At 39.6% G+C, this 63,887-nt stretch overlaps 2 protein-coding genes across 3 annotated transcripts; both read left to right on the forward strand.

Annotated features, from left to right (window-relative positions):
• The first annotated feature begins 7,374 nt into the window (after positions 1-7,374).
• On the forward strand, positions 7,375-21,128 carry Serpinb2 (serpin family B member 2). Of its 2 annotated transcripts, XM_046428209.2 has the most exons (9): positions 7,430-7,467; positions 8,839-8,915; positions 11,427-11,603; positions 14,671-14,790; positions 16,342-16,470; positions 16,977-17,094; positions 18,534-18,676; positions 19,537-19,701; positions 20,013-21,128. In XM_046428209.2, exons 3-9 carry the CDS (start codon positions 11,436-11,438, stop codon positions 20,421-20,423), a joined length of 1,254 nt encoding a protein of 417 aa, XP_046284165.1. In that variant the 5' UTR covers positions 7,430-7,467; positions 8,839-8,915; positions 11,427-11,435; the 3' UTR covers positions 20,424-21,128. The 2 variants fall into 2 exon arrangements, with proteins under 2 accessions (XP_046284164.1, XP_046284165.1); XM_046428208.1 differs by lacking the exon at positions 8,839-8,915 and having other exon boundaries at positions 7,375-7,467.
• A 5,121-nt stretch (positions 21,129-26,249) lies between these two features.
• Serpinb10 (serpin family B member 10) lies at positions 26,250-45,212 on the forward strand. The gene is made up of 8 exons (XM_046428202.2): positions 26,250-26,543; positions 28,857-29,033; positions 32,701-32,766; positions 33,211-33,348; positions 34,982-35,099; positions 38,699-38,841; positions 42,458-42,613; positions 44,155-45,212. The coding sequence occupies exons 2-8, from the start codon at positions 28,866-28,868 to the stop codon at positions 44,557-44,559; spliced, it is 1,194 nt and encodes a 397-aa protein (XP_046284158.1). The 5' UTR covers positions 26,250-26,543; positions 28,857-28,865; the 3' UTR covers positions 44,560-45,212.
• Positions 45,213-63,887: the final 18,675 nt, after the last annotated feature.

Here is a 63,887-nt window from a genome sequence, read left to right on the forward strand (position 1 = left end):
TTACAAATCCTATGTAATCCTATTACCTGGAACCTGATGTTTAGCAGCATTTTAAACTTTCTTTTCCCATAAAATATTTATTTACTTTTGTCTGTAGCCACATGTTCAATATAGAACTTAGAAAATTAAGGCACATGGAAGAGCCTTCCTCCCTGTGACAGCTCCTCAGGAGCCTTTGACTCTTGCCATCAACATCTCTGCCTCCTTCCTCAGGACTTGCTCTCTGCTTAGACTGCTTGGAGTCCCCGGCTGCCGCCTGAGGCCCTCATGCCCATTGCAGCAAGCCACAGTTAAGACTTTTGTTCCTTTGAGGAGGAAGTCCTACCCCAGAATCTGCCCCTGATGCTCCCCGAGCCTTCCGGACTCAAGATCTCAACATTCCTTTCACAGCTAGTTTATGGGACCCATCCTTAATTGTTTCATGTCCTAAGAAGAGATTCCTCTATCCTCATAGCAAAGGGGATGAGCAGGAAGGCCATGCTGTGAGACTCTCTCAGTAGTGTGAGGGAGCATCAAAACTGGGATACAAAAATTTGTTTTCAGTTTAGTTCAAAATAAATTAAGCAGGTGTGCCCAGTGAGCATGTGGTGTGTTTAAGTCTTTGGGCATAAAACATGAAATTTGGAGACTGGGATTGTAGCTCAGTGGCAGAGTGCTTGCCTCACATGTATGAGACACTGGGTTCCATCCTCAGCACCACATAAAAATAAATAAAATAAAGATTAAAAAATATGAAATATACAGCTCCTTACAGAGGAACAAAGAAATAAACAGGTAAAAGTAAAACTTGAGGGCTGGGGCTGTAGCTCAATGGCAGAGCACTTACCTAGTATGTGTGAGTTACTGGTTTGATCCTCAGCACCACATAAAAAAAATTAATAAATAAATATATTTTAAAAAACTTGCATACATTTTTCTAAATATATTAATATAGGTAAAAGTAATAGTGATCATTAAGGCTAACAATTTTTGAGTGTCTCCTATGTTCCAGATATTATGATATAAACTTTAGATTATCTGGAATATTTAATGAAATTGGAGAAAGGCCAGCTCACAGATTGCCTTGGACTCAAATGAACCCAATTTAGCCTTCGTCTTGTATTTAATGATGACATATTAAAGGATATTAATAAGTCAGAGCTGTGTTAGATTTGCACTGTGAATAAATCAAATTTATGCACTAAGGGCCAACACTCTAGAGATCTGTAGACTATGCCAAAGATGATGAAGACTAGGGCCAGGGAAATAATGTTAGGCACAAAATAGGAGTACACTGACTCAAAACATATTTGAAATAAAAAGCAGTGGGACTTGATAAATAAAGAGTAGATATAAAAATGGATTAAAAATTGTGAAGATTGTTGCTTCAATTTTAGTACATCATTTCATTTCATTTTTCAGTACTGGGGATTGAACCCAGGAGTGCTTTACACTGAACTATAGCCTCAGCCCCCACCTTTTTTATTTTGATCTTGAGTCCCAGGCTGTCTTTGAACTTGTGTTCCTCCTGTCTCCACCTATCAAGTAAGTCACTTTGATTTTAGCCCAGGTGACTCATTGATAGTTGGGAAGCACATAAGGAGAAATAGGCCTGGGAAAAGGCTGGGGACATAATGTATCCAGCTTGGGACAGTGGGAACTGGAGTAGCCTGGGACAGTAAGTGGAGACTCCTCGGAGGAGTTTCAAGATGGCGGGCGAGGTCAAGACTGGGGATAGAGCAGCAGAGTATTTGCAGAGCCTTTCCTTTCTTCCTCCATCGCATTCATCTTCCTGCCTGTGTACTTAGTGCACGGTGACTAATCAATAGGGGAAGAGCTGAGTAATCATTTATTCTCCCTCCTCATTTTTACTCAAGACTAAATAAGGCTGTAGTGAATGCAAGGAGATGCAAATTCTCTGGTCCAACCCTAAAATAAAATGCATGACTGCCTCACAATTCATTAAAATTTCTCTTTGACATTTCCTTCCTAGAAATCGAGGGATTCCCCCAGTGAGTCCATAGAGGACCAAATCCAAAATCTGTGTGTGTGTCATGTTTGTATTTCAGAAGCAAATATTGAATAGTCAGGTCTTTTATCTACCCTTAATAAAAAGAGAGGCAGAAAGCCACAAAGAGTCAAACAAAAATAATTGACATCTGTATTTGGACTGTATCCTGGCCTTATTTGATTATGTATTTATCTTCTGAGTATGTTTTATGAAAGTTAACATCAAAAGTGCTGCTTTTAATATGAAATGTGCTACTTTTTCTAAGCATGATGGGAGGAACTAGAAACATGCTAGATGGAACAGAGATTAAATTAGGATTTGTTAATTAACTGATATAAATAATTCATTTATCCATAAACAATCCACAAAGACAATGGAGTGAGGCATGCCGTTAGGACTATCTGAGTCTCACACCATATTGTCAGACCCTTAAGGAAACATGTGGCGGTAAGCACCCAGTTCCACGTGGTGTAGTGAATAAGTGATCCACACGGTGTGCTAAGGCTGCTCTGGAAATGGCAATCTCTCTTGGCATGTTTTGGGTCTGACAAGTCAGGAACTTTATTGGCTTTCTTCAAATAGCTGAGTCATATGAATACTGGGTCTTTGTTTCCACAGCTTACCACAGCTTCTGTGTTGGAGTTATCACTTGGTAACAGGATAAATAACTCAGTCAGAGGTGTTACACTCCCTAATGAAGCTTGTTTGTCACACATACTTTCTCACACTCATGGGTGACCTAGGGCTATGTCTATCTTAAAACCGATGAGACGTGCTTTCTGATTTGGGGATGTTCCCTCTCTGTGGCCTGGGCTCACCTGCATTCAAAGCCTTCTCATTCTTTTTCTTATTCTCTTCACACGCCCCGGAAACTCCTTGCCTGACCATTTCTCCCCCACCCAAGCCCTCACTGTAGGAATTTAGATTCATGAAACACTTCTCCCAGAGCCATGAACATGCTGAGTTTCACTGGTAATGTAAAAGTAGATGTTTCTGCTCTGATCAAGATATTTTAAGTAGAGGATGTTTTAGCCAAGACACCCCCAAATTCACAGCATAGATGCAACTGCTTAGCCTATTCCAGCTTCCAGCAAGAGCTTCTTAAATTTCCAGAACAAACCATGCCAAATAAATACTAAAGCTAATTAGTATTGATGATCTTTGTTCTAAATTAACAGCATTTAAATATATTTAACTGAAAGTCATTAATAAAATAAGGTTATTGTATGGAATTTATATACTTCTTTTTTTGTGGTACTGGGGATTGAACCCAGCGGTGCTTTACCACTGAGATACACCCCCAACCTTTTTTATTTTTTATTTTGAGAAAGGGTTTTGCTAAATTGCCCAGGCTGGCCTTGAACTTGGGATCCTCCTACTTCAAGTGTCCTGAGTCACTGGGATCACAGGCATGTGCTACCACACCTGGTTTATGCACTTCCTTTTTGACTGATAAATGTATCCTATTTGGATTTCAAAACATGACACTTTGATAATATATTATCAAAATATACTTTTATGATGCATTTCTGATTTTAAAAGTAATGCATATCCATTAGGGAATGTGTGGGGACACTTCCCCCCCTTAGTACTGGGGATTGAATCAAGGGGCACTCTACCTCTGAGCTATGTCCCCAGTTCTTTTTATTTATTTTTTAAATTTTAACACAAGGTCTCAGTAATTTGTCCAGTCTGCCCTCAAACTTGCATCCTCCTGCCTCAGCTTCCCAAGCTGTGAGATTCAGGTGTACGCCTCTGTGGCCAGCGCAATGTATATAAAATCACCACCCAGAGATAAACACTGCTTCCATTTTGATGTATTTCTCTCACGTCATATTTACGCTTCTGTTTTATTTACATAGCTGAGGTCATACTGCAAATATAATTTTATACCCTTTCTCCTCTTAACATTATCTCATTCACTTTTTCCTAGGAAACGGGAAATATAGACAAGGGACTGTGTCGCTGAGGTCATGCTGCAAAAGTAATTTTATACCCTTTCTTCTCTTATCATTATCTCAGCAGTTTTTTTTCCTAGGAAATTAATTGGAAAGTAAAGAGGAGAGACTTCCCGTGTCACTCGTCTCAGTTTCCCTAAAAGTGATCTGACCTTCAATGTGGCAGGTAGTCCACATTACTTGGGGAAACTTAATCTTATTTATTTATAACGGTACATAAAATTTCATGCAACAGCCCTTTTGGCTGACTCTGCTCCTTCTCCTAGTGACCTACTAGCTAGCTGGGTCGCTCCTCTGATCTCCTAGTAAGTCTCCCACCCTTGGAATTTTCCCTCTTCCAGATAGTTTTGAAAATGCCACTTTGTACAAGGCACTTCCCTTCTCCATCACGTCCAGTGGTCTGTCTTTAGATTAGATCTCAACACAGCTGGAATCAGAGGCTCCTCTGTAAGATCTGACTCTTTTTCTCTCTTTCCCTCCCCTAAATCACACTTAGCTCCAGATAGACCTCAAAAAGGTATTCAATCATTTATGCTTCCCATTTGAGTCATTTCCGTGCCTTTTCCTTCCTTTTTTCTTCATATATCTCCATGCTTTCCTGAAGTCCCTAAAAACATTTTTAATCCTTCCCTCCCTCTCTCCTAAGGTAACAGTCAATTTGGCTGTTAATTCTATATTGTCTTTTACAACTTCCTCTAGTTGTTTAATGTATGAAATTCTTGCCTTCTTATTCTAAGCTTGTGAAACCGCTCTAATTTAGGCAGGAAGACAACTCTCAAACATGATCACAAAGAGCCACTCGGTTATCTGGCTAACAAATGGTGCACTTACCATAGAAAGGACAGTACACTGAGTGCTGAAGGACACCTTACGGGTTCCTTAAAAAACCCTGTGTCATTGAGGAATGACCTGGCTGCAAATGACAGAGGACCCAGAGTGCCTGACAATGCTTAACCAATAGAGACGTATTATTTATTATCTCACATAACAGGAAGAACAGAAACTGGTGGGTAATTTCCTGCATTGGCTTAGGAGCTCTCTGATGGCAGGGCTCTGGTTGCACGTCTCTGAAAATTTCTTGGCCTTCCTCCATAATTGTAACATGGCTGTAGTATCTTCTGGGGTCACATTTTCACGCAACCATGCTCGAAATCACGTAGGAGGGGATGGTGTAGGATGTGGAAGTTCTTGCATGCTCCTTTCTTATCAGGAGGAAAAACTTCCACTGATTTCCCCAGCAAAAGTCTCCCATAACTCATTGCCCAGAACTGGGTTTATCAGTCTGTCCTGTAGGATCAAGTCTTCTCTGAATAATACCAGAACAGAACCAGATAGATGGATTGAGAATGAGACTGCTTTTGTGTAGACCATCAACAGTACCTTCTCTATAGAAGGGATCAGGAAATTAAAGTTTAGAGAGGCTGATAAATACGTGCAAGATGATCTGACTAGTAAGTGGCAAAACAGGATTTAAACCAGACATTTCAGAATCCCAGTCCTTACTCACCACATGGAACAGCCTCTCCAGAGGGTCTTAGCATCTTACTCAATTCACTAAAACACATTTAGCAAGAACCCAGTGGATGCTTACTTCACATTGTTCTTGCTACTGAAGGGGAGCCAAGTGTATTACCTAGTTAGGGATAGAAGCCTAAAGCAGTGAAGCAGCTGGGGTACATCGGATTATTACATTGAAACGCAATGACTGGCGCCGCACCTCCACGTGGAACGAGCTCACTGAGGCTGTGAGAGTCAGCGGAGACTTCCCGGGAGCCCTGGGGTACAGAGAACCGCACAGATTTAGATGAGTGGGGAGAAGGATGGCACTTCCTTTGAGAATAGCTTGAGGGAGAGGAATAAGTGGGGAAGCGGCACCACTGAAGAGTGACTGGAGCAAAGGGTTGCTAAGTTCTGCCAAGTCTGAGTAAACCGCGCAGCTCCCAGCACCTGGTTAAACACCTTGTCACACAGACATGAGGACAGGTTGAAAAGGGAAGCAGGCCACCAAGCAGTCGCATCTGCCCAGCTCTCGCAAGAGAGAACTGAGTACGGAGGGATGATAAATCTTGCAAAAGGGTCAGTAGCTTCCTAAAAGTTTCCTTTGGCCTAACGGAGCAATGTAAGAACTGGAATGGTCTTCCAGAAATTACAAAAACAAATGAGATACATGGGCTGTCACACACCTGGATCCTGGCTACTCCGGCACTGGGGTGAGAGGATTGTGAGTTCAAGGCCATCCCTGAATACCTAGGGGTCTCAAAATAAAAACAAATAGCTGGGAATACAGTTCAGTGGTAGAGTACTCCTGGGTTTCATCCCTAGTACTGAAAGTAAAAAACAAAACACCCACAGATAATTTGGTTCTTGGCTGCCAGGGAGATTCTGAAGAACATGCCTATCCTATCCTGCTGTTCTTCCAATAATAGAAAGGGTTTGAATTAAGTCATCCCACTCCTGTGTGATCAGAGACTTACTTAAGTGTAATAACTGGTGCTGTGGACCAAAGCCAAGCTGAGATGCTCACGCAGGTCTCAAACCCAGTTTTGGCCTCAGGGACACCCCAGTGTCATACGGCTCTCCAGCACAGGCAGGAGCTTGCCATGCCAGCTGAGGAGCTCAGTGATAATACTGCCCTTCTACCCTGTCCACCAAAGCAAAGCCCAGGGAAGAGAGGCTTTCTTACAAGGTGTTGCTGACTCTAGCAAGATGAACATTTTCAGATTCACAATTATATTTATTTATATGTAGTTTTCTAAATCTATTTTTATTCCAAAATTCCTTTTGTTGGATCTAAATATCTGGCGGTTTTCTTAATCAAGTTTTTAAGATCATAATTTCCAACCAGCATGTCTGATCTATCCAGAATTATAAATCAACATGAACGGTGAATTGTCTCTGTTCGCAACAGGATAAGATCTATGATTTAATTAAGGGAAAGTTCTTTGGGTGTGGCTTGTGACAGGAGATTAGGATAAACCCCAGAAATATTTAGAATATTATAGCTTGAGAAATGTAAGAGTAACATTTCTAAGAAGAAAAAATTGTGGCTTTCTCTTCCTTTTCTTATCCAAATTGTCATTTGGTTCTGCCTAGACTCAAAAAAGAAAAAATTGTGTTGTGTCTATTTCAAAGAGCTCACGATCACGGTTTTCCAAAGGTGGAAGGAGAGCTGTGGGATTTGATACTCAAGGAAAAAGTAGAGAACAGAAAGACTTGAAGCTGCAGGTTGGGGGTTTAAGCCAATTTTGACAGGTTTCTGTAGATATTGCTAAATTCTGACATTTCTGAATGATGTCATACCCCCAGATAGTTTCTTCAACTATCTTTTATAAAAAGCATATCTATTATAATAAGGTCTGAGTAAAATGTTGAATCACACAAAGGATACAAATTAAAGAGAGAGAGAAAAAAAAAGTTGTGTGGGAGGGGCAGAGCCTTATAAAACCAGTCATTACCATGTCTAAACTGTGACAACTCTCCAAGGAGCATTTCCAGTCAGACAGCAGCTTCGAGAACAAGGTATTTCAGCTCTTTCCATGACCATCTCTATGGGATACATGATTTAATTTTTTCTCTTCTTATAACAGGCATTATTTATGTATTGAGAATTCAGGTGTAGGATGTTTCTACAGGGTTAGTTAAAAAATGTAGTGCTATTTTATTGATTAGTTGTTTGTTTAACTAAAAATATGTTAGTTTAAGATTTGAATTAAATTATAATAGCACTTGATTTTGAATCTCAGAAGCCAGCAAATGCCTTTGTAGCATTAACCAAACCAAAATGAGCCTTTATTCAAGTTTGATGTCATGTTATTGCACAGGTTAGAATATGTATATTCTGCACTGGCTATTATGTTGTTGCTGAATATGATGGACATAGCTCCATATATTAAAATATTTTCTCTTAAGCAATGAAAATATTTTTAAATAAATAAAAGGAAAAGAGAGTTCTGTTTTCTTCTAAAATTAACTGTCAGAAGCCACAGAAATAAGGCAGGGATTTGAGCTGGTTCCATCCAACATCAGGGTATGTTTACTGAATTTAGTTCAATAATGGACCAATTTTGTGAAAGAAGAAATCAGCTGAGCGTGTTGATGGGCTGACTAACTAGGTAATTTTATACCCACAGATAGTTATTCATCATGAAAATTATCAACCTACAGAAACTGCTTTTAGTTTGTGGGCAGAATAAGTGGTAATTTTTGATGGGCTGTTTCCTCCTATTATTTTTTCTTAGTTTTCTTTTTTGGGTGGTCAATGTCAAAATATTCGCATTAGAAAGTCACACAAAAAATTGTTTAAAGTGCTGCAGCAAATTGCAGTCTGACATCCAGGGTCCGTGAGCAGAGGGACTGTGGCAGTGTGCCTGTGGCACCTCCCAGATTCTTTATCATCTCAGCCGAGTTTCAGTGGCACAGTTGACAACCTGCATTTCAGGAACCAACACAAACATCAGGAAGTCCAGCCCTGCATATGAATTCCATTCACTTGTCTCAGTGGTAATATTAAATAAACATTGATGGGAGCATGTATTTGGAGGTTAATGTGGTGAGACTTATTACACTGTCAAGCAATTCACGAGAGGCTACCTGTTCTGGGAAGCTCTGGAACTGACACCACTCCTTGATTTCCATTTTGCATTAATTGTCTTGGTAATTCCCATCATATTAAGCATAAGGTGTGGGCTTGTCTGAGAGTCAGAAACCGATATGCAAACACCATCCTAGATTTCTAAATTGTGAGCCTCTCAAATCTTATTTAAGAAATTTGTAAAGAAATCACTAGATTTGTAATCAGAAAGCTGGGCCAGCATTGCGCCGGATCAGCCTTGCTTCGGACCAAATAACCAATGTGCAATCTTCATTGTTATGTTTTCATTAATTTAACAGGAATTCCTAAGCTTTATTGGGGAAGTAATTGTGTAAATTAAACAACAACAACATCAACAAGTTGCTGAAGAAATTAGGTAACTACAACATAGACATAAAATATTATTATTTATTTTTATTTTATTTAATTTTGCAGTCCTGGGGTTTGAACAGAGGTGCTTTGCCACTGAGTTACATCCCTAACCTTTTTATTTATTTATTTTTTATTTTGAGACAGGGTCTCATTAAATTTTTCAGTCTGGGTTTCAACTTGTAATCCTCTTCTCTTAGCCTCCCAAATAGCTGGAATTGTAGGTATATGCCATTGCACCTGGCATCAAATATTATTTCTTTGTTAAATATGATAAATTGAACCTAGTTTAGAAATAGAATTCAGAAGAATTTTTAGAGAAGAAAATGAATCTGGGACAATTTGATTCTATTCTTGTTAACATTTTGATATTTATCAATTTATCTTAAATCCTAACTTAGAATTAACAGCCCTTCTTGATAGTTTGTCTCAACACTTAAATTTTACTAATGTCAAAATGACTAAGCACATTATTACAAAGAACTACTATTCTGGTTCTAATCTCTTATTTGAATTTTCACAGGGAAACAGAGAAATACTTTATTATGTTTTTAAGACCCAGCTTGTTTCCAAAATACGTTGGGGATAATATATTTAGAAAAATCTCTACATGACTCTAGTTATAAAATGTTTTAATCAGTAGAAGGAAGAATAAGCAATCTACTGAGCCATTCAAGTCAAACGAGGTGATGAAGCAAGAGAAAAGAATTAGTGGTTTTTTTTAAACGTGATAAACTTTCTAGGAGCTTTCTAGATTTTCTACTTTCCTCTTTTTATTTCCTCTTTCCAGCATTTCTCAAGCTATAACTTGCCCAACTCTGACGCATTATAGTGGAGCTACACATCAGCAAGTGAGGGTCACCAGGAAGGGTGGCCTTCTGAGCGCAACCTGGACTTGGAGCCTGCTCCGCTACAGACTAACTGTGTGACCTTACCTGAGTTATTTAACCTCTATGAGCATCAGCATGCAATCCAGGCACTAGGGGTGTGATTACCTCATACGGATACTATAAAGGTTGAATGAGGAGACGAAAGGAGAGGACAAGTTTTTATTTAATTTACTATTTTGTCTTGACAAACTAGAACTGAATCATATTTCAAATGAGAAACTTTGATGCAAATTTCAATCACTTTTTTAAAAAAGAGGGACTTATCCATCAAAGTTTCACACAAGACACACATGGATTAGAGAGACAAGGGATGACTGACTGGTCCTGGTGGGAGCCCTGGCAGGTAGGGGGACAGCTGCAGGAATGGCTCATCCCAGGGGGCTGCCCAGCCCCTCTCAGTTCTGGGAAGTCATTGTCACAAGAAAGTTTCCCCAGAGAGGATGAATGTCAGAGTCTTTGATGTGTTTATGGATTTTGGTAATTATAGGGTGTGGTATAAACTATGATGAAAGAAAGACAACTAGAAAGATGATTGTCCCTTTGAACACACACACACACACACACACACACACACACACCTTGGGAGTTTCCAAGCATTCACTTGCACACAGAACCTTAGGTCATGGAGGTGTGTCTGTGATTTATTTTCAGGTGGCAATAAATGGAGTGTATGTGTGTGTTTCGTGCACCTGGGATTATCCCTGCATTCCTGCCCAGGTGGCTTTCCTGGCAGTGGGGGACCAACAAAAGGGAGCCCTTATTGTATTTCCAATTATGAATTTCCCAGCACAGAAAGTGCTTTTAAGGCAAAGCTGTGGTTATGTGCAGTGTCGCACGCATGTGCGGGGAGTGGGGGAGGCATTTGTAGGACCTGGGTGACAGTACTGACTCTCAAACATAAGCCATTTCTAGGAATGGAAACTTGAAAGAGCATTGTACATCTCAATAGGAGCCAACAGGAATATGTGTGCACGTGACATATCTTTGAATATGTATGACTTTTCCCGCATGTGTGTGCCACGTGGTTATGCATACGGTGCACGTGAGTGAAGTGTATCATGACCCTGGAGGCCACCTATCTGGCTGCAATTCCTACTCCTGCCCTTTATAGTTGAATGGCAAAGGTCACTTAATCTCCGTATTTCCTTTGTTAAAAGAAATAGCCTGCCTTATTGCCTTCCTTATAGGATCCCAGTGAGGATGATAAGATTAGTGCAGGTAAAGTGTTCAGAACACACCTGTTAGACAATAAGAACTAAATGAATGCTTTTGTTACTGCAGTTATTATCAATATTCTTATATAGTAACATAAAGCATCACTGCTCATCATAAAATTGTTCATTGTATCTCAGAATTGCAACATAATTCACAGGATCTGGTGAAAAGTGAGACTGCAGGCCAGGTTAAAGCATTTCCAAGATGGACACAGGACAGCTTTGCACCATCATGGGCCCTTTGTGGCAGCACAGATCACATGACCTTGAAGTTTTCCCTGTCCTCCCTCATGTTAGTCCATGGAGGAAGAACAGACTGGGAAACCCTACCCTATGCAGGGAACATCTGCCGACCTCACCCAAAATGCCACACCATCTTTTGGATTGTTTTTCCCATCTTTATTTTCCTTCTAGATTGAAGCAATGGAAGACCTTTATGTGGCAAACACCATCTTTGCCCTCAATTTCTTCAAGCATCTGGCAAAAGTGAGTCCCACCCAGAATGTCTTCTTCTCTCCATGGAGCATCTCCTCCACCATGGCCATGGTCTACCTGGGTTCCAGGGGCAACACTGAAGACCAGATAGCCAAGGTAAGTTGGCACTGAAGCTTCACATTAGGCCTGAGTGATTCCTGAACTGAATTGTAGAGTTCTTCTTGTTTTAAGCTCAGGTCATCAACCCTAGAAGACAGAGATCGTGCGTGCTAACAAATAACCAGCTTTTACAACACAGATTCCTTAGACTTAAATGTACAAAGCAACCAGGAAACCCCTCAAGTGTAGATAGCAGAAGGCATATCAGAGTTTATTAGCTTTCAAGGCTGAAAATGTTAAGTGACATCTTTCATTTTAATTTCCACATTCATACTATTCAAAGTGAGTGTTTTGCACACATTCTCTCACTTGGTTTTAAGATAAATATCACCTTATAGATGACAACATTGGCAGTGTGAATGAAGAACCTCTCCCAAGGTCGCCCACAGTATTCTAACCCCCAGTTCGGGCTCCTTTCCGTTGCTCTCCCACTGTGGAGCAGCTGTTCCCCTTTCCTATGAAGAATTCCTAATGGCTTTAGGAGAATCACAGAGAGAAAAGAAATGCACCAGGAGAGTGGTCACCAAACTCACAGAGACACATAGGTAGACGTGGCTTCAGAGGACCTCATCATATCATCCAGCCTGGGAGCTCATGTCCACACCATGGGGCTTGGCATCATGAATGGCCAGTCTTCAAATTCAAGGTGGACAAGTGTGCAACAGCATTACTAGAGACTCTCTGTCAAGGCCTCTGCTTTCCTTCCCTGGTGAAAGGACACAGATCCAGGCAGGGGACCCTTTCTGCGGTGGCTGAGGTCTTAATTTGCTGAACTGCTTCAAATGCACATGATCATAGACTTAAGGGTTTCATTCAGCACTTTAAAATTCTCATGATCCTGTTTTTCCTAGACCAGTGAGCGATCTGGACGTGGTCATCATGTAATTAAAATTCCTTTCTGTTCGCATCCATGCTGACATTAAAATCAAATTGCTTTAAGTACACGCAGGCATTGTGCTTTCAGTCACACCAAAATGCCATCGGCTGGTTTCTGCATTCCCATGAGAAATGTACCTGAGAATTAATACATCCCTTTCAGGAACACGGTGACCCATTTAGGGTAGAGCACATTGGCCAATCCCACTGCAGGAGGAGAGGAAAGGACTTATCACTGTGCTTGTGGCAGTTTAAACATCAAGACTATGACAAAACCCTTGCTCAACTTGATACCAGCAGGATTTGGCAACATACCTTCCCCTTTATCTTCTTTCTCCTGGAAAAATAAAGAGAGTAAACTGCATTGAAAACCTTTAAAGACATCAGGGGTTTACGTTTTTGAATGTAAAGGAATCAGAAGCAACACATTTGAGGGCAAATGCTAAGTAGATGTTCCAGGTTGTTAAAGTAAAAAACTTGGTTTTGATACTAAAGGAAAAATGAATGCATTGGTCACTCTGGCCTCAAGACACCTTTTCTGTATATCAAGGTGCTTTCAGAACTTGGGACTGTGCAGATTTTATATAATCTTTTTATAAGTTGGTTGCATGTGCAGATTTTCAAATTCTAATGCTTATTTACTTTCTAAATTATAAAAAAAATAAAACATGCAGTTCCTTGCTTGGATGAGGAAGCCATGGACTTCAGGGACAGGCCCATAAGTGTTTGAGTCCTGGCTTTGTCACTTACTGCATATGTGCAGGCATGGAAACCCTTGGAGCTGCAGTTTTTTTCTTATATAAAATGGGAATGAAAATGTGTAACTTGTAAGACTGCTGAAAAGATTAGAGAGAACATGTGGACACCTAGCAGCAGTAGTTGTAACAATAGTTCCCACTGGTTACTGCCATAGCCCGAGAGCTCTCTACGAACGTCTTCAAAATTCTATGAGGTAGTTGCTGTGATTATCACACTCATTTTGCAGATGAGGAAATTAGGGTAAGGAGAAACCTTCCAGTTGGGGACAGTAGCAGCTGGAAGAGGTGGCAGAGCTGTAATGAAGGAAACTCCTAGAGAGCAGAGGTCCATGTGAAATCAGGGTGCCCGTGAGGAATGTCTTTGCAGCTCTTAGGGTGAGGCCATGGACCAAGGATCTGTGCAGGCCAAGCTGCATCGGTGGGTCTCAGGGTGGCCCAGGGTCACCCCACATCCCCACTTCTGCAGGGACATTGTATGAGTGACTTTGCAGTGAATAAGGGTCAATTGTCCCGGAAGGGAGGGAACCAGAGAAGCCATTGTAGGAAACATCCTTCTCTTGTGTAGGGACAGAGTGGGACCTCTTCTTTTCAGAGAGTGTGGCAGGACCTATGAAATATGCTGGGGGGCGCATTTTTAAGGTCCCTCAAGTGTTAACTTTGCCCTCCAGTCCAGGAATTCACCAGTTGGCCAGGCATGGCTGCCCTTCCTTATCAGCCAAGCCCCAGTCATGAGTCCATTTACAGGATCAGCTTCTTACCATGGGTCCCACAAGGAATTGCAGCAGGTCTTGAGGTGGGGACCCTACAGGTGCTGAGACTGACAGGCTGGACAAGTGTCAGTGCTGTGGGGAGGGGAGGTTGCTTCTTAGAGGCTGGTCTTTACCTGCCAGCTTCACTGTGTGATCTCAACTGCCCACTTGCACTATAGATCCATCTTGTGGTCAGATCCTTGTAATCTGTCCCCCTGCCTGGACTATAATTTCTCTGTGTACATATGATTTATGTTAATATTTTGGATGATCCCTGTTTACTACCGAGGATCTGCTTTTATGCTTAAGCTTCTTTTGACTCTTAGTTTTTTAAAGATAAGAGAGAGAATGATATGAGAAAGATAAAAAGTTCTGAGTTAGTTGTATTATTTTCTTTAAAATACTGGCACTTTTTCAAGACAATTTATGGGCTGGGTGATAATTTATGTAAGTTAGGGAATGGGTTATAAATTGTCTCATAATAACAAACATCTTCTAAAATGACCAGTGTGTGAATTAATACAACCGCCTCATGTGGTTTCCTGTAAGGGAAATTAAATTGCGGACCCTTCCGTGTCACATAGAAGGGGTATCTGGTGGCTCCCCCGACACAAGGCAGGGATCCAGAGATACTTGAGTCCAGCAGGAGACCGTCACCATTCTCCCTGTTTCTGATTGCAGGTGCTTCAGTTTGACAAAGTTGGAAACTACAGTATCGCGTCAGGGGCCCTGCAGAATCCCACTGGTTGTGACTTCATGCAGCAGATACAGAAGGGAAATTATCCTGATGCCATTTTGCAGGTAACTGACTCATTTCTTCATATTTCTTTTGAATTCTATTTCTAGGAACTTTTTTTTCAAAATCACAGTGTTAGGCTGGGAAGGAACCTAGGACAGTTTCCTCCAGCCACAGAGAGAAAAGGAAGACTCAGAGTCATGAAGTAAATTTCCCAAGATCAACTAATAACCAAGGGCAGAGCCAGGGCAGAATCTACACTCACGACTTTAGACCAAGGCAGTTTCTCAATTCTATCATAACCCTCTACCATTAGATATTTATTTTTAAACTATTCTTTACTATAGACACCTACAATACATATGCGTGGGTGGAAATTTCCAGAGGAGAGAGGGTGTGGGGGTGTGACAAATAATTGAGCAATGGTGAAGGCCATTCCCAGTTAGTGTGTGAGAGGCTACTGACTCTCAGAGATCTGTATGTCTGTCTGTCTGTCTATCTGTCTGTCATCTGTTCTCAATACTCCATTTCCTTAAAGGTCATCAGCTGTCAGGCTACACTCTAGGAACTGGGTAGCGATGTGCTCCTCTTGGTAACCAGCTTCCATGCTTATGCTCATGAGACAGATTACGGGGAGGTGTCTCATAGCTTTCTTCCTGTACATGGTGATGCTCCACCCATCCATCCATCACACAGGACATGGTGGGCTAGAGGAGGTGGAGAAGGTGCCTATAACCTGGAGCTTACACTGAGTGTCCTGTAATACCTGGAAGTCCATCTGGAGGGCTCCTTCTCTGCTCCATCTCGGCTGCTGCTGTGACTGAGCCCCGTGTCTGTCACAGTGCTTACAAGCTTTCTGATTGTAGGTGCTTACAAGTTTTGGGTTGTGCACTGGAATTCCCGTTCACTTTTGTGGTCTTCTAAAACCCAGATTTTCCACTGTGTAGGTCACCCTGTAAAATGGGTACCTATAGAAGCCAAGTGAACCGTGTTAGATCATTTCTAAGGTAACATGTCCCCCCTAGCTTTATCAACAGCTTCACAATTAACAAACGTGACAAATAAAAATTGTAGACATTCTAGTTATGCTATGGTGTGATTTGATCTCCCTGTACATTGTGAGATGATTATCACAGTCAAATTTACACACCACCACAACTAGTTACCGTGTGTGTATGGGGGGAGTGAGAACATTTAAAATATACTCTCTTCACAAACTGCAAGGAAGCAATATGGTATTTTTAACTATAATCAGCATGCCATACTTTAAATCCTCAGAACTTATTCATCTTTTAAATATAATGAAAATTTCTTACAGAACCTGAAGTTTAGAAACTCAAAAGAAATCTACTTTTCTTGGAGGTTATTGGTGACTCTTGGTTGAATCCAATCTATAAAAAGGGTAAACGTGAAACAAATTAAGTTTTATCTCATTGGCTTTAATGAACCACATCTTATCAAAACCACTTCCTCAGAGATTCCTCTAAAGGACCAAAAAGATATATGCATGATTACAGTGTTTTATTACTATGTTGAGAAAAGCTACCATTGCTTAAGAAATATCTTGCTTGCCAGTCCTCTTTTATAAAAATGAAAATCCCACTCTTCTGTTTAAGGCGCAAGTGAGGGACAAAGTCCACTCATCCTTCCACTCCATCAGCTCAGACATCAACGCAACCACAGGGGATTACTTATTGGAAAGTGTCAGTAAGCTGTTTGGCGAGAAGTCTGCAAGATTCAAGGAAGTAAGTGAAGCCTTTGACTGAGATGACTGGGGTCCTGAACCAGCAGCAGGGCCTCTGTCCAGGGGCCTGTCTACAGTTCATGAAGAGTCAGGATTCCATGCAGCCTCCTTGAGGCTGGCCTAATATCTCCCAGTCCCTCCTGTTTCCTCTGTCAGAGTTTTCCCCTTCCTATCACAAATGTCCCTGTTGCAGAGTACTAATCAGGAGGATGAAGCCAACTTTTTCCAGAGTCACTGTTCCCCACATGAAACCTCTCTGCTTTTGTTTATTGTCTATTATGTGAATAATGCAAGAGAGTAGACAGAGTTTGTGCTGGAACGTGAGGAGGGGGTTACGGAGAACTTGTAATCTGTTCTATGTCCTCCTTCAGCACCACTCCTGTGAAGTTCCATCCCAACTCCTCCCCCAGGCCTCCCAGGCTTGACAGGAAACCCATAATTTAAAATCACACCCTGGCTTGTTCATGATATATTCCATGTAATCTTTGGCATTTTCTTGCATTAAAGGAATACATGCAACTCTGTAAGAAATATTACTCAACAGAACCCCAGGCAGTAGACTTCCTGGAATGTGCAGAAGAAGCCAGAAAAAAGATTAATTCCTGGGTCAAGACTCAGACGAAAGGTAACACACCGAAATATTTTCTTTTTTCCAGGTTGGTCTTTTAAAATCATCCTTGAACTTATGCTTCACTCCCTTAAAAATTGTCCAACTTAAATGATTTTTGTTAAATAAGTTTATTCATGTTTAGCTCAATGATGTTTTAAGAGGAAAAGATGAGACTCAATAATAGAAGACATGTCCGGTACTTAAATGTTCTGCTTTTAGATATTATCAGAGTATAATATCTAAAAATTTCAAACAGGAAATATTAGAATTGAAATAATTGTGGTCTGTGCTCTCTGTGCACATAAACAAAGATAAAAAAGACTTGCCCCTAAGCTTAGTATGAGCCTATGAAGAACACTGACCACAGAGCAGGGAAGAGTCATGAAATTCTTTTCACTCTTTCTTCTTTCACTATGCAAAGCCAGTACATTGTCAAGTTCATTGGTTTTCTAAGTCACCTGTAGCATTTTAACTCCAGTCCATGATTCTTCTCATAGGCATCCCCTTTCCTTTGCATTTTTTACAAGGACTCAAACTTGATTAAATCATTCATTCTTTATTATTGAATGAATTTGTTAAGTCAATAAATATTTATGTATCACATATTATATGCCAGGCAGACAGTGTACAGAGATGAGGATAAAAATGGTCAACCTAGCCATCATCGACCTATAGTCTAACACAGCAGTCGTGAGGTTAAATGGCACAATGCCTTTGAGTGGTGGGGAGACTTCAGAACAGGTGCTTGCTACAGAGACTGCTCCTCACACTGTGTTTTTAAAGATCAAGCCAGAGGCCATCGTTTCTAAGAACCCTCTCTGGCTCACTCCTTTGCAGCCTTCTCAACATTATCAGAAGACTTTTCATTTTTAGCCCAATTAGAGCATGTGGTACAGACTGTTTCACAACGGATTTTGAATGCTTCTTCCAGCCTTCGAGCCTCTTCGAGATGCTTCTTTCTTCTCATCCCTTACATCAGTACTCCTCCTACTTTATGTCCACCACAACTTAAAAACATGTTTTGGAAAACCCGTTCAACTTTCAGATCCAAAGACTGTCTTGAGCAGGTCTAAAGGGACTCAATGGCAAGCTGTAGGTGACCACTGTTACATTCACTGAGCCCCTTTCACTTCCTTCTGGGTTCAATAACTGTCAGAAAACCATGAAACATTGAGCAAACAGTATAAAGAGAAGTGAAAATCTCCTTTCCAAATTTGACAGTAATTTTGTACTTGAAATGCATTATTCTTTCATTCTCTTGGATTTCACAAATATTCTGAGCTTCAAGTAAATTTAGAGGAAAAAAAATTGAGCATGAAGATCAACATCTCCGCAGAATTTGACAAATGGGGACACTCAGTGTGACAGATACTTACTTGAAAGTTCCAAGAAATCCTCTTCTATGTTGAAGGCTCTCGATTACAAACCCTAACCCCATGTTATGTTTCCTGTAGGCAGAATCCCAAACCTGTTACCTGAAGGCTCTGTAGATGCGGAGACCAGGATGGTCCTGGTGAATGCAGTCTACTTCAAAGGAAAGTGGAAAATTCCATTTGAGAAGAAACTCAACGGGCTTTATCCTTTCCGCGTGAACATGGTATGAGACAACAGGATGCACTTTTCTAATCACAAACTTTAGGGCTTTAGATAAGATAAAGATGGAAAAATCAGAGACAACTCATTGATTCTCCTCCATGACAAGTTGGTTACAACTCATGTGTGTCAGACACTGACTTTTCCAAGTTACTGAGCTTCATTCAGTAATTTCTTAGGAGGCAATATCCGTAGTGGTGAGGACCAGGGATTTTCCAGTCACACATGCTGGAAAGAGTCAAATGCTGGCTCTCCCACTTACCAGCTATGACCTCACTGATCTTTTATGTACCTAGTTTTAACCTATAAAACTAGGATAACATAATATCAATTTTAAAGATTGTTGTAAGTATTTAATGAGACTTTACAGAGTGGTAGGTACTGAACAAACAGTAATTCTTTTTTCTTTTTCTTTTGGTACAGGATTGAACCACCAGGGACTTTAATACCGAGCTATATCTCCAGCCCTTTTTATTTTATTTTGATTATTTTGAGACAGGGTCTCACTAAATTGCTTAGTGCTTCATTAAGTTGCTGAGGCTGGCCTAAAACTTGCAATCCTCTTGCCTCAGCCTCCTGAGTTGCTGGGATTACAGATGTGCACTACCATGCCCAGCAAACAGTACTTTATTAGTATTATTAGGTATTATTGTTATGATCGTTATTGTTGCTTACCTTACTGAATAAAAACTTATCTTGAAAAAGCTAATCAGAATACCCACTCTAAGTGTATACAAATAATTAAAGTTTTTTTTTTTTTAACTTCATTTCTTCGACACTAGAGGAGGAGTCATTCTCTTTTAGGTTTGTTTGTAAATGGCATTTTAGGATTCACCTTCACACTTCACTTTTGAATACTTTCAGACTCAGCACGTACCTGTACAGATGATGCACTTGCACGAGAAGCTGAACATTGGATACATAGCGGACCTGAAGGCTCAGATTCTGGAACTCCCATATGATGGTGATGTCAGCATGTTCCTGTTGCTTCCAGATGAAGTTGCCAATGAGTCCACTGGCCTAGAGTTGGTGAGGCAGTACAGCATCAACCATGCTGAAACTTCTGAGGCTGAACCTACATAGTGTGAGATAAAAAGTAGAAAATCTACACATAAAAATGATTCGCAGTTTCTCCCAGAAATATATGAATCAATTGATAGTCCACGTGGCATGTCTCAAAATTTCACTCAGAGCCTTCATCATATGTTATACATGTTACTTTCTTGAAGAATTTTGACCAATCTCTTAAATTTTTACATTCCCCACAAGGTGGGAAGTCACAGATTTTAACATTAGACTTACTCAGCGGGTCTTTTTGTTTGTTTTGTTCTGTTTTGCAGCTGGAAAGTGAAATAACTTATGACACACTCAACAAGTGGACCAGCAAAGACACAATGGCTGAAGATGACGTGGAGGTCTTCATTCCTCAGTTCAAACTGGAAGAGCGCTACAAGCTCAAGTCCATTCTGAGAAGCATGGGCATGGAGGATGCCTTCAACAAGGGCCAGGCCAATTTCTCAGGAATGTCTGAGGGGAATGACCTGTACCTTTCTGAGGTGTTCCATCAAGCCACCGTGGATGTCAATGAGGAGGGCACTGAAGCAGCAGCTGGCACTGGGGCCATTATGACGGGGAGGACTGGTCACGGTGGCCCACAGTTTGTGGCAGATCATCCTTTCCTTTTCTTTGTCATGCACAAAATAACCAGGAGCATCCTGTTTTTTGGCAGATTCTCCTCACCTTCTAATTGAAAAATTCTGTCTCCGCGCAGGATTTTGTAGCCTGAGCTATCAGCTTCAGAATTGCTATGTCAAATGCCAAAAATTTAGAGACTTTTTCTTAATATTTCTGTTCTTCTGAACAACTTCTGCTGCACACTGAATACAAACTCAGAGATAATTACACAATTGTCAATCATAACATGACAACTCTATTCATCATTTGATCTCCTAAAATGAGATGATATACATTTAGTTCTTCCCTGTGGTTAGTTTATATCATAGCGGTAGCTTTTTCTGTTATTTATTATTTTATATAATAGTGTTTTTTTAATTATTATTCAGTCTATTTAATATAACTGATAAAGTTACAGAAGCAAGGGGTCAGTCTATCTAAAGAAATGCATTCACTTGTTTTTATAATGAAGGATAAGTTTGTGTCCCTACCATGCTCTTCCATAAAAATATCTGGGAGAAATCATTGAACAAAAGGCAGATGGTGGCTGGGGTTGTGGCTCCGTGGTAGAGTGCTTGCCTTGCACATGTGAGACACTGGGTTTGATCCTCAGCATCACATAAAAATAAATAAAGATATTGTGCTGATGTGTACCTAAAAAGTATTTTTTTAAAAAGGCAGATGTTTGTTATGCACATTTCTAGCATTATGTATCACATATGTGTGTGCAGCTCATGTAAAATTACAAACATGCAATAAATCAACATGTTTACGCTCAATTATTCACTTGTTGTCCTTCCAATAGGTCTGCAGATCATAAGACCTTGCATACCTTGCATGTCACTCAGCATTCCACTACTGTGACAGAGTACTTGTTGGTCACAACTCGGTAATCAACTTTAAAAGGGAAAGGTTTATTTGAGCTCACAGTTTCAGAGGCTCTAGTTCATGGCTAGTGGCCATGTTGCTTTTGGCCTGTGGTAGGGCAGTGCCTTAGGGCAGGGAGCATGTGGTGAAGTAAAGGTGCTCAGTTCAAGCCAGGGCATGTAGCTCAATGGTAGAGCACCTGCCTAGTACACACAAGGCCCTGGGTTCCATCCTCAGCACCACAAAACAAAAATGTTGCATAGTCAGGGTGCCAAAGAAAAAGGAGAAAACAGCATCCCATAATACCCTTTGAGCACATCCCCTCAATCACCTAAAACCTCCCACTAGACTCCATCTTTTAAAGGCTTCCACTGCCGAGGTGGTTTTCAGTAGCACTAAGCTGAGCACCAAGCCTTTAACCACATGGGCCTTTGGGGAACACTCCAGATCTAAACTATAGCACCTCGATGCCCAGGAGTTGAGCATCATGACTCCTTTGCAGGAACCCTGAAGGAATAGGCAGGATAAAGGAGCTGAGGGCATAACCACCCATCTCGCAGAGAGACCCAGCGTTGAGGGTGAGGGAGATGGGGTCCTGTGAAACATGCTTTAGAGCTTCTCACAGCAGCAAAAAGCAGAGCAAGTGAGACGAACAGTCTGGGTGAAAGTCCTTTGGTGGCACCAGTGTCTAATCTCAGTGACACTAGGGACAATCACCAGGTCCAATGCTCCAGACACAGAATCAAGGTCACAGTCATTGAGCTGAGAGTTGAGAGCAGAGGAGATGGACTGGGTGTAAGAGCAGGAGGGAGACACAAGGGACTCCTTCTGAGGGCGCTTCTCTGGAGCAGCACTGAATGCTGCTGAGGTCAAGGGCAGAGCAGGACATAATTCAAGACCTAAGAACTAAGCAAATCACAGGTTTGGGGCATCTGACTGGCAGCAGAGCCTGGCTGCAGAAGTGGGCTGGATCCTGGAAGTGTATTCCAGGCTCCACTCCCTGTGATGTTGACCCTGAGGCATGGTGGCTAAGGAAGGAGTCTTGGGACTTTGACAATCTGCATCCAAATCCCAGTTCTAACATTCGAGGACTCTAACTGTGCGTCAAGTAGGTTATTTTTTATTTCACTTTGTTTTTCTTTCACTGTAATGTTTTTCATTCAGTTGCTATGAACTCATAATTAAATAAGTGCATATGTATTATGCAATTAAAATAGACATGACATGTAGTGTTTAACAAATGTTAAATGCATATTTAATAAATAATGATCATGATAATTGTTGCTTTTATAAGTATGTGTACCTTGTCAGATACATTCATTGAATTCCAGAAAGCTGTTCAATAAATTGTTTTTTGGTCCTGGGATTCAACCCAAGGGTCCCACTAATTTGCTTAGGGCTTTGCTAAGTTGCTGAGGCTGGCTTTGAACATGCTATCCTCATGCCTCAGCCTCCCAAGTTGCTCAATTAATTTTTTAAAGCTTGACTTGTACATTCTTAAAACTTTAGGGTATATATATATATATATATATATATATATATATATATATCTGGAGTGTGAACTCAGGGATGCTCTATAACTGAGCTACATCCCTTATTATTATTATTATTATTATTATTATTATTTATTTTGAGACAAGGTCTTGCTAAGGCTGGCCTTTAACTTGTGATCCTCCTGCCTCAGCTTCCCAAGACATTGGAATTACACCAGTTTGTTACTATATCTGGCTTCTCCTATATACTTTTTGTATCCATTTTTCTATGTATTTTAATAATTCATTCAGCAAAGTGGTAGGTACTTGCTTCCCGAATAGTTTTGGTGAGTGTTAAAAGATCTTTCACTACCACTACTGAGGACAGAATCCAAGCACTGGATTCGAGGTTCAAAGCACTCCAGCACTTTGGGGATATGATGTCATAATCTTTTGGCTCTCGAGGTATTGATGGGAAAGTTTATGTCAAGGTAGTTCTTGCACCTTGTACTTCTTATAATGCCCTTTATGGTTCTTGTTTTCCTTTCTATATTTTTAGTATTTAGTTGCATTAAGATTTATCGTTTTTAACTGAAGTAATATTGCTTTGCTTTTTAAGTTGTCCTGTTCATCTCACCAGCGGATTTTGCATCTGTAGACCTGACTCTTGCTCCAGTACTCAGAAGCCTTCAGCCAGGGCTATAGACTCAATGCTTGCACTCCCAATGCTCAAAATTCACATATTGAAACTCTAATCCCCCTAACATGATGATGTGTGAAGAAAGGGGCCTTTGGCAGGTGATTAGAGTTAGGCTAGGGCATTAGGGTGAAGTCCTGTGATGCCACTGATGCCCTCACTCGGAGATGAATGGATCAGAGCCTTTTCCCTGCCCTGTGGGGATATACAAGAAAGGCAGCCACCTGCAGCCAGGGGGAGGGCCTCCGCCAGCATCAGCAATGCTGACATTGAGGCTTCCAGCCTTTGCGGCTAAATAAATAAGAATAAATTTATTTGGCAAGAAGACTGCTGGAGTTCCTTATGTGACACGGATGTATGGATATGGATTCTACCTGATCAGTCAAGAAACTGTTCCCATCTTCTTAAAGTCACAGACTGAGTGTGGAAGGCGACAGACAGGCAGGACACCGAAGACAGCAGGAAACAGTTTTGTTTGGCTGCAGTCAGGTTCAGAGGGTCTAGCTTTCACTGTAATCAATCAGTCCCCCGGAGCCTTGAGTTCAGGCAGTTTCAGAAGTTCATACCCAGCATGTAAGCGGAGGGACTCAGAAGTTCACAGTCTGCAGAAGTTCACACAAAAAGCAGTTTGTTTGTTTTATTCCTCTGGGCAAGTTTTAACCCTTCAAGGACAGCACCTGAGAAGGGGAGAGCTTCTTCTCCCCTTTCTTCCCTCCCCTGCCAGCTGTTACCAGGGGACCCAATTAGTAACCTCTGCTCTTATCTTTGAAATGTAAACATCTCTGTGAGGCTTGGGCAGAGGCCAGAGGCTAGTTAAGAGAATCTGTGTTTCTTATCACACCCTGCATCTGCAGATGTTTCCCTTGAAAACCTTTACAAATTGTAAAGTATATATGTATATTACACACACACACACACACACACACAGGATAGTTCATAGATGTTTATGAAAAAAATAGTAAAGCGGTGTTCGGCACCTGGAGTGCTGATCTCTTTCAGGTCTGAGGCCAAATTTATTGATTGTAAGAAAGACCAACGGGAAATAAGAAGTTTAACTTTACTGAACTCTTTTGTGTTTTGTATTGAGACTCTTTTGCTGATAGTCCTAAGATCAGTTATGGTGAAGATTTTTGGAGAAGCTTAATTAAGATTTTCTGTGGAGGAAAGGGTGCCACTACATAAGTTTTACTCGTTTTCCCCCAAACCTTTTCTAGATTTGATTAAACCCCTATTTATAGAAATACTGCTTGTTAGAGTCTGTAAACAAGTCAAGATGGCAGCCTGGCATTTTTCGAGAGGGAGTGGTTTGTGAAGTAATGCCAGCGAGCCATTTAGTGTGGAGATTCCTTATTGGTTGACTGCTGTATCTAGTTTATGTTAATTAGATAAGCTGTGTGGAATGTATATATACCCCTCCTGTCCTACAATAAACGGCTCCCACTCCTGCTGTATCAATCTACACAAGTTGCTCGTCACCCCCGGGTTATTTTGCTGCAGCCGGACTGCAGCAACTGCTTATATCAAGAAGATCATGCATGTGTGAGAACATGATCCCATGGGAGAACAGATGCTTGCTGGTAAGCTGCCCAGCGGTATTCAGTTATAGCAACCTGCACAGACCAAGACAGCCGTCAACAACTCCACCGCCACTGCCCATTCTGGCTGTCCTCTTCTCCCATAGAATGATTTGATGCACCTGGAACTCTTTTCTCTTTCTAAAGTTTTTTGAATACCTTATAAATCCACACTGTCCAATGCATCGATACCATAAAAACGTTAGACCCAATCTCTCCTTCCCCCCTATTTCTCATCCACTTAGTTCTCTCTCTTTCCCTACCAGCAACACACTGCAATGCCAATACAACTGAACAGAGGATCTGATCACCTCTTTCTCTTTTTCCGCCCCCTAACAGACAACGAGATAACGTGTGAACACGACACAGGCAGTATTTCTATAAATAGGGATATTTATAGTCAAGAGTGGGGAAACAATCTAGAATGGGTTTGGGGAAAATGCGAGTAAAACTTAGTCCGTGACTTTAAGGAGAGGAACAGTTTCTTGGCTGATTAGGCAGAATCCACAGTGATGCCTTGAGTGTCAGTCACCCCAGGACTCCAGCAGTCTCCTGGCTGAGCAGCCAGGGAGCTCAGGCCATTCTTCTGAGCTGCTGTGGTCAAAGCAAACCGCCCTTCCATCTGGAGCCTCCACAGGACACTTCCAGCTAAGAATAGCCCTGGGGCCACCCATGCATGCTCATATCTGCCCGCCCTGAGCCAAGCAGACATCCTGAATTTCCTACCACAGGTTTCATGCCCCTGAGTAACACTCCACCGTGGGCTCCATGCCAACTTTCAAATAGCAAACTTGGAGCCCTTTACCGGAAGGTGTGCGTGCTCCTGTGAAGAGAAAAAAGGAAAGAGCATCTCAAACAGAGAGCGTGCTCCTCTGGATCTCTCCTCCTGTTCCTGTCCTCTCCTGCTTCTCCTCACAATTCCTCCTGCACATGCGCATGAAACAACGGGCCTGTTGTTTTTCCCTTGTAATAAATACACAGACCCCATCACTGCCCACAACACTGATACAACCCCCCTGTTGCTGCTGGTGGGGGGCACTGACACCCCACTCACTGGTGTCACCCTTGGGTTCCACACCAACCCCTCAAATACAGAGAAATTTCCCAAGTGCCCACCACATACTGTTCTAAGAACAACTTTAACAGATTGACCAGGAAACAATTTGTGAATGAGAGTTTCTCTTTCATTACTCATAGCAATTCCAGTAATCTGAAGTCTTCTGTTTTCATTTTTATTTTCTAAGTCTACCAGGGGAAACCATGTTAACTGTCCTTATTTGGCAGGAGTCGCAGGGGATTAAGCAAGAAATTCTGTCAGGACTCAGGCCTCTACATGCAGACCACATGGAAAATGTGGGTAATTAAATAATGCAGGCAAGGCCTCAACTGTCTCTTTGTCCTTTTATTTAAACTTCCTGCTAAGATAAGCCCAAAAGAAAGAGCGAATCAAAGGGTGGGGTTCCAAAGAAGGAGGTGCAACAATTTTTTTTAAAAACATTTCTTCAGTTAAAAGTTCCCTAATTCTTCAGCCACAATCTCTTACTAAAGGAACAACTTGCCAATTCTGCTCTGGCAGAAGAAAATAAGGTACTGTAAATATTTCTGTGATTAAAAATGTTTATATGTGTTTTTCTTCTTTGTCATAGAGCTTAGATAACTAAGGATATAGACTATCTTGCCCCCCCTTTAAAAAAATCCAGAAATAATTAATTAGGCTCCATCCCCTAAGATTTTTTTCTGTACAAGTCAAAGAGTCTTAAACTTGGGCTGGTTCAGTTTCTCTTCCTGTTAGTCCTCCTTTATCACCCAATCTCTCTTACCTTTAAAATCTTAAAGGCAATAAGCTGCATTGGTTATAAAAAAAAATATTGGGGAGTTGGGGGATGCAGTTTTGGCTCTGTGTTAGTTAACTGTGCATCCTCAGCCAGCTCATTAGCCTCTTTGGTCATGAGTTTCTTAGTGAATAAATGGAAATATGTTAGGAACTTTAAAGTTCTTTCTAACTCTGATATGTTAGAAGTCTGTCTATCTATGATGAGACATTTTTATGAATGACACTATTTTCTTACTGTCTTATTTTTCTTCAATGTGTGTGTGTGTGTGTGTGTGTGCACGTGCGTGTGCACCGAATGCATGTAGTCAATATATAGCTCCTGAAGACTATAAAAGAACTATTCATTTTGAAAATTATTTCTGGTAAAATCTAATCACGAAATCATGCACCTTTCAGAAAGTGCTTTTGACTGTCGAATTAGATGTTTGGCTTATTATTTCCTAAATTTCTTAAGAGAAGCAGGGGTAGTTGTCCTTGTCTGTTCCGGATTAGCCTTGATACATGATTGAGGTTATTGGTAAGGATAAAGATAACTGGAGATAAACTTTTCATAAGTAGTTGGCTCTTTCTTTAGAGAGCCTTATTGTTGTCAGGAATTTGTTGGAGGTGAATGACTAGAAAAACCATAAATTGTAGGTAGAATGATAAAATTCCCAGGCCCTAAAATATTACTTTCTCTCCCCTTCATGGCGAACGTTGTTGTTTGGCCACAAAGCCAAATGTTTTCCATGTTAATGTAATTCATGAATTTTAAAAAGATAAAGCTTACTATCTTGGCAGTAGCCAAAACCTCATTTGAATGAATATACTCTTAAAGGAAGTAGAGAAGTTATTTCTAAGACGGCATTTTGTTTGTCAAGAAAAAGTAAGGCAAGTTTCCAATATTTTAGGAGGGTGTAGAAATACAACAAATCTAGAGGGTGTGTATGTGTGTGAGTTTCTTTTAGAATCATATTCTTTGGCCTGTGATCATCAGGAGCCTTGGGAATAGCTGGAAGCCACACCTAGGGCGTGATCGAGAGGCTGGGAAGCTGTTTGGTTAAGTGAAAGCGTCTCTGGGAGGGATCAACAGTGTCATTGTTAACTCCAGGTCACAAAACCAAAACTCTAATAAACCTCACCCTTGATTCCATTACTTGACCATACAGAAGGCTGGCAAGTTCTTGTTCTAGTTTCTCAGAGAGCCAGGAAACTGTCATGGCAGGACCAAATTCCACACATCACTGATGCAAGTGGGCATTCCTAGACCTAGGAATCTGAGTTATTTTTAGAGAAATTATTTGTTCATAAATTGGCAGTAGATTGAACTTTGCTATGTCTTTGATAGAGATTGCTTTAAATTTTTAATTTTAATTTAATCTTAAAATATCAGGGTTATTGAGGTGAAATTTTGTAGTTGAATGTAATACCAAAAAGTTAAGAAAAATAGGAGTCCCTTGTTCAAGGACAGTAGTGAGAAGAAAAGCAAGTTAATCTTACTTTCTCACTTCTCTAAGCATTTTTCACTTAATTGTGCCTGATTTCCAGTTTCAGTAAATAAAATCATGGCTAAAGCCCAAACACTGAACATTGCATTTATTTTTTTTATTTTTTTATCTCTTTTTTTTATTAGTTGTTCAAAACATTACAAAGCTCTGAACATTGCATTTATAAGTACCTGTTTTATGCAAGGGCCTGGACAAGGTGCTGTTGGATGTACAAGGCTGTATATGAAGAAGATTTTATTCCCATGGTAGTTGGAAAGATTAGTTATAAATACACCAATGGTGCTGCTATAAATGTCAATTAATCAAGTGGAAAAAACTATGCTCTGAGACTTAGCTGTGAAGTGATCAGAATCAGTTAATAATGATGCATGTTAGCACCCAAATTCAAGGCAAGTCTCTGGACTTCATTGTTTTAATATATAAAATAATAATCTGGATTAGAATTTCACTAAAATTCATTCAGCTCTAGTGAATATAGGTATACACATACATATATGGAAGAATATACTTATAAAGGTTAAATAAATGAGAAGGATTTAACATTAGAATGTTCTCTATCTTTTGCTTTATTTTTCTTAGGGCTTCTCAATGGACTCTCTAGCAACATCCATCAACCAGTTTGCCCTGGAATTTAGCAAAAAGCTAGCTGAATCTGCTGAGGGTAAAAATATCTTCTTCTCTCCCTGGGGCATCTCAACCTCATTGGCCATGGTGTATTCGGGCACCAGAGGTTCCACTGAAGCCCAGATGGCCCAGGTGAGTGGGAAAGGTCAGTGGTCCCCTGATGCCCTTAAATTACATGCTTTCTTTGTATTTTAACTTCACTTTTCTTCTGAAAACCCAATAATCTTCATTTTATAACACTATTGTCCAAATTAAGAGATACACTTAAAAAAAAATCTTAGAACACAAAATGAAGCCCAGTGAAGGAAATCATTTTGAAAATTATTGCTAGAAAAACCATTAAAAAAAATCTGTGTCCTTTGGCAAAATGAAATGGAGAAATGATGAGGTTATCAATTTTAGTTCAACACAAAACCAATTTCATTTTAATGACTAAAAGGATTTAAGAAATAATGAGTCAAACTTTAGATAATAGAACTATTCAGCATGCTTTTACTCTCAGAAGAGTTTTCTACACACACACACACACACACACACACTAGAAGAATCATTCTGTTCCTCATGCCTTGTTGCCTGTTTCTTTAATTACTGGTTGTCTAAATGAATTTAAAGAGCCCAACAACAACATTAAAGTAAGAAAACAATATTAATGTACAAAAAAAGATTGTTTTACTGTAAGCATCTGTAGAGCATATACATGTATGTATATACATATGTCCAGCCATAGATAGCAAAATACCTGTTCATGTGTGTATACAATCACATATATATGAATAAACACATAAATAAATATGAATATGTCTTTATAAATATGTCAATACATAAGTGTATTTTGTTACTAAAAATTAAAAAATAAGTTCAGCCTTAAATATTACAATAATCAAAAGGACAAATGATAGAATTCTTCTCAAAATGGTTTCTCTGTGCCTACTGTGGAAGTGGGTACAGCCAGTCATGTGTTCTGTGTACCTGGCCTAGGATCCCCCTGACTCTTGTAGCTCACAAGATATTGTGTGGTTTGAAAACAACCACAAGACGACAGGAGCACCTTGGCTCACCTCTAGGTAATGACTGGCTTCCTGGTTAGAAAGGATTAAGTGACAGGCTTATTCTCAAGTGAATTCAAACTTGGGGACATTTCATGTAAGTACATCTCTGTGTGCTACTTGTCCTTGCTTTAGATATTAATAGCCTCATTTGCAAATGAGCCTGATTAATTGGCCCTGCACATTTTTTTCTAAGGTAGGTGCTCCTTGTTCTGTTACTATGTGTCAGTGTGATCCTCCAAAAGATACTCTCTATTTCTTACTGTGAGCTGGGCCCAGGATGTGGGCAATGGAATTATCTTTTGCCTTCTGTTCTCTATTGTATAATTTGGGGGAAACAGGGATGGCCATATCCTTCCTGTTAACTTTCAAAGGAAATGTTGGGGTGAATGCAAAGTTTATGTCTCTGTATCTTAAGATGTGTTAGACAATGAGAAATGAAGCATTTATCTAGAAAAAATAACTAAAATCCCTGAATTTTCAAGATAATTTTGGCAATGATGGCTTTTGCTTACATTATTGAAGTAGTGGTCTCAATTTAACACCTAGCCTGCTTTCTTTTTCTATTTTTGTATTTTAGTTGTCTATCCATTATACATGTTGACGATCTATTGAACGTATTATACATTAGATATTAGACATATTGTGATAATTTTATACATGTCAACAATGTGTGATGGGCAAATTAGCATAATTAGTACTTTCCTCTCCTTAAGCATTTATTGTTTCTTTCTGTTAGAAAGCTTGGGACTACTGTCTTCTAGTTATTTTTAAAATGTGTAATAAATTTCTGTGAACCAGCATCCCTGGACTATGCTTCAAAACACTAAAATTTCTACTTCCATTCTAACCAGGTGTTAGCAGTTATGCAACCTCCCCACTCTCCCACCCCCATCTAAGCCTCTAGTCACCCTCGTTCTGCTAAGGACAGAGCAGAAACCAACTCCATCTCAGTTTCTCCTGCTGACCCTCACAATTTGTATCACTTGTGACAACACCGGGTGCATGGGGTTTTCCCCTACACACCAAGCAGTCAGTGTGGCAGTGAAGGCCAGCTGCACGTGGTCTCATCTAATTCAATTCCTACATTGTATCTGGAGACAGTCTCTGATCCCACAGGTTGAAGGCTTAGTCCCCAAGACTGCCTCCTCCACCCCAATTCAGATGCCAGTTCTGGCTGCTGCCCTACACTTCTGACCATCTGGCTATGAATCTGCATTCCCACACCCCCTCCTTGGGGTTCTTTTAATTTGCCAGAGTGGCTTTCAGAACTCAAAGAAACACGTCTATTGGTTTATGGTAAAGGATATTACAAAGCGTACAGGGCAAGATGTGGCGCCAGGGCACAAGGCTTCCACACCTCGCCCAGTGCCCCACCCTCCAGGAACCTCCTCGTGGTCAGCTGTCAGAAGTCTCCCACCCCTGTCCTGTCTTTGGGTTTGTAGTGGAAACTTCACCGTGCAGGCATGGCCAAGGTGTGGACAGCTTGTAGAAATGCTATTGGACAAGGAGTGTGATCCGCTGCTCTTGGACGGAGGGGAGCCCAGCCAGGCTGGCTGCTGAGATCCCTTCTGTAGGGACAGGGGACCCCTTTGATTGGGGTCAGGATCTGCTAGGCAAGGTAGACCAGAGAATTTCTTTATGGACAGCTCAAAGACAGAGAGGTGAAGGGAGGTGAGAGTGTGTTTTTGGTTTCTGTGATTCATCTGCAGGAAGAGGAGCTCTGGCTTCTGTGGCCTGCCTGGGGGAGAAAAGGCAGCGGGTGAAAGGAGGCAGGGGAAGGTCAATGGGAAAGAACTTCTCTTTCTGAGGCAGCTTCTGAAGCCAAAAGTGCCCCAGCAGTATTTTAGTCACTTGGAAATTACATGGACTGTGGCAGCAGTGAGCCGGGAACGGTGGACAAAAGCAGAATGAATCTACTGTAGTATCACATCTAATCTCCCTTCTCTGACACTGACGTTGTTAGCTAACTTGCTCATATGAGTGCCTCACTTATTTCACTCACAATGTTCCACATCGCTGTCTGTGTTGTTGCTATGAAGTTTTGCTTTCTTTTATGGCTGAATAATATTCCATTGTGTATCTAGAATATTTCATGTGCACAATGTAATATTTCCCATTCAGGTGTTGGTGGGAACCTTTTCAGACTCCATACCTTGACACCTAGTCTTATATTCGAAACAACCATAGATACAAGTGACATATGGAAAAGGACAGAATTTCTTTTTCTTTTCTTTTTTTTTTTTTTTTGGAAGGGGTGGGTACTGGGGATTAAACTCAGAGGCGCTTTACCACTGAGCCACATCCCCAGCCCTTTTTATTTTTTATTTTGAGACAGGATCTCATCAAGTGGCTTAGTGCCTCACTAAGTTGCTGAGGCTACCCTGGAACTTGCAATCCTCCTTCCTCAGCCTCCCAAGCCACTGGAATTACAGGTGTGCACCATAGTGCCCAGCTTAAAATGAGATGATTTTACCTCAGGCTAATCCCATCATCATCCCAAATTTCCTATAAAAACATTAAAATTGAAAGACTAGCAACATAAATTAGATTTTAACAATTTAGTTAAAAGCAGCCCTTTACTTATTATATTAGTTTAATTAACACATTATTAAAGTTAAATGAAGGCCTCCTTCTTCAACCATTTATATGTTCTGCATTTATGAGAATGACAGACTCATATTTACAATGTTTATTCCATATGATTATTCATATGCAAATTGTACTCACTTGTCTTTTTATTGGTATTACAGGTACTCCAATTTAACAGACACCAGGACAGCAAATCTTGTCCTGAAAGTGAAAAAAAGAGGAAAATGGTATTTATTATATTTTACTATCCATTTAACAGTTGGGTGGAAAGAACTTTTAGAACATGTATTTTAGTAGTTGATTTAAGCAACCTTTCATGGGTAACCTTTCTTAGACACTTGGTAAAATTATAGAAATGCTCTTCAGGAAAGAAAATATTGCACTTTTCAGAAGAGTCTCTTATCTCATCTATTTTTTTATTTCTCTTGAAAATTCTCTATATTTTGAACTTGCTCTTGCCTGCCTTTGCAAATGAATGTGCAGAAAGGAATAAATATGTTCCATAGACAATATAATGTTCGCTGTGATAACGTTGAAGAAGACATTTTGGTCTATGTTAGAATTAATTTCAGCTTTTGTTTGTAATACACCAAATCACTTTAATTAGCTATAGGTTGAACACATATATGTAGCTCTGGTTCAACATTTTTTAAACTCCTTTTCTTTTAAAGGAATTCACATCCAGCAAGGTTGAAGGAATATGCTCTGACTTCCAGGCACTTTCTGCAGAAATCCTCAAATCCAGCCATTCCTATATACTTAAAACAGCCAACAGAATATATGGGCATAAGTCATATCCATTTAACAATGTAAGTGCAAACGGCTTATTTTAAGTTAACGGGAAAGAAAGAGCCATGTGAACCCAGTTAGCCCGTTAATTCCAAAGAGGCATCCAGGAGTAAAAAGTTCCACATTTCTCTAGAGATCCCAGGGACAATTTTAATGTGGTCAATACTTTCTGGTAAACCACTATCTAGACCAAACACTTAGCATCTAGTTGTAAAGGAAACCAATAATAGGTCTCAAACCAGGTGCTTGATCAGGGTTTTATAAGGTGAAAAAAGGGTGTAGCCCAAGAAGTGAGAGTAGGGAGTAATTTTCACATCAGGACTTTAGAGAGACGCTGGGGATATGGAACATGCAACAATGCCAACTTACCCCTGCGCTAATGATTGAATCTTCATCAGTTCACTGCCTTGTCCTGTGAACTCAGAGTGGGGCAGGCAGTCATGTGCCTCTCTTGGTCTGTCCCTCACTTCATTGGCACAGATCAGAAAGGAACAGGAGGACCCAGGCATTGAACCCAAAGGGCAAGGAAGTTAGAGAGGGCAGCAATCAGGTAAAATAAATGCTATTTTGTGGTTTCCAGCAGTGCTATCCCTGTCCATATCGGGGGAATTCTGGGGAGTTCAGGACTTTGTATTTGTTATTACAAAGGGCACAAAACCAGCCAAATAGGGTCTTAAAGACAGTTTCACTAATGGTAGGCTTATGAGCTCCTGTTTGATTCTGAAGTAGGTGAGATGACTGAGCTCAGTGGGCACTTGGGAAACAAGGGGACATGGACATACAAACATCTTTTTACGTGTCCACAGCTCTGAGTTAAGACAGGGAGTGGTGCTTCCTGAAGAGTCAAGTTTTCTTTTTGCTAGATTAAAAATTCTGCAAAACTTGGCCTTCATAATCTCAAACCATTTCCCATAAACAGAATTAACTTGCTATTTTTATTCCTTCAAGCCCTCTATGAAGGTATACCACAACTATATACAGTAATGAATTATGCTCCCAAGGCAGGGGGACCCATAGTGGCAACCACAACTATATACAGTAATGAATTATGCTCCCAAGGCAGGGGGACCCATTGTGCTGACTGGCACCAGATGAAAGGACAAGGCCTGACCTGTTTCCTTGGAATGCTGGGTGAAACCTTTAACCACCTTACAAATCAGATTTCATGGCAGAAGATATTTTCCTCAGGGTCCACCCTAATTCCCAGGGCTTTAGAGTTCACTGAAGGCAGGTGCCAGACTCAGGGAGCTAACTGTGATTGTGTCCCTGACACAGAAAGCCAAGCTCAGCTCCCAGTACCCTTGGCTGAGGGGGTCACTCCTGAGATTTATAGCCTCCTCCCTTTCCGTCTTATCCTCATGTCCCAGTATGAATAAAAATGGAACCAAAGAAGTTGTGGAAGACCCAGCACAGTGGGAGGCAGATCTTCCTTCCACACCTGGAGTTTTGCATGACTAGTGGGTTTAAAGAGGGATGTGTTGAGATTTTGACCAAACTGAGAGTGAGGAAAGAGAGATGGGAGGGATGGGGTAGGAGTTTACCATTGTTCATCTCTGTATTCTTATTTATTTATTTTTTTTAATAATCTAAATAGATTTGATTTCTCAATTTTGAGCAAACTCTACAAAAGAAGATTTTACCTATGTCTTTCAGAAATATTTAGAAGATATGAAAATGTATTTTGATGCAGAACCACAGTCTGTTAACTTTGTGGACGCTTCTGATCAAGTCAGAAAGGAGATCAACTCTTGGGTGGAAAGCAGGACTGAAGGTACACTGTCACCAAGGGGCTGGGTGCAGGGTTCTCCCAGCATCGCTGCATAATTGAATTTGTGCCTTGTGTAACTGTGTGTATCTCTCTTTTTTTAACATATATTTTTTAGTTGTAGGTGGACACACAATATCTTTATTTTATTTTAATGTGGATGCTGAGGATCGAACCCAAGGCCTCAGGCATGCTAGTTAAGCGCTCTACCATTGAACCACAACCCCAGCTCCTAAATGGAACTATAGACATAGTGTAAATATTCAAAGCTTCTATATGTGTTTATTCCCATACTCTTTAGACTTTCAACTTTCCCAGTAAGTCCCAACTGAAACCCAGAATCCCAATCACTACTCTACCCAGTGGACAAGAGAAGGATCACAGCCCACTAATTCCAAAGAGGCATCCGGGTTTTAAAAGCAGGAAAGTGCAAAGAAGGAAATGTGCAATGCTGCTGTAGTTGTGGATTTTAAATAAATAATAACTACTAACAAATAACAATAATGGGGCATTAAATATGCTACATTATCTTAAGTAGTTTTCAAAATAAGGTGGTGTGTTAGAGTATGGGCTGAGAGGTGATCTGGAGGCAAGATGTCCAGGTGCAGTTGGCCAGCCCCCCTCTGAAGGCACCAGCAAGGCACTTTCTCATGGTCTCCTGGCTTGTGCTGGTTGCTGGCAATCCTTGCCATTCCTGGTGTGCCCATGTATCACTGCAGCCTGTGCCTCTGTTAGAACATGGCTGTATGTGTGTGTGTGTTTCTGTCTGTCTATCTCTCTCTCTCTCTCTTTTTCTCTTCTTTCTGGTACTGGAGATTGACCCTAAGTGTGTCCTACCACTGAGTTACATCCCTGATACTTTCTTTTGTTTTCTATTTCAAGGCAGGGTCTCCCTAAGTTGCCCAGCCTTTTCTCAAACTTTGGATCCCTCTGCCTAGGCCTCTCTAGCAGTTGGGATCACAGGTGTGTGCCACCAGTACTGGCTCTGTGTGTCTTTTGTGACTCTATCTTCAAATGGTGTTCTCCTCTTTTTACATCTATGTATCAATTTCCATTTATTAATAAGGATACCAGCCATTGGATTGGGGCTTACCCTAATCCAGTAGAATTTCTTCTTAACTTGATTAAATGTGCAAAGACTATTTCCAAATAAGGCCACATTCTCAGGTACCGAGGGATAAAAACTTGACTGGTTCTTTGGCAGGAGTAAGGGAGACAAAATTAAACCTACAACAGTGTGATATTATTGCAAAAATGCGTAACTAAATATTATCTTGAGGAAACAAACAAACCCAAACTTGAGAATTCTGGGACATTTTACAAACATGGCAAGTATTTTTCAAAGAGTGCCAAGGTCATGGAACAATGAATGAATGAGGACTTGTTACAGATTAAAGGAGATGAAGAAATCACAATCAAATGTAATGGAAGATCTTGATTGACTTATGGCCCAGAAATTAAAGGATTTTATAGGAACAGTTGATAAAATTTGAATATGATCTGTTAATAGTACTGTAGTGATAAGAACTTACTGGTTTGTGTCATTGGTAGAAATAAAATGCTATTTTTTAGGAATATTTTGTAGTCATCATTTTTACCAATGTGGCACATACCAGGATGTAACAATTCCACTTTTTAGTTACTTATTTTTAGAAGATAGGAAAAAATTAATTTTTCTGTGTAAGAGTAAACTCAACACCTGGACATACTTTATTAGTTTTGCTTTTCAGTTAATTCTCCTTGCTTACCGTATTACCTGCAAATAATAATTTTGTCTGTTCTTTTTACACAATCATATCTTATTTAGTTTTCTTACTTTATGACATGAGTTACCATTTTGATAAAAATATTAAATAATGGTACTCATAACAGACTATGAATACTACTAGTATTTTTTTGGTAAGCATAATTATGAAAGTGTTTTGGAGAAAAATATTCTTTTTCATATTAAGGAAGTACTCATTCTTTTTAATGTACAGTGACATAATTTAAAAATTAGAAATAATTGATGAAAATAGATCAAAAGTATTTTTATATCCATCAAGATGATTTTTCTCCTATCACCCATTAGAACAATGGCCTCAGTTTGTTTGGGCTGCTATGATAAAATACCATTGCCTGGGAAATGTGTAGATTGTAGAAATCATTTCTTATGGTTCTGGAGGCTGGCAGGTTCAGAATCAAGACGCCTGGGTCTGTTGGGAGCTTACTCTTTCCTTCTAAGAGGACACCTTCCTGCTGTGTCCTCCTGTGTAGAGGGACAAGCAGATCCCTGGATTCCACTCACAGGAATGCTAATCTATCCTGGGGGTAGAGCCCCCATGACCTAATTACTCCCCAGGACCCCATCTCTACAGTGTTGGGTTAAGTATTAGGTTCCAATATATGAGTTTCAGAGGAACACAAATATTCACACCACAACAATAATGCATTATACTAATAGATTTCTTGATATATGTTTCTTACATTCTGACATAATATATATTTATTTTCTAAATTTAACTTGAATTTTTTTATTTATATTCACAAGAGAAATTGGTTTATAGATGGAAATTTTGTGCTTCCTTGGTTGTGTCTTCATACTGGGGATGTGCTAGCTTGATATAAGTAATCAGAGGGCTTTTCATTTTTATGCTGTGAAACTGTAATAGTCAGCTTTATCAGTAATTTGAAAGTTTAAAATAAGTTTAAAAGAATCCATCTTTTTAAATGTCTGGGATGTATTCCCTGTTTTTAAAGGAGGTTTTCAAATTCTCTAAGAAGTAGTCACTTGATTGTTCCGATGTTTATGAGGCGTGTGTGTGTGTGTGTGTGTGTGTGTGTGTCCTTTCCCCTTGGTTTTCTACTAATTCTTGCATTTTCTGTTAATATGAAAATTCATCCATATCACCTTTTTAAATGAAGTACTATAAGCTATATTTTAAAAAATCACTTCCATGTCTGTATTTGGACTGTTGAGAAGATTTTGAATAGTTTCTGTTTCTGGGGGAAGCCAAATCAGGTTCTATCTCCATTTATCAAACATGTTGACTTTATAACGCACCTCTAAACCTGATCTTGTGCATTTTTAATAAATCTTTCAAGGTGCTTTAGTGGAGAGTTTGGACAGAACGTATCAGGGGCTGCCTGTCAAAGATCACTTTAAACAATGGCTAGATCAATCTAATATGCACAATTGCAGAAAGCAATATTTTAGGGGCAGGGGGAGACACTGTCACAATCTTTCAGATTTAATCAGAGAAGTTCACAGTGTGTGACTACAAACAGGTGTGAGAGAGAAGAAACATTTCTGTCTTCTCAAAATAGAGGTACAAATCAACTTGTATTAGAGGGAAGTTTTGTAATTGAAATGCAAATTTATTCTTAATATGAAATAATACTTATTGGCTACTCAGCATATTATTTCTTCAGTGTTTCCCTGTTTTCTCATAGCTACTCTAAACAGAAATAGTACTTAAATTCCTGAATTGACCTGTTTCTGGAAAATCTGAAATAAGAACTTTGAAAGAAAATTTTATGAGTCTAGAAAGATGGAAGTCTGGTTTTATAATTAAAATAGACACATTTCCACTAGCCATTTGAAATGTGTCCTTTTACTCTTGCAGGAAAAATTCTGAATCTCCTACCGGATGACTCTGTGGACTCCCTGACCAGGATGGTCCTGGTGAACGCCCTTTACTTTAAAGGAATCTGGGAACATCAATTTCAAGTGCAAAATACCACAGAAAAGCCTTTCAGAATAAACAAGGTGAGAATTTGAACTTGTGAAAGATCAGCTTGAATTGTCATGTGGCTTTGTAACATGACCCTATTTTAAATTTGCTCTTCTTTCTGACTATATATTCCTCTAAACTAGGACTCTTACTAGGGAAGGGATGGCTGGGCAAAGCTCTTAGTTCTCTCTCACACAGAAATTCCCCTGTCACTGTTTTTCTCTGACCATGCACATATTTTATCATTTGGTCCCATGAGCTGGGTAGGGTGTGTTTTATAGTTATTTCTCAGTTGAGAAATACAAGGTGGCCAAGGGACTGGAGGCATGAATGAGTGGGAAGGAGTTCAGAACCAGAACCTAAGACCCTTCACTACAAGTTCTGTTCTTATTCTACTAAACCAATGCTATCTCCTACCCCATTCTTACCCTTCCATAAGTAAAAGCAGTTAAAATGCTAGATCTCATTTCATTAAGGTTTCTTTCTAATAGACTTGTCCCTATTACAAGCAACAGGAACTCACTTCAGAAAACTGACAAAGTACTTTAGATGCACAACTTTAAAGAAGGAGAGCTTCATTGTAGCTCTTGGTTTCAGTCCATGGTCACTTTTCCTGTCATTTTGGGCCTGTGATGAGGCAGGACATCATGGAGAGGGTGTGTAATGGATCTTACCACTTACAGCCAGAAAAGAAAGAGAGAGAAGCAACTAGGATGGCAGTACCCCCTTCAAGGGCATGCCCAAGGACCTAGGTTCCTTTCCCTAGGCCCTAACTCCCAATGGTCCCACCCTCTCCTAAGAGCAGCAGTGACTGAAGATCAACACATGATCTTTGGGAGCTATTTAAGATGCAGTGATACTAGAAAGGAATGAGGCTGGGTCCTTGGATATGAGTGGAAATAACATCTCAAATGTCAGGATTTTTTTCTCAAGTTTTTCAACTCCGTACTTCTGTCAGTCTTCTCTCGGGCCAAAGTGTAACTTTCTCTGCTTTTTGATCCACAGTAGCCATAATGGCTACCTACAGCCTTCTCATTTCTAGAGACAGGCTGATGCAACCCATCTGAATTTTTAGGAAGGGAACTGCTGGCCAAGGTTGGTTCCAGTTGTGCAGGCCAGGGTGGTCTTATCACACAAACAGTGCTGCTGAGGACCTCCCGCTGCAACTGTGTTGATGTGTGCAGCAGGGATCCTCTATGGATGGGGCAGGCAGAACACACAGCGCAACAGGCTAATGAGAAATGAGCTGAGTAGTTACTTGAGTTGGAATACTTGGTTACAAGTGATAGAAAAGCATTTTAAACTAGCTCCAACAAAATGGGAATTAGATTATGTCCCTAAGAGGAAGTGGGCAGTCCAATGGGTGGGGTCTGTAGAGTCTCAAAGGTAATCTTAGTTGTCTCTCTCTCACCTTCTCCTTCTGCCCTCACCTCTTCTTCCTGCCTCACCCTCATTCTGTTATACTGAAGATGGAGTCTATGTAATTGACCAGGGAATGTAGCTGCTTCATTCTTAACCTTCTAGTTCCACTCTCCTATTAGAAATGGAAAGTCCTAGCTGTTGGTTCTAACAGCTTGATACCATAAGGATTCTGGTGGGGGGGTCAGACTTGTGCTCACCTGGAAACAGGCACAGTATCCTGGGGTGCTCCCAATAAATGGCCCTGGTCACATGGCCATCAGCTTAGCATAAGGGTGGTACCTTGGGATTGACCTCAGCTCTATGCAGAATGGATAAATAACATGTGTGTACAACATCTGGATTGCAGAAGGTTTTGTTTTGCAATTGACTTTTATTTTAAAATGCTTTATTTTTAGAGCATTTTTTAAAAATTTAGAAAAATTTTTTTCAGAAAGTACCAAGTTTGCTGGGAGCCATTAGCCAAGTAGGTATGACAATTTCCTTGCCAGCGTACCCCATGTTGCAGTGACATTGAATGTACGTGACCTTGCTCAAGGACCAAGGCAGATTAGGGTGTTCCCGGTGTTTAGGGCGTTCCCAGTTTAGGTTCCAGGTTTAAGGTTTAAGATTATTCCTGCTGGGAATAGGGCGTATCCTGCTGCCTGAGTTCCCCTTGAGTTCTCACGGGATTCAGACAGTATATTTTGGACATAGAAGCCCAGTGGAGGTGGATTTGGGCAGAGAACGTGGATTTGGGCAGAGAACGTGGATTTCCCCAGAACGTGATTGTAGACGGCTGGTGTGAGTTCGGGAATAAAGAGTTGCTGTTTGAATCTACAAGCTGTGTGGTGGCTCCTGATTGTGTGCCCAGCCAGACTGCGGCATTTGTGCCCAGCCAGACTGCGGCACAAGTTCCCATATCCGGCCCTTTAACACAGGTAAACTTTGCAGTATTATTAATATCCTGCGTGGTACATTTGTTATAACTGGTTAGCTCATCTTGACAGCTTAGTAGTAACTCTCTGGAGCTGATAATATTTCCGGTTCACTCTTGGTGTTGTATTGTTCTGTCATTTTGAGAAATGAATAATGTCACATAGCCACCACTGTAGAATCGATCAGAAGAGTTTCACCACTCTCTAAATGCCCTGTGCTCCACCTGCTCATTCCTTCCACCCACGCCCTGGCAACCATTGGTCATTTTACTGTTTCCACAGTTTTGACTTCTCTAGCCTTTTCAGGCCAGCTCATTTCCCTTAACAATATGCACTTAGGGACCCTGCATGTATTTTTACATCTTGATAGATCCTTTTGCTTTATTGCTAAATAATTTTCTATTGTGAAGATGTGTCAGAGTTTGTTTAACCATTCAGTTATTGAAGCATGTCTATTTCCTACTAGTTTGGGGTAATAATGAATAACATTGAGATAAACACTTGTGTGCAAGTTTTGTGTGGACACAAGTTTTAAACATATTTGAGTGAAGAGCGAGAAGCACAATTGCTGGATTATATGATAAGGCAATGTTGATCTTAGTCAGACACTGCCAAATTGTCTTCCAAAGTGGCTCTTCCATTTTACATTCCCACCAGCAATGAATGGAACATATCTTTGTCAGCCTGCAGTATTGTTATTGTTTGGATTTTTGCCATTCTAATAGTTGCTTTAACTTGCAGTACTCTAATGAAATATGACTGAGCATTTTTTCATAAGCTAGAATTGCCCATTCATATCTTCTGCCAATGTTTAAAACTGGATTATTTATTTTATTTTTGTTGAGTTTTAAGAATTCTTTGATATTTTAACGCCAGTCCTTTGTTAGATACATCTTACACATGTTTTCTCTCAGTCTATTGCTTGACTTTCCTTCTTAGTGCATTTCAACTTTTATGATACTTTCTCAAATGTTTGCATGTGAAATATATCTTCTTCAGTTTCTGGATCATTGACAGTTACATAGTTAAAATTATATATTGTTCAAAATATTTTGTAGAATCCACCTTACTGTGACCTATAGAGATTTCTGGAATAGTGTTAGAGATGGAACTTTCCTTCCCATTCACCTCTTACCAGTGATACTGTTCAGAATTTCCAAAAAATAAGGTCTGGATAACTTTATTCGGTATTTACCAGAGCATGATCAGTTTCACCAGTGTCCTAGACAGCTGGGAACCAATGGTGATCAAGAATTAAGAACTTGGTGGAACATCTCTTCAATGACTTTGCTACCTATTTTTTTTATATATATAGACTACAAGCAAACCAGTGCAAATGATGTTTATGAAAGAGAAGCTTCAAGTTTTTCGTATTGAAAATCCACAAGCCACAGGCCTTCAACTTGACTACAAGGGCTCTGACCTCAGCCTGCTTGTGCTACTGCCTGATGATGACAGCGCACTGAAGCAGGTAAACATGTCCGTCTCTCCGAGGTGAAGATGGCGCCTGCGTTCACCCTTGTCTTCCAGGGAGAAACTAAGGACTCAGCCTCCCTGCTTCTTAACTCCTGAACAGGAAGGCAATCAGCCAACTTGCCTTGAGCTCTCTGTACTTTACCTTAACAGTATCATTTAAACTTTGCAAAGCTCTATAAAGTTGATATTACTATTACTTGGAGAGGTTAGGGAATCCATAGACACCTCTAACATGGGCTGGTTACACAAAGATACACATGTATAACAGAGATAGATTCTCTTTGCCAGGTACAGAGCTGTATGGACTGATCATAGGAATCTTTCAGTCTAGGTCTCCTGGTAGAAACTGTGTAATTCAAGGTGTGTGTGTGTGTGTTTGTGTGTGTGGGTGTGTGTGAATGTGTGTTGTTGAGGATGAAGGGCCTCATACATGCTATGCTAAGCAGGTTCTCTATCATTGATCTATACCCCCTCCCCAAGATTAATTGTTCTAATCACTTTTGTGTGTGCATGTGTGTGTGTGGTATGTTCTACAACTTTTTTTTTTTTTACATTTTTTTTCTAAGTCAAAACTTTCACGAAAAAAAAAAACCCTGTATTGGTGCTATTTTCAGATATTATTTAAGCTGTTTATTAACCAGATTTCTATTAGGCTGGTTGTAATTTTGGCCAGACCATGTTCCTGAGCAGTTATATGCCTAATAGAATGAACACTGGTGTCTCGTGCAGTAAATGGCTTTTCCTTGCACTGGGCCTTTCATCTGTGCCAGACTCTTAGTTGTAAGTTTCCATAGCCCTACCGGTATGCAGAAATGATTTCCAAATTATTTCATAAATGTGTGAAACTAAAAAGAATGGTAAAATACCAGTGTGTACCAGTACCCATGAGTCTCACAGCCTAAGATAAGTTTCTCTTCTTAGGTGTGCAGGGTCCCAAGCTGAAGATACTGTCATGTTATTAATATGCATCATATATAAATATGTCACTAACAGCCAGTGAATGCTTGGGTATAGGAAACTCTCAAAGTAGCAAGAGTGTGTGCTTTTGAAACAAACATGTCATTTAAAGATTCAAACATATACATATATGAACACACATGCATATGTACATATACATTCATATGTACACATTCATTTATTTATTATTTAAAAATTCAGAATATAAAGAGGATAAAATTACCCTCATATTTAATATTGAAAAAAACTATTCCTAAGATTTAGGAGCTTTCATTTTAAAATTTTTCTTTTATGGCATAGTTTATAGTTATTGGGTTTATATTATTGTGATTTTTAGAGTATAGAAATTTTATTTTGCCCCAGATTTTGGTTTCAAAGAATTCTCTCCCTTGTTGACTTACAAAACAAAAGGTTCTGCAGGTCCACCCCACAAGGCTATCATTACACAACCAAAAGGATTTACAGCTGTGTGCGTTTGTTACCTGGGTGAAGGGAGTGATTGAAATTCATCTGTGGGATCCCTAGGGGTCGCTTTTCACCATTTCCCTCTCCTGACTGTTCATTGGTTCTGATCCGCAGCTGGAAAAGGTGGTCACCTCTGAGAAGCTGAAAGAGTGGACCAGTGAAGACATGATGGAATTGTGTGAAGTGCAGCTGCATCTGCCCAAGTTCAAGCTGGAGGAGAGTTATGATCTCAAGTCCACTCTGAGCAACATGGGGATGACAGATGCCTTTAGCCAGAGCAAAGCAGATTTCTCAGGAATGTCTTCAGAGAGAAACCTGTTTCTGTCCAATGTTTTCCACAAGGCTTTTGTGGAAATAAATGAACAAGGGTCAGAGGCTGCAGCTGGCACTGGGAGTGAGGTGGCTTTTCGAAGAAGATTCCCCTCCATTGAATTCAATGCAGACCACCCATTCCTCTTCTTCATCAGGCACAACAAAACCAATAGCATTCTCTTTTACGGAAGATTCTGTTCCCCCTAAACCCTGTGTCTCTCACCTAATAAGACTATCTTATGGTGTGAAAAATGCACCATACGATAGAAAACACAGTTATCATGAAAATAAGTGTAGTCTACACCTCTTTTCACTTTTAAATAATGATCTTGTCATTTCTGTATAGCTAGAGATAATGAAGCTTTTTATTTTTACCACACAAGCAGCAGTTTGTCTTAATGTGACTTTGATTTACCTTGCAGAAATGCTATGTTATTCCATCTAATAATTCACAGTTCTTGAGCTACCTGATCATTGTATTAATGTCAATTGCATTTCACATTCATTGATTAGTGTAGAAAATATTTATAAATGCAACATGATATTGAAAAATAAGACATTTTCAAGAATATCATTTGATGACTTAAAAATCCAACATAAAATTAGCTCTCCCTATCTGTTATTTTAAAAAATACTTATATGGACATTAGTGAGAAATCTAGTGAAATGCAAGTGAAATCCATGATTTATTTAGTAGCAGTGTACCAATCTTGATGTCTTAGTTTTGACAAATGTACCTTGATAATATAAGATGTTAACATTAGGGGAAATTGTATTGGGGGTGTATGGGAATCCTATTATTTTTGCAATTATTCTATGAATCTAAAATTATTCAAAAATAAAAATTTGTTTAAAAATAATTATGTGTAAAAATTCAGTCACACTTGCAGCCTTAATTTTAAAATTATTATGAGCTAGAAGAGTAAATTTCTCATTTACATAAATAGGTGTTATGTCATTTATAACATCATATTTTAATAAAACTAAAATTTCCTTAAAATTGGATGTGATTTTACAATTTATTTTATGCCTTATTATCTTCTAATACGAACTTGTTTATTGGTGGTCTCATCAATTATTGTTCTAATTTTAGAGACCAATTTTTGCCATTCAGGTTTGCTTTTTTCCTATTTATCTAATAAAATGTAAAACTGGATCTCATGAAAAGCATACCAATTAGTATAAAATCTATATCCTGAATGGAATCTTGGTCCTGTGTTATAGGATACAAGAATAGTTCTATGCTTTAGCAAAAAAAAAAAAAAAAAAAAAAAAAACAGATACAAACTTGTATCATACCTTTATGAAACATTTTGCTTTTATCCATAATATCCTACATTTACTAGCAGTGAAAGCAATCCCCTGTGTTTGCGTTCCAGTAAATTAAAAGCTGATAAATGTTATATATCACTGTGAACTAGTAAGTAGCGAGTTAATTATGTGTTTGGATATCAAGTCAGATCAAAGGAAGACCCGCATACCACTACTCTCAGAGGTTGACAATCAGAAAATAACAAAAGCAACATATTTTAAACAAGCAGCAATAACAGGAAAATGTTGATCCTAGAAACTTCAGTAAGATTCACTCAGGCAGTCATTCAATCAAAAAGTGTTCATTGATCAGCTTCGTAACAGAAACAGAACCTGCTGTTCCCCTGTGAGCAAGGATCTCTCACACTCTAATGGGGAAAAAAGTGAAAGTTAGTGAAAAGAATGTTTGTAATATAAATTGTAATATTCTTGGAGGGGTGTGTGTGTGTGTGTGTGTGTGTGTGTGTTGTTTAAACGAAGAAGCTTTAAGTAGTGGGATTTGCTGTTACACGTTCTTCTCCTTCAGTGTAAATGTTGATAGCCTGTCTTTTAGAAGAATCGCGGACCTTCAGGATCAGCAGGTAATTATCTCTACACACCTCATTTCTTACCACGCAAAACCAGCGTCGGAGAGGAGTCTCAGTTCTCTCGGAGCATTATTTATTTATTGTGAAGGACTTCTTTCATAGGTGGTATGCCCATTGAAGTACAATACAGACGTGTGCACATGTGCACATGTTAATGCACAGAAAGTCCTCTGGCGGAGAAAGGAAACGACCCCACTCTTTAATTCTTATAACTTGACATTACTCGATTTTTGTTATATTGGCACGCATCGCTCTTTTATTTCTGTAATAGAATGTCTGAGAAATGTCTTCTGAGCTGGGCTTGGAGTGGAATGGAAAAGGCACCAGAGCAGAATTACAAACTGCAAGGAGTGCCGTCACCAGAAGGGCGGAGTAGAAGCCGTCGATCAGCTCCCCTGCCTGCGATCGGAACCGCCCCGGGAAAACCAATCACAACTATCCAGTGGCAAAATCACCAGCTGGTATAACCCTGAATTTAAAATAAAGGCTGTGACATTTCGTGGGGTCGCGCAGCAGAGGAAATCTTTGAGCTGACGACAAGGAAAACGCGCACCTCTGACTGTAATCCACCCGTTCGAGCTGACCCAGAGGCAGGAAGTCCCCCAGCCCCGGGGCACCCGGTCGCAGTTTCTAGACTGGGAAAAGTGAGATCATTGAGGGTCCTCGCCTTAGTTCATCCGAAGCGTGGCTAGTGCTGGTAGGACTGCCAGGCCAGCCAACGACAAAATGTGGAAGTGGGGCTGCTGGTCCCCTAGGTCCCCTAGAGAAACATAAAATTTGAGAGGCTTCGTAATAACCAGCCACACTGCAAGAGGCACTCCACTGCCCCACTGCCGGCCTTCCCACGACCTGGGTGAGTCCTTAAGGTCCTCTTCAGGCCCATTTAATTGGAGCATCCAAAGTTAAAAATAGTTGCAAGCCCTGCAGCAACCTGGTCTTGGGGCGCCATCTCGTGTCATAAAAGAGGCATTAACTCTGAGTTAAGGGAATCCTACATTCTGCACAAAACCACTAGACAGACTTAACTTTAAAAACACAGACACAAACCAGGCTGGACGGTGAAGATTGAAACAAACAAACAAAAAACCCCAACTTCTTCAACAACGCAAAGCCATAAAGGGGCATACAAATATTCTCACCAGATGAAGACAGAAGACCTTGCAGACCAAGAATTCAAAATGACTAGAGGAAACTCAGCAAACTCCAGGACACAGAAAAGCAATTCAAAAATTTATCAAAGAAATTTATCAAAGAGATTAAAATAATTTAAAATGAAACAGGAATTCTGGAGCTGAAAATTTAGAGTGAATGAACTTACTTTAACAATATAGGATATTTGGGACAACGTTGAAAGAGTCTAGAGGTCTTTTGGAGGTCAAAAGGGACTTGAAAACAACAAAAGGGTGAAATGTTTATTTTATGAAACAATAGCACAAAAAAGTTTAAACCTCAAGAGAGATCAAGTATCTAGGTACCGTGTGCTAGTCATCTTTGCATCACTTTAACAAGATAATTAACTTACAAAGAAAAGGGGTTTATTTTGGCTGGTAGTTTTGGACCTGTAGTGGCACAACATGGCAGAAAATGTGTCAGGAAAAAAAAAAAAAACTGCTCCCTTCATGGCTGGGAAGTGAAAGAGGAAGAAGAAATGTTCCGGGTCCCTCTGTACCTTCAAAGGCACATCCTCAGTGACTTGAAGACTCTTCACTAGGCCCCACCTTAAGTTTCCATCACCTCCCAACAGTGCCAGTCTAGAATCAACCTTTAACACATGGCCTTTGGGGACATTCCAGATCCAAACTACAACATGCAGGAAGATTAAAGTACACCAAACAGCTTCAACACAAATAGCACTACCTTAAAAATTACTATTGAAATATTAAAAGTAAGAGAAAAAAAGAGGTTCTCAAGGCAACAGTAGGGGGAAAAAATGCAAATAATACATACAGTTTGCCCAGTGCACTTTACACCATACCTCCCAGTGGAGACTGAGAAGACAGTGGATGATATATTCAGAGTGCTGAAGATCAAAAACTGCCAACCAAGAAGGCTGTCTTTCAGAAATTAAGTGGGGAATTTATCACAAGATCTGGCCTGCAAAAGATGCTAGAATAGTTCTTTAACATATAAAAAGCAAAGAGCAGAAGGTATAAAATACACTAGTAAAGATAAGTACACAAATAAATTCAGAATACTCCAATGTGATAACCATAGAATGTAATCCACTTATAGCCTTAACATGAAGGCTAAAAGAACTATTTAAAAAGATTGTAACTATGAGAAATTTTTAAAGGCTAGGTGATATAAAAAGATGGGAATTGTGGCATAAAAATTCAAAGTGTGGGTGTATGGGTGAACCTAAGTTGTTGATTTTTTTTCTTTTGTTTGTAGTCAAAAATATCTGTTTAGAATAACTTGTATTTATAAGATGTAGTTTGCAAGCCCTGTGGTAATCACAAAGCAAAAACTTATAATGGATACACTAAAAATAAAGAGCAAGGAATCAAAACATACAACTAAAAAATCCCTTAACTACAAAAGAAGACAGTAAGAAAGGAGGAAACAATCAAGAAAACTAGAATACAAGCATCAAAATGCCACTAGCAAGTCCTTACTTATTACACTGATTGCCTTAAATATAAACAGGCAGACTGAAATTTCCAGTTAAAAGATGGTAGAGTCAATGAATGAATCAAAACAAAACCAAGACTCAAATATATGATGCCTACAAGGAACTCACATCACCTGTAGGGGCATGTGTAGACTAAAAGTGTAGGGAGTGGAAAAAACGTTCCAAGTACACGGAAACCAAGAGGGGGCAGGGGTGGCTATACTTATATAAACGTACCTTAACTCAAAAACTGTCAAAGTAGATAAAGAAGGACACAGTGCAATGAATTTTCCACTTTTATACTTCTGGGTAACCTCTCCCCACTTCCAGCACGATTGCCCCCAGACAGCAGGCAGCGTTTTCACCCTCGTTTGCCATATAAACTCCGGAGAGTAGTGACTTCTGCCTCTTCCTTCCAGCGCTTGGGAAGCTGCGCCCTGGAAAAGCACTGCGGGTAGGACCCGCCCCTCTCGGTGTTACGCCCCGCGCTGCTCCACGTCTCCATCCCCACAGCGCACCCCCAGTCCGGCCAGGCAGCGGCGCCAAGAACTTGGGGTGTGCGTGTGGCTTAGGGAGCTGCTCCCACACGTGCGCTTCGGGTTCCGGGGACAGCACTGGGGAAAGCGCTGCGGCGCACAGGAACACCCAGCGCGCCTTTGCAGGCTCCCCGGGGCTCCGCTTCTGCACTGTGTCACCAGCTGGTGCTCAGAGGGAAAGGGCATGGCCGCATCCTGGCTGAGAAAATGGGCGCTCAGCTGGGGTGAGGGTGTGGAGGTGGAATAAGTGTCCCAGCTGGGCTCAGAGCAGGAAGAGGGTGCTGACTGTGTGCGCCCCGCCGCCACCACGGCTGTCGCCACCGGTAGTAGAAGTGGCCTGGACTGTGGGTGATGATCAGGAGCACCTGACCCGGTACTAGCGCACCTCGCGCCCCAGGAGGAGGTGTTCTCGGGGAAGAAGAGCGGTGAAAATGCCTGAGGGGACTGAGGCCCCGGAGATAAGGAGTTAGAGTTATGGGTCCCAAAGAGGCTCCCTCAGCGCCTTGTGAGAGGAGGAGGCCGGATTCACAGCCGGAATTCACATTCCTCCTCCCCCTCCTCCCCCTCCTCCTCCTCCTCTTCCTCCCCCTCCTCCTCGTGAAGGCGTTCCTCCACCCCGTTGTCTGACAGGGTCACAGTGCTGGGGATGCTGCGGCAAGGCCACACCATCTGGAAACTGGAACCATTAGGAATGTTAAGTGTTTTGTTTATGATACTCATGACCTGGATAACAGGGCGTAACTCAAGCAATGCTAAAAGTACTTATTGCCTGAGAGACTAAGGATACAATGGAGACATGCCGTGAAGTGCGTTTCAACGTCTATCAGGATACAAACAATGGTGTTATTCCTCAAGGCTAAGCAACGAGAAATATTTCTCCCATGGTTAACAATTTACACTAGCCCCGCCAACCCCATTCTAAAGCCACAACCTGTACAATAGTCTAACTACAGAAAAACAATTGCTGTGCCAACAGTACAAGAACCACCATATGTAGCTTATGGTATCCCCTTGAGGACAAGAGTCTAATAAAAATACATTCCCCATCCAATAGACCCTCCTTTGCTTTATGCAGAAACTTATGATGAAAATGGAAAACACACAGTTAATATAAATGACAAATGAGCTGAGGTGTAAATCCTGCCCTTTAGTTAAAGATTACAAAGACATAAGAATTGGTGTGCTTTGACCAAGGATCAAAGAAGTTCTTTAAGAAAACAGTTGAATAGGTCATATGAAAAAAGAAAATTACCTTGGAATTAAAATAGATTAATGTAAAATTAACATAGATATATTTTAGAGGCACTTCAGAGTAGTAGGCTTTTAAATAATAGACTTTCACTACTTTAAGTGTGTTTTACTGGGATTTTAGTTTAGAAGTAAGAAAGCTTACCAATAATCATAAGTATGCTTTAAAGTTAAAGGTTAATGAAATAATTATAGGTATGCTTTAAAGTTAGAAGTGAATAATAGGTCAGGAGTCATGTAGTCTAGTTGCTTTGCCTAGCACCTAGTGATTGAGGTGAAAACGTAAAAGCTTAATCATGATGTCTAAGGTTACAGAAAAATATTTTGAACAATGTACTCAATATCTTAGGTAATCAACGTATGTCAGAAAAGATTGTAACTCTTGAAAATTATGTAAATCAAAAAAGTTTCAGGCTTTGAAGCTATCCATTAACTACCTGAAAAAAACACCTATAAAAAAAAGTATAAAACTAAAGATCTCTCCAGAGGCAGCATGAGATGTCTTCTGGAGGTTGCTCATAACTTGCAACCTGTCGCCCCGACTCTTCTTCTTTCACCGACGCCACTCCTCCTTCAGGACTACCCTGGACCCTCACTCCTCCCCGCCAGGCTGGACCTTGGCCTCCTCCTCCTCCTCCTTCTCCTCCTCCTCCTTCTCCTCCTCCTCCTTCTCCTCCTCCTCCTCCTCCTCCTCCTCCTCCTCTTTCTCCTCCTTCTCCTCCTCCTTCTCCTCCTCTTCCTCCTTCTTTTCCTCCTCCTCCTCCTTTTCCTCCTTCTCCTCCGCCTCCTCCTTCTCCTCTTCCTCCTCCTCTTCTCCTCCTCCTCCTTTTCCTCCTCCTCTTCCTCCTTTTCCTCCTCCTCCTCTTTTTCCTCCTCCTCCTCCTTTTCTCCTCCTCCTCCTTTTCCTCCTCCTCTTCCTCCTTTTCCTCCTCCTCCTCTTTTTCCTCCTCCTCCTTCTCCTCCTCCTCCTCCTCCTCCTTCTCCTCCTCCTCCTCCTCCTTCTCCTCCTCCTTCTCCTCCTCTGCCTCCTTCTTTTCCTCCTCCTCCTCCTCCTTCTCCTCTTCCTCCTCCTTTTCTCCTCCTCCTCCTTCTCCTCTTCCTCCTCCTTTTCTCCTCCTCCTCCTTCTCCTCTTCCTCCTCCTTTTCTCCTCCTCTTCCTCCTTCTCCTCCTCCTCCTCCTCCTCCTCCTCCTTCTTCTTTTTCCTCCTACCTTTCTTATAGCTCAGTTTTTGAAAACAGAGGTTACAGAAAGTAGCTGGGAAAATTAAGGGGCAGACATTGGCATTTCTGCCTCTGGGATCTAATTATGCTGATGACAAAAGCATGATTTCAAACTGTCTAACCTTTGTGTTTCCAGCCCAGTGACTTCCCCTGCCCTCTTAAGTACCAGAGTTCCTTCATCAGTGAGACACTCAGCAGCCAAGGGGTCCTCTCTCCAATACTATAAAAAACATTCAACTACTTTGTGTAACTTTGTGGTTTAGTTTTTCATATTGAACTGTTTCCAAATTATAAATACATACAATCCCATGCAACAAACTAACCAATCCAAAGACAACTTCTTTTCTAATTCCACCTCCAAGAAGTAAAGTTACTAGTCATGTGTGTATTCTTCCATACTTTCTCTGTGCTTATAAAACAGGTATTCAGATGGGTATTTTTTTCTTTTTACAAAATTGGATCATATTAGAAACATTATTATTCATTCTTTTTCACTTCAATACTAAAAGCATGCAATATAAGGTTGAGAGCTCCACAAAGAAACATTTAATAATTCATGTGTATATTTACACTCAATGAGCAAAAGCATCAATTACGACTATTAACAGAGAAAAATATAACACTTGAAAGCCTTTATTTATGCAATATTATTTTTAAATCCAAAATTTCAAATTTGTCCTACCATCATGGACACTCTGTGTCCATGATGGCAACTTTGCTTTGAATCTTTTGAAAAATCTGGGTGAAAACAACTTGAAAAACATACTTTGTTTCTCCCATGAGCATGACCCCTGCCTTGACAATGATCTTCATGGGGACAAAAAGAAACATCACTGCCCAGATGTTCCAGGTACTTAAAGTTATTTCAAAACAAGAAGATCTTCTGTAAATATATCAACTGAGATGGACTTAACTTTTCAAATCCCAAAGAAATTGCCCTTAAGACACAGCTAGTGTCACAGGGATGTGGATGGGGGGTTGGCAGGATGGAGTATGGGTCCATCCTGGCTCCTCGGGGGCCAGGCTCACTCATGTGGGTGCTGCAGCAGCTGGACTGGAAAGTCCAAGAAGCTTTCACACATATGCTGGTCCTTGGTGCTGGCTGACAGCTGGGGCCTCAGTTCTAAAGGAACAAAGATGCCCTTCCATTCCTCTAGGACCCTATCACATGGTCTTTCTTGGGTCAGCTTAGACTTCTTCACACTGTTTGAGGACTTTTGAAGACTAAGCCTAAAAAAGTGTCACTTCTCCTACATTCTTTTGCTCAGGACAAATTATAGGACCAGTCCAGATCTAATGGGAGGAGCTAGAAATTTCATGTTGTGATGTTAGGAGCTGCATGTGTATGCAGAGATGAGACTTAGAGTTGGCAGCCACGTTCACAGGACAATCACCACAAATAGCAAGCATTAGAAACCAGGGGGAACTCTGGTTTCCTCCAGGAAGTGATTATAGGAAGAAGGCCTCAGAGAGTTCTTGGTGGAGCAGCTGTTAAAGTTTGGACATGTCCCTTACAAAATTTAGGTGGTGTCATGGTGACAGTATTAAGTAGTGCATTCTTTAACAGGTGGTTAGGCCATGAAGGCTTCTCTCTCATGTATGGAATTAATGTGCTTCATGTAGTATTCAGTTAGTTTGCCCTTCTGCCCTACAACATGTGAGGACTCAGTGTTCTTCCCTTCTGGACAATGCACCCCTCCCCCAGACTACTGAAACTGACAGCACCTTGATCTTGGACTTCTGGATCTGTGACAATTAAATTTATGTTCTCTATAAATTACCCAGTCTCAGGTATCTTGTATAGCCGTACAAGACAGACTCAGATGGTGGTTTTTAAGACACACCTCACCTTTAATTAGATGAGTCATCTTTTAAACAGTATTTACAAGGTGGAAAGCTCTTAGTGTTGAGTTTTGCACTGTACCCATTTCTTGAAGTCAGGGAACACTAAAAATATTTATTTTATTCTGTTTTGTAAAATTTATTATTTACTTCAGGCACTTTCTGTGAGTAAGGTCAGAGGTGAAGGTGGGGGTATTTACCCAGGTTTCCAGTTGCTTCTCATGAAATTAACAGAACTTACAGCAACTGCTTAGAACTGTCAGCAGGCACTTTGGAGAAAAGTCTTGTGACTTCCTCTGGTAAGTCACACTTGTTTTTCAGTAGGGAACTGAAGACAGTAATGTGGTGAGAAGTGGTAGAAAGAATGTGGGCTGTGAATTTAGACTGTGGGTCTGCACTCAGCTCTCCAAAGCTCAGAAAGCCTCTGTTCCTGTTTTCTCATGTGTAAAATGGGCCTTGCAGCAAATACTGTATGGGGTTTTGTGAAGCTTGAGGGAGATGCTATTTACATTAGAACTAACAAAGAGCCTAGCATAATTGGATAAGGTTGGTCCAAACCAAGTGGTGGTGAGAATAAATATTTCTGGTCATCGTGGTGCTTTGTATCTTCTGATACTTGCATAGCTTTTTACACATGTAGCTATTTTGATTTTTTTTTTTTCAGGGAACGAACATCTTTCTGGGTTTATTTTTGGCTGATTATAAGGCTGTATTTGTTGGCAATGCTTTCATGAGCTCTTTCATTTTTATAAAGCAAAACTACCCAAGTAATTTCTTGTATGTAAATGCAAATTAAGCAGATAAAACAAGAGTCCTAGGGCTGAGGTCCTTGCTTCTGTGGTAGAGTGCTAGCCTAGCAAGTGCAAAGCCCTGAGTTTGATCCTCAGCACCACATAAAAAAATAAATAAAGGTACTGCGTCCATCTGTAACTAAAAAATAAATATCAAAGAAAACCAAGAGTCCTTATCAACTTCTTTCCAAACTCATTCTCCTAGTGTAAGAACTTTTATGGATTTTATATATATCCTCCCTCACATATACAAATTTTGCTTTGTGGATTTATTTTTACCTAGTATCAGTATTTTATACAAATTGTTTGGTAATTTGTTTCTTTTTACTTCAAATATACCTTAAATCCAACCCATCCTTGCATACATGGATCTATATCTCTCTTTGTAACTATTGTTTGATATGCCTAAGTAGCAAAGCAATTCCCATCAATGGGCATGTAGGGATGATTGTAATCTGGGTCATTACAAGCAATGATATTCTTGGATGTGATTTTGTGCATATGTTACAAAGATGGATTTGTAAAAGGGAGGAAGGAAAGAATGAAGCTTTGAAAATTTAATAAATATCAGTAAACTGCTTTTCATATTACGTTCCCACTAGGGTATTAGTATTCAATCCACCCACTGTCATCAACACTATCTATTGTTATCCTTTCTGAATTTTTATTATTAATGGGATTAAAGAATTCATCTTATGAATATCAAGCATTTATATCTCTTCTGTGAACTGTCTATTTACATAACCTTCACCTATTTTCCATGGGGCTGCATGCCTTTTTGTTATTGATTTAGGAATTATTTATATGTTTGGAATATAACAATTTTTCATTGTTTTTCAAACTTATTTTACATTTTAGTTTTTCAGAATAAATTGCTATAAAGTGAAAGTCATCAAGCATAAGGTCAAATATTGGTGAGATTTATATGATAGTGTGATTATACGACTTATTTTACTTATTTTCAGTCTTAACTACTTTCCAGGTTACTATCCCAAATTTCCATAAAACACAAAGAATTGCCTGATTTTCTTTTCTTTTTTCTCTTTTTTTTTTTGGATATTTTAAGAAAAGCATTGTTATTTATAATGTCATTTTGATACTGGAATATTTTAAAATAAAGAGATGAAAAATCTTTGTTGATTTTTTCTCATTTATTTGTTGTTTCAAGAACCCAGTAGCAATATAAAACTAGATGTTTATTTAGTTTGATTGGTCATAGCTCATAAAATAGTCTCTATTTCAGTGACTTAAAATATGTTTACAAGTTGGAAAGATCCTGGAGGGGTGCAGTAAGTCACCAGTATACAAGTAGTCAGCTTGCTTTTGCATCATTTTCTTAGACTGGGAAATTTTAAAAATTTCCGAGGCATTGAAAAACAGAGACAGCAAAATTGGCAAAACGTGAGTTGTGAGAGGATGGAATAAAGTGATGTATACAGATCACTCAGTATAGTCCTGGAAACATACTGAGAACTTAATAAAGTTCCAGGAAATGATAATGTTGATGGTAATTCATCAAGGACTCCAGTGAGGGGCAGCCATTAATTCCTTCCCCAGGCTACACAAAGAACAAGGAGGCATGAGCAGACAAGAAGGTCCTACAGCAGGTAAAATCTCAGAAGTTGTGTTTGGAACTACTGGGTCATATTTCCTCTCTGGTATTATATTGAAACAGAAGTGTAAAATCCTATAACTTAAAAGTGAATGCTGAAAAGGGGCATTAAATAATTTCGCTATAAGCAATTGAAGAGAGAGTGTGAACCATTCCATAATTCATGAACAATAAATTGCTTATTTTAATCCATTTAATTTCCACTAAATTGTCTGCTTTTATAATGGCATAATATTGGTATGTATTAATATCATTATAATTTCATAGACTATGTTAACTGAATATCTTTTGAACTTTTTTTCCGGAGTTAATGGTAATCTAAGACATCCGGAAGGGTACCTTTGACCCTATGTGTCAATGTAATTAATTAAAATTTAAATACAATTCAATGTTTAAGCTCCTCAGTTTTCACTAGCTGTACTTCAGGTGCTCAGTGGCCCTTTTTAGCAGCACCATTTTGGACACTGAAGATTTATAACATTCCCATCACCACAGGAATTCATGATACAGAAGGTGAGTAAAGAAGTACATATTTTCCCTATAATTTATAGAAAAAAGACCCTAATTTTTAGTCTGTTTTAAAACACAGCCAGCCACAGTATGTGCTATGTTAAATCTCACTCAACATATTCACTGATTTCCAAGAGTGACATTTTGTGGTTATCACATCTCAAAGTATTTTTAACTGTTTTTAATAATTCATTTTACACATATGGAGCACAATTTTTCATATCTCTGGTTGTATACAAAGTATATTCACACCATTTGTGTCTTCATACATCTACTTAGGGTAATGATGTTCATCTCATTCCACCATCTTTTTTACCCCTTTTCCTCCTCCTTTCCAGTCCCTCTCCCTGCCCTCTCTAGAGTTCATCTAATCTTCCCATGCTCCCCCTCCCAACCCCACTATGAATCAGCCTCCTTCCATCAGACAAAACATTCAGAATTTGGTTATTTGGGATTGGCTAACTTCACTTAGCATTATGTTCTCCAACTCCATGCATTTACATGTAAATGCCATGATTTTATTCTCTTTTGTTGCTGAGTAATATTTTTTTATCCATTCATCTACTGAAGGGCATCTAGATGTTGGTTCCACAGTTTAGCTATTGTGAATTGTGCTGCTATAAACATTGATGTGGCTGTGTCCCAGTATGGTGTTTTTAAGTTCTCTGTATACAGAGGAATGTGATACTTGGGTCAAAAGGTGGTTCCATTCCCAGTTTTCCAAGGAATCTCCATACTGCTTTCCATATTGGCTGCACCATTTTGCACTCCCGCCAGCAATGTATGAATGTGCTTTTTCCCCTCATCCTTGCCAAGACTTATTGCTGTTTGTATTCATAATAGCTGCCATTCTGACTGGCATGAGAGGAAATCTTAGAGAGGTTTTGATTTGCCTTTCTCTAATTTCTAGAGATGTTGAACATTTTTTCATATATTTGTTGATTGATTGTATATCACCTTCTGAGAAGTATCTGTTCAGTTCCTTGGCCCATTTATTGATTGGGTTATTTGTTTTTTTGGTGCTTTGCTTTTTGAGTTCTTTATATACCCTAGAGATTAGTCTCTATCTGATGTGCAAGTGGTAAAAATTTGCTCCCAAGGTGTAAGCTCTCTATTCACCTCAATGATTGTTTCTTTTGCAGAGAAGAAGCATTTTTAGTTTGAATCCATCACATTTATTAGTTCTTGATTTTAATTTTTGCACTATAGGAGTCTTATTAAGGAAGTAGGGACCTAACCTGACGTGATATGTTTCTTTTGAGATTTAATGTTAAGTCATTTATTTGTTGACTTTTTGTTCTTTTAAGGAATGAACTCCATGCAATGAACTTTCCTCTTAATACTTCCTTCATAGTGTCCCAGAGATTTTGATATGTTGTATCTGTGTTCTCATTCACCTCTAAGAATTTTTAAATCTCCTTGATGTCTTCTGCAACCCATTGTTCATTCACTAGCATATTATTTAGTCTCCAGGTTTTGGAGTAGCTTTTATTTTTTATTTTATCATTGATTTCTAATTTCATTCCTATATGATCTGATAGAATGCCGGGTATTATCTCTATTTTTTTATATTTGCTAAGAGTTGTTTTGTGGCATAATATATGGTCTATTTTAGAGAAGGATCCATGTGCTGCTGAGAAGAAAGTGTATTCCTTCTTTGAAGGATGAAATATTCTATATATGTCAGTTAAATCTAAGAAATTGACTGTATTATTGAGTTCTATGGTTTCTTTGTTCCGCTTTTATTTGGACGATCTATTCAGTGTTGAAGAGGTGTGTTAAAATCACCCAGAATTATTGTGTTGTGGTCTATTTGACTTTTGAACTTGAGAAGAGTTTGTTTGATAAACATAGACACTCCATTGTTTGGGGCATATAAATTTATTATTGTTATGTCTTGTTGATGTATGGTTCCCTTAAGCAGTATGAAATATCCTTCTTTATCCCTTTTGATTAAATTTGGCTTAAAATCTAGTTTATTTGATATGAAAATAGAAATCCCTGCTTGCTTCTGCAATCCATGTGAGTGGTATGATCTTTCCCAACCTTTCACCTTTAGTCTGTGGATGTCTTTTCCTATGAGATGAGTCTCTTGGAGGCAGCATATTGTTGGGTCTTTTTTTAAAAAAAAAAAAAAAAAACAATCTTCCAGTCTATGTCTTTTGATTAGTGAGTTTAGGCCTTAACATTCAGGGTTATTATTGAGACATGACTTGTATTCCCAGCACTTTTTGATATTTAATTTGACTTGGTTTCTCCTTTGATTAGTTTTTCCTTTAGTGCAATACCTTCCTTTGCTGATTTTTATTGTCGTTTTTCATTTCCTCTTCATGGAGTATTTTGCCGAGGATGTTCTGTAATGTAGGCTTTCGAGTTGCAAATTCTTTTAACTTTTGTTTATCAAGGAAGGTTTTTATTTCATCATCAAATCTAAAGCTTAATTTTGCTGGATATAAGTTTCTTGGTTGGCATCCATTTTCTTTTAGAGATTGATATATGTTGTTTCAGAATCTTCTAGCTCTTAGGGTCTGGGTTGAAAAATCTGCACATAATCTAATTGGTTTCCCCCTATATGTAATCTGATTCCTTTTTCTTGTTGCTTTTAATATTCTCTCCTTATTCTAAATGTTAGGTATTTTCATTATAATGTGTGTTGGCATGGATCTGTTTTAATTTTGTACACTTGGCGTCCTGTGAGCCTCTTGAATTTGGTTTTACAATTCATCCTTCATGTTTGGAAAATTTTCTGATATTTCATTGAATAGATTACTCATTCCTTTGGTTTGGAACTCTATTCCTTCCTCTAATCCAACACTTCTTTTTTTTTTTTTTTTGATTTTTTATTGTTGGTTGTTCAAAACATTACAAATTTCTTGACATATCATATTCCACACTTTGATTCAAGTGGGTTATGAACTCCCACCTTCACCCCATACACAGATTGCAGAATCACATCAGTTACACATCCATTGATTTACATATTGCCATACTAGTGTCTGTTGTGCTCCCACTGCCTTTCCCATTATCCCCCTGCCTTTCCCATCCTCCCCCCTCCCCCCTCCCCACCTCTCCCCTCCCCTCCCCTCCTCTCTCTCTACCCCCTCCACTGTATAACCCTGAGGGTCTCCTTCCATTACCATGCAATTTCCCTTCTCTCTCCCTTTCCCTCCCACCTCTCATCCCTGTTAAATGTTAATCTTCTTCTCCTGCTCTTCATCCCTACTCTGATCTTAGTTACTCTCCTTATATCAAAGAAGACATTTGGCATTTGTTTTTTAGGGATTGGCTAGCTTCACTTAGCATAATCTGCTCTAATGCCATCCATTTCCCTGTAAATTCTATGATTTTGTCATTTTTTTAATGCAGAGTAATACTCCATTGTGTATAAATGCCACATTTTTTTTATCCATTCGTCTATTGAAGGGCATCTAGGTTGGTTCCACAGTCTTGCTATTGTGAACTGTGCTGCTATGAACATCGATGTAGCAGTGTCCCTGTAGCATGCTCTTTTTAGGTCTTTAGGGAATAGACCAAGAAGGGGAATAGCTGGGTCAAATGGTGGCTCCATTCCCAGCTTTCCAAGAAATCTCCATACTGCTTTCCAAATTGGCTGCACCAATCTGCAGTCCCACCAGCAATGTACAAGTGTACCCTTTTCCCCACATCCTCGCCAGCACTTGTTGTTGTTTGACTTCCTAATGGCTGCCAATCTTACTGGAGTGAGATGGTATCTTAGGGTGGTTTTGATTTGCATTTCTCTGACAGCTAGAGATGTTGAGCATTTTTTCATGTACTTGTTGATTGACTGTATGTCCTCCTCTGAGAAGTGTCCGTTCAGGTCCTTGGCCCATTTGTTGATTGGGTTGTTTGTTCTCTTATTGTCTAATTTTTTGAGTTCTTTGTATACTCTGGATTTTAGGGCTCTATCTGAAGTGTGAGGAATAAAGATTTGTTCCCAGGGTGTAGGCTCCCTATTTACCTCTCTTATTGTTTCTTTTGCTGAGAAAAAACTTTTTAGTTTGAGTAAGTCCCATTTGTTGATTCTAGTTATTAACTTTTGTGCTATGGGTGTCCTATTGAGGAATTTGGAGCCCGACCCCACCGACTGTAGATCGTAGCCAACTTTTTCTTCTATCAGACGGCGCGTCTCTGATTTGATATCAAGCTCCTTGATCCATTTTGAATTCACTTTTGTGCATGGCGAGAGAAAGGGATTCAGTTTCATTTTGTTGCATATGGATTTCCAGTTTTCCCAGCACCATTTGTTGAAGATGCTATCCTTCCTCCATTGCATGCTTTTAGCCCCTTTATCAAATATAAGATAGTTGTAGTTTTGTGGATTGGTTTCTGTGTCCTCTATTCTGTACCATTGGTCCACCCGCCTGTTTTGGTACCAGTACCATGCTGTTTTTGTTACTATTGCTCTGTAGTATAGTTTGAAGTCTGGTATCGCTATACTGCCTGATTCACACTTCCTGCTTAGCATTGTTTTTGCTATTCTGGGTCTTTTATTTTTCCATATGAATTTCATGATTGCTTTCTCTATTTCTACAAGAAATGCCGTTGGGATTTTGATTGGCATTGCATTAAACCTATAGAGAACTTTTGGTAATATCGCCATTTTGATGATGTTAGTTCTGCCTATCCATGAACAGGGTATATTTTTCCATCTTCTAAGATCTTCTTCTATTTCTCTCTTTAGGGTTCTGTAGTTTTCATTGTATAAGTCTTTCACCTCTTTTGTTAGGTTGATTCCCAAGTATTTTATTTTTTTTGAAGATATTTTGAATGGAGTGGTTGTCCTCATTTCCATTTCAGAGGATTTGTCGCTGATATACAGGAATGCCTTTGATCTATGCGTGTTGATTTTATATCCTGCCACTTTGCTGAATTCATTTATTAGCTCTAATAGTTTCTTTGTAGAGCCTTTTGGGTCTGCTAGGTATAGAATCATATCATCTGCAAATAGTGATAATTTAAGTTCTTCTTTTCCTATTTTTATGCCTTTAATTTCTTTCGTCTGTCTAATTGCTCTGGCCAGTGTTTCGAGAACTATGTTGAACAGAAGTGGAGAGAGAGGGCATCCCTGTCTTGTTCCCGATTTTAGAGGGAATGCCTTCAATTTTTCTCCATTCAGAATGATGCTAGCCTGAGGCTTAGCATAGATTGCTTTTACAATATTGAGGTATGTTCCTGTTATCCCTAGTTTTTCTAGAGTTTTGAACATAAAGGGATGCTGTACTTTGTCGAATGCTTTTTCCGCATCTATCGAGATGATCATATGGTTCTTATTTTTAAGTCTATTGATGTGGTGAATAACATTTATTGATTTCCGTATATTGAACCAGCCTTGCATCCCAGGGATGAATCCTACTTGATCATGGTGCACAATTTTTTTGATATGTTTTTGTATCCGATTCGCCAGAATTTTATTGAGGATTTTTGCATGTAGGTTCATTAGAGATATTGGTCTGTAGTTTTCTTTCTTTGAAGTGTCTTTGTCTGGTTTAGGTATCAGGGTGATGTTGGCCTCATAGAATGAATTTGGAAGTTCTCCCTCCTTTTCTATTTCCTGAAGTAGCTTGAAAAGTATTGGTATTAGTTCTTCTTTAAAGGTTTTGTAAAATTCTGCTGTATACCCATCCGGTCCTGGGCTTTTCTTAGTTGGTAGTCTTTTGATGGTTTCTTCTATTTCCTCAATTGATATTGGTCTGTTTAGGTTGTCTATATCCTCCTGACTCAATCTGGGCAGATCATATGACTTAAGAAATTTATCTATGCCTTCACTATCTTCTAATTTATTGGAGTATAAGGATTCAAAATAGTTTTTGATTATCTTCTGTATTTCTGAAGTGTCTGTTGTGATATTGCCTTTTTCATCCCGTATGCTAGTAATTTGAGTTCTCTCTCTTCTTCTCTTCGCTAGCATCGCTAAGGGTCTGTCGATTTTGTTTATTTTTTCAAAGAACCAACTTTTAGTTTTGTCAATTTTTTCAATTGTTTCTTTTGTTTCGATTTCATTAATTTCAGCTCTGATTTTAATTATTTCTTGCCTTCTACTTCTTTTGCTGTTGTTTTGCTCTTCTTTTTCAAGGATTTTGAGATGAAGTATGAGATCATTTATTTGTTGGTTTTTTCTTTTTTTAAGGAATGAACTCCAAGCAATGAATTTTCCTCTTAGAACTGCTTTCAATGTGTCCCATAGATTCCGATATGTTGTGTCTGTGTTTTCATTTATCTCTAAGAATTTTTTAATTTCCTCCTTGATGTCTTCTATAACCCATTGATCATTCAGTAACCTATTGTTCATTCTCCAAGTGATGTATGCTTTTTCCTTCCTTCTTTTATCGTTGATTTTCAGTTTCATTCCATTATGATCAGATAAGATGCATGGTATTATCTCTACTCCTTTATATTGTCTAAGAGTTGCCCTGTGACATAATATATGATCTATTTTTGAGAAGGATCCATGTGCTGCTGAGAAAAAAGTGTAACTGCTTGATGTTGGGTGGTATACTCTATATATGTCAATTAGGTCTAGGTTATTAATAGTGTTATTGAGTTCTATAGTTTCCTTATTCAACTTTTGTTTGGAAGATCTGTCCAGTGGTGAGAGAGGTGTGTTGAAGTCTCCCATGATTATGGTATGGTGGTCTATTAGACTCTTGAACTTGAGAAGAGTTTGTTTGACGAACATAGCAGCACCATTGTTTGGGGCATAAATATTTATGATTGTTATGTCTTGTTGGTGTATGGTTCCCTTAAGCAGTATGTAGTGTCCCTCTTTATCCCTTTTGATTAACTTTGGCTTGAAATCTATTTTATTTGATATGAGTATGGACACTCCTGCTTGTTTCCGAAGTCCATATGAGTGATATGATTTTTCCCAACCTTTCACCTTCAGCCTATGTATGTCTTTTCCTATCAAATGCGTCTCCTGTAGGCAGCATATTGTTGGGTCTTGTTTTGTGATCCACTCTACTAGCCTGTGTCTCTTAATTGGTGAGTTTAAGCCATTAACATTTAGGGTTATTATTGAGATATGGGTTGTTCTTCCAGCCATATTTGTTTATTTCTGTTACTAAACATGGTTTGCTTTCCTCTTTGATTATTTTCCCCCCCTTTACTGTCCTACCTCTCACTATTGGTTTTCATTGTTATTTTCCATTTCCTCTTCCTGTAATGCTTTGGCGAGGATGTTTTGAAGAGATGGTTTTCTAGCTGCGAATTCTTTAAACTTTTGTTTATCGTGGAAGGTTTTAATTT

This window comes from Marmota monax, unplaced genomic scaffold, assembly GCF_021218885.2.
Source record: "Marmota monax isolate L192 unplaced genomic scaffold, Marmota_monax_Labrador192_F-V1.1 WCK01_AAM20220418_F8-fsc00201, whole genome shotgun sequence".
Lineage (NCBI taxonomy): Eukaryota > Metazoa > Chordata > Mammalia > Rodentia > Sciuridae > Marmota > Marmota monax.

Bases quoted from the DNA above. Each gene is read 5' to 3' on its own strand.
- Serpinb2 (XM_046428208.1), top strand. From the start codon at position 11,436: ATGGAAGACCTTTATGTGGCAAACACCATCTTTGCCCTCAATTTCTTC. The intron at 11,604-14,670 runs GTAAGTTGGCAC...TTCTGATTGCAG, and splicing joins CTGAAGACCAGATAGCCAAG to GTGCTTCAGTTTGACAAAGT. The intron at 16,471-16,976 runs GTAAGTGAAGCC...CTTGCATTAAAG, and splicing joins AGTCTGCAAGATTCAAGGAA to GAATACATGCAACTCTGTAA.
- Serpinb10 (XM_046428202.2), top strand. From the start codon at position 28,866: ATGGACTCTCTAGCAACATCCATCAACCAGTTTGCCCTGGAATTTAGC. The intron at 35,100-38,698 runs GTACACTGTCAC...TTACTCTTGCAG, and splicing joins GGTGGAAAGCAGGACTGAAG to GAAAAATTCTGAATCTCCTA. The intron at 42,614-44,154 runs GTAAACATGTCC...TCTGATCCGCAG, and splicing joins ATGACAGCGCACTGAAGCAG to CTGGAAAAGGTGGTCACCTC.